Below are 72089 nucleotides of genomic sequence, written 5' to 3' on the forward strand. Positions count from 1 at the left end.
CCTTCTAAGAGTTGAAAGGCCTGGTTTCTATGGGATAATAGCCAATGTTTCATGCCTGGGCCTGGTCTCTTAACACACAGGGCAGCTTCCCTTGACTAGGCAATCGTGTTTGATCCTATACCTGTAATCCTTACAAACTCTTCTTTGAAATCAAATGGAGTTGCAAAAGCAGCAGAGTAGCAAATTTAATATTTGTTACTGCAACCTCTATAAAATGATGCCAAGACAGACAGAAATGTAGAACAGCCTACCAATATCGTGCTACTCTTACAAAACTATGGAGGCAATCCTAAATATGTCTATTCAGAAGTAAGTTCCATTTTATTCACAGGGACTTACTCTCAGGAAAGTGTATTTAGGATTGTGGAATAGATATTCCAGTGAGTACTGCTCTAGATTTTTTATTTCTGTTGGAGTTCTCCATGACCACTTGTTTCTATGCACCTACTCACAAGTATTTTGGTCTGTGTAACAACCTAGCTTTAGTTCTAATTTTGTGAGAAATAAGTTTGCCTGGCACTGTCCGGTTTGTGAAGCTGCATTGGTTAGTAGAAACCTAACCAATTTCTATGCCCATTGACAGAGAGGCATCAACAACATGGCTTGAAAGATGTTTTTTTCTCCCACACTCTCTCTTCAAAACATTTTAACATCTAGCTTGATGAAAAAATGTTCTGGAGAACTTGGAAGTTTCACAATGTGTTGTACTATTTTGGTTGGTTGGTCCTAATGAAAGGTATTACATGAATTTTGGAACCATGCAGAAAATCCACCAGCAGAATTTCTTCACATGATTTATTGGGTATGTTTCCATTAAAAAAACTATAACCTTCTTTTTTTAAAAAAAAAAACCTATCACACCCACCACACAATAGTAGTAAAAGAAAGGTTTAAAGCAGCAGGGGGAAAATCAATTCAACAGTAAAATTAAACAAGGGCACAGGATTATAAAAATGAATGACTCAACCAAATGCCTAAGCAGATAAAGAGTTTTCACCTGGCATCTAAAATGTAATAACTTTAATGCCATGTGAATTGCTGTGGGAGGAGCTTTCTACAACCAAAGCACCATCACAGAGAAAGCCATCTTACTGGTTGCCTACCCACCTCACCTCTGAGGATGCAGAGTGGGGCCTCTGATGCCAGTCTTAACTGCTGAGCAGACTTACATGGGAACAGGTAGTCCTTCAGGTATCCTGCTGTCCATACTTGGAATACACCTCAGGAGCTACAGTGTGAGCAAGCATCAAGATCAAACCAAGGCATGCCAACAGCAAGGGCACAAAGCAGTGTTAAGATCAGTACAAATGAGCAGTCCAAGCTACAAGGGACAGAAGCAAGAAATGCAATTCAGGACAGGCTACAGGAAACTGACCAGACTGAAGAGTCAGCTGGTAAGCGCTGGCTTCATGGGGCATAAGAATTTGTATTTTGGTCTCTGAGTCTGAAGCATATGCTAGAACTTCATCAAGTGATTCTAACCAGGAGAGAAACATTTGTCATACACAGGCTACAGCAGCCAGTTCTGTGTATAACAAATGCAAGGTGTTATTTGACTTTTAATTTAATTTTAATTTAATTTTAATTTAACAGTCGATTTGATATCCCGCTCGAACCCCTTGGTAGGGGTCTCTGAGCGGCTTACAGAATTTAGTGGTGCTAGTCACCATTTTTCCCTAACTAAGGCCACAATGTGTAGGGGTTGGGGACAACCTACCAGCACCCCCCTATGGTGGTCGTTGTTGCTCGGCTCAGGTCGGGTCTCTGGCTGGCGGGCGTTCTTTCCCAGCGTTTGGTGGTGGCTGGTTCTCTTTCCTTCTGAGGCGCGCGACTCCGCCTGCTTCTGGCCCGGCCACGTCCTTCCGGCTCCGCAGGGCTGGTGCTGGGCGTCTGCGCACGCTCCTTCTTCCTCAGCGGCAGCCTCGATGTATTCTTCCTGGCCACCAGGGATCGCTCGATGCGCTTCCACGATTGCGCCCGTCTGCCACCGCTACGCCACACCATTCGCCGTCTCGAGTCGCCACCGCCATCATCGCCGCCGCCGCTGCCGCCGCCACCACCACCGTTCTTCAGCTACCATACAGGGTGCCCCCCACCCATCTAAGGGTGGGTACCCATTTATCTACTTGCAATTAAGTTGCTTTCGAAACCGCTGGGTGGTTACAGCATTGGTTACAGCATTGGCTTTATTTACAAATATGTAAGCACACATGGAGGCAATGAGGGACTCCTACAGCACAGCAGATGCACTGATGTCCCAGATAGAGAGAGGTCCTGTACCCAATGGCACTTCACCATCACAAGTTTAGACCTGCTCTGCCTGTTACCCTCTCTCTATTTCAAACCAAACCATCTGTTTCCTCTTATGCACCTTCCCTCTCCCCTCAGCTGGGGGGGGGGGGGGGCAGGGGGGGGGTCAGCTCTTCCAAGTTGCTGTTGAGGGTTGGATATAGGGATCGTATCATCCTGTGCTGAAAGATCTGCATTGGCCGCCTGTTTCTGGATACCATTCAAACTGTAGGTACTTATATTAAAAGCCCTAAATGGCTAGGAGTCTGGGTATCTGAGGTACCATTTCCTATACTGCCCTGCTTACCAGTTCAGATCTTTGTCTCAAAGTCCTGGTCTCTGTATGGCCTTTCTCAGTGGGGGTGCCCTGTATTTGGAACATCTTCTCTCTATTCTCGTGCCTAATCTGTTGACCTTCAGCTGCTAGGACCAAACAGTGTTTGCCTAGGCTTTTAACGGAGTGTTACCCTACATGTTTCATAAAAGGTCTTTTCAAACCCAGACAAACAGCCAGTTGTATTAAACTTCAGCATCATCTTGTTTGGAAACAAACTGGCATTTCCAAGAGTCTGCCTACAGCAACCAGTCAACCTAAACAAAACCCAGCCGTTGTGATAGTCTTATATTTACTTCCTGGATCACACTATTTATTTACATGTTTGAAAAATTCAATGTCTCTCACTCACAACTAGAAGTTTCTGAGGTGGATTACAAAACTGAATCAACATAAAAATCATAGAACTAGTTTTAAATACAATCAAAATCCCATCAGAATGAATAAAATAAGACTAAAAATGGCACATCTTAAAGAATTCAAATATCATCAAGGAAACATATTTAGCATAAAGGATATTTTAATTAAAAATCTGTCAGCAATCACAATTGTAACACTGTACTAAAACCTGTAAATGATGCACCAACTGAAATTTCTAAACTGTCATGAAACAGAGTTTCATTTCAGTAATCTGTTCCAGAGACAATCAGAGCATAAGTATGTCTCTTAAAGAAGTGTCTCCAGGGATGTACTGGTCAAAGTTGATGTAAACTCTTAAGCAGCTAGGTGTATGTGAGGCTAAGCACTCTAATTTCCCCTCAAGATTTAATGTGAGTGTTATAAGCCTAGTTCTACTCACAGGTGTTCATGATTTCAGTGTTGCTGTAACCACCATGTTATCTCTTTTAAAGCCAAACACAAGAATGTAGTATTTGGGCAAATTGTGAGAACCTGTGCTCAGTTGTATAACTAGATGTGGGAGGGGGTAATTAGGAGAAGTTGCCAACATCTTCTGAAAAGTTCCTGAGAAGAAGATCCTTAATTGGACCCAAGAGACAACCCGATGTCATAGGGTAGAAAGCTATAATAAGGGTATAGGCCAGAGAGAGCTTTGCTAAGGCTATACTAGTATGCTAAGCTTCATCATGATGGACTGCAATGTACAGAATGCTTTTTATGCTACTGCTTGGATTCTATACAGCAAGAGAGTTTATTTATTTAGTGCCATCTAATACCAAGATATGCAATGTATTAGATAGAAAAGTTAGCTTCTTTGTTTTCTTGTTGCTCTGCTAAAGAGACTGTATTGTGTTGTCAATTCTTTTAATAATTTAATAAACTTTTATACATTTTTATGAGGCCTGTTTTTCTTGTGTACATTCAGGCTTGAGGACCTACAGGTCTGAGAAGGTGTTTAGGGGTTCCAAGCAGGGAGCCAAGAGCAATAACCGGGGGGGGGGGGTGGCCTGGCTGGGGTCTCTGATAGTGTAGTTTTGACTGGAAGAAATTCTCATGGATCTTTATGGTTAAGTAAGCACAGCTGTGTTTTAAACAGTTGAGAAATGACTCAGGCATCTGCATTTCATCTAATTTGGCAATCTGCTCTGCAAGCTTAGAGAAATAATATTGTCAGTCACGCTGTGAAATATTAACATATAGTTGAAACATGAGTATTCTTTTATCAAGTATTGCAAAAGGGCATGATTGGCACAGTGACTTCAACCAATCAGAGGAAGGTATTGTTGCAAGATATTTATTGGCTGGACAATTGTTCAGTTCTTTTTGGCACTAACAGTCTTGTGAAAGATTATAGTTCTTTTTACTCTGTGTCTTTGCTGAGTACTTTTTGACCAAGATTATGCATTGCTTCTGAAGAGTAATTCTTTTGGTGCACTTAGAAGAACACCAAGTCCTATTTCTGTGCTGAAAGTGTTACGCCTGACAGTTTGAACAATAGGAATTGGAATCTAATGCTGACATGGGAGAAATTACAAAAACTCTGCTAGAAGCTATTACAAGCTCTTTTTGGTCTTGGTTGCCTCAGGATTTCTATCAGATTTGTCAGCTGACAGTTATTTTGAGCCTCACTTATGTAGTCCTGAAATTCATGAAACTTTATCAACACAAGCAGTACCTGATCAAAGTGCTCAGATGTTTCCCAGGACCTCCCAGCCATTGGCTTTATGGACACATCAAAATGGTAAGGTGACTACAAGACCTTTGATCTTTGTGTGTGTGTGTGTGTTTTTGAAGAGTTTGACACTGAGATAGGCAGATGGATGTTGAAGATGCTTCTTTTTGCTCTTGAAGTGAAACAAAACATATTTTTGACTTTACTAATACTAAAATCTTTGAGAGGTATCAAAAAGCCCAAAGGCCAGGGCTGCTTTGGTTGAAAACTACCAGTGAGAGGTACTTGGAGATTTAAGCCTGAAAAGTGGTCTTTTGTCCTTTGTTATGTTAGCTTCTAATGTCCCTACAGTCTATTTTTTAATTAAAATGATCCCCCAAAAGACAAAGGTCAGGAAATGCTGCCTTTTAGAATAATGAAGGAAAGAAAGCTGTTCAATAAGCTGAATCAATTTTTATTTTTAGAAATCCAAGTCCCAGGTATTAAGAAGGGGAAGTGTTTATGTATGGGAAACACAGGCAGACTAGTACAGGGCAGTGAGGTGCAAACGGAAATGAGGCAGAAAAATGTAATCTATGTGAATAAGGCAGCAGAAGGGGAATGTTCCTGCAATGCAATGCCAGAGGGTCCCTCAGTGCAAGTGACAGACCTTATGCAGAACTCAGATGAGAACCAAAGCCAAAGAAAAGAGTAAGAGATCATGACTTGTTTTTGTTTGTTTAATGTCCTGCCTTTCTCCCCAATGGGGAAACAAAGTGGCTTTCATAATTTCCCTCCATTTTATCCTCACAACAACCCCATGAGGTAGGTTAGGGTGAGTGTGTGTGACTGGCCCAGAGTCACCCAGTGAGCTTCCATGGCACAAGTGGGAATGCAAACCTGGGTCTCCTAGAGTTGTCTTGGTTTGCCAAATCATAGTTCAACCAGCTTTGCAAATAATTCATCAACTGTTTTCACCTTAAACACTACCACAAAGCACTTCTAAGAGATATGCACAGAGTACTCCGTGTGTCTCCGGGGGTACAGGGAATCCACAGAAATCTGCATGAAGACCTTATTATGGCCCTTTCTGCTAGAACATGGCAGACGGGTAGTAAAATGCAGAAGGCACTTCTGGCTGAATTGGGAGATCACAGTACGAATGGCAGAGAAGGCACTGCATAGTTTCTGTATGCATACCATACTTGTCAGATCAGTAGAGCCTCTTAGTACTATATACTATTTTTAAGGGTATCTGGAGTGGACAAAGTACTTAGATAACAAAGTGCACGATCACCACTTTACTAATAGCTTTCAATCAGGGTAAGCCAGAAGGCTGAATGACAAACATTAAACTCAGTGTTCAGATAAAGACATTATTATTCTTGATAGTGGAAGCAAACATTCTTCTGAGAATACTTTGAAGGATAAGAACAGGCATGTCTGAAGAAACCTAATCCAATCTGTGGTAAAAAAAATTCTAACTGGCAAAAACAGAATATCATCTTACAACTCTAAACATCCTAAGAACCCCATGATTATTCCACCCCATTGTACATTCCAAAAGCAGAATGTCAGTTTGTTGCTGAACAGCTTCTGAAGGTGTGTTTGCTTCTACCAGAAAAACTGGAAGGCAAATAAACCTTTAGTGGACTGACAGATTGGAATGCTAGTTCTATGGAAGAATTTTAAGAGATAATTATATCACCATTATTTTTTGGATTTAATGAGTGAAAGAACGCTGAAGCTTTTAAAGTCATGGCTTTGGAAATATATTTTCCTTCCTTAAAAACTGGAGTCTAGAATACAATTTACTTTGGGAACGTCAATAGGATAGCTATGATGATGACTACCTGCTCCTTGGATCCTTACCCCTCATGGCTTGTAAAATCATGCCATGAAGTTGTAAGAAGCTCTCTGAGACAAATTATTAATCTGTCTCTTTCACAGGGCTGTTTTCCTTAAGGAAGCTATTGTTAGACCTTTGTTAAAGAAACTCTCCTTAGATAAAAAGGAGCCAGCTAATTATTGCCCTGTGTCTAATTTACTTTTCCTGGGGAAGCTAATTGAGTGAACAGTAGCTGAGCAACTTCAGGTGTTCCTTAGTGAGACATCTGCCGTTGACCCTTTTCTATCAAGCTTCAGGCCTGGCTATGGAGCTGAGATAGCTCTGGTTTTCTTGGTTGATGATCTTCATGCACATCTAGATTTTCATTTACATCTAGATAAAGGCATGCTGGCACTGTTAATCCTTTCCAGCTGTCTTCCATACAGTTGATCATTTGGTCCTGATTGACTGCCTTGCACCCCTGGAAGTGAGGGGCACCACCCTTGGATGGTTCTCCTTGTTCCTCCAGGGATGCTCTCAGTGGGTTGCTGTCGAGATCTTCAGGAGGTTGGGAGTTGGGTGCCATCAATATGCTTATGACATGCAGCTCTTCATCCTGCAGTGGCAGTAGGGTTCTTGGCACTATCCCAGTGTCTAGATGCAGTTGTCAAGTGCTTAAGGCGAAGCTGGCTAAAGTTGAATCTGTCCACGATGGAGGTCATGTGGCTGGGAAAGACAGGACAGTGTCTAGTTGACAGCTGTAGACTCTGTAAAAAGCCTTGGTTGTGGCTGAACTCTGTGCTATTGTTGGAAAAATGAGCGTCCATGGTAGCATGCTTGGCTTTTCACCAAGCCAGCTGACTCCTTATTTGTCTGGGTCAGACCTTGCCACATTGATCCATGCAACTGTAATCTCCAGACTTTACTACTGCAAGTCACTTTATGTAGGGCTACCCTTGAAAAAACGCTTTGGAAATTTCAAGTGATTCAGAAATTGCAGGTGGTTCAGAATGTGGCTGCCAGGCTTCTGACTAGAACATCATGGTCAGCTCATATTACCCCAATTTTGTGGCAGCTGCACTGGCTACCAATTACTTTCTAGATCCAATTCAAGGTGTCGGTGTTAACTTTTAAAGCCCTTAATATTCTGGGACTCTCATACTTACTGGACTGCCTCTTCCATTACAAACCCCCCTTCAGTTATCCTCTTGGGGTGTTTCAGTTAGGTGTTATCAGGGGAAGGGCTTTTTGTAGTTATGGCTTCTACCCTGTGGAATGCACTGACTGATGACATCTGTGCCCTGCGGGACTTGCTTAGTTTCCTCAGGCTTGCAAGTCAGGTTGTTCAGGTTGACCTTCGAAGGTTAAAGATGTTTTGGGCTATTTTGATAGTGGTATGGTGCTTGAGTCATATATCTTAATATTTTATATGTATTATCTGATTTTTGTTAGTTTTTATTTGTTATGATGTTTGAGTGTTGTAAGTTGCCACGAGACCCTATGAGTAAGTGGAGACAAAAATCTAAATAATCTAAAAAATCTAAATGAGAGCAGTGACTAAAAAAATCTAAATAAATAAATACTTCAAAAGGGTTGAAATTAAATTTGATCTTTGTCTAGGCTCTTAGTGATGTATACAAGAAATGCACAGGCAAGAAGAAAAGATTAAATAACTATGTTTGATAGGTAAAAATGAAAATAATACTTGCTACTATATTCACCACTGCAGTTTTTCATGAGCATGTCCCCCAATATTGCATTTCTCCTGCAAGTAGACTACATTTGTGAGAAACAACTTGTGCCTATTGTCGTGGAAATGGTCCTACACAGGTACATGGATGTGTGTGACTGGCCCACTGTTACGTTTTCACTGTATGAAATGTAATGTTAAGCTTGAGACCTTAGCCGGGATTCTAAGCTGAAACAATCCTATTGGCTAATGCTTAAGTGGGAACAAACCTGATTGGACATTATTGTAACAATGCTATTGGTCCTTAACTATTCTAGGGCATGGCTACATCAGCCTGGGGTAGTTTAAAAGGGAGCTACGCTCCACTGTTTGTTGTTGTGTGTTCTTGACTGTTTCTGTTCAATAAAGCTGAATCATTTACTTACAACGGAATTGAGTCAGTACTTGACACCCACTTTTGGCCCATTCTGCCTAGGTGATGCCCCGTACCAAAGGCAGAGTGAATGACAGAAACCTTTCAGGGCTAATTAAAGACCATTACAAGGTTGTAAAACGAAACTTAACTTTATTAAACCTATCAAGTAGCGTTCTCCAGGCAAGACCCCAGCTAGGCATTTTGCCTGAATTTTAAACAATACAAGTCTTATTTCTCCTACAAAGCATGCAAACAGGAGCTCCTGAACTGACCAGTGGCCTTCAGGAGAGAGAGTCTCACTAAATCCCAAAAGTCAGTGCTGAACTGCCCCCAAAGACTCAAATTTTTACAGAATTGATCAAAGATTTCTTTGCACGGGCTGTTACAAATGTTAATGACCCAGTGCTTTTTAAAATCGTGGGACCATCTCACGCAGGAGATGTCCTTACATTCCATGATTTATATTTTATTTACAAAAATAACACAAGATAGCACTTCCAATTCTACATGACAACCATGAAGTCAGGATATTCTTTTGTGTTCGGAATACGTGGGACAAGACAGACATGACACTATCTGCTGAAAACCAAGTGGGTGTGTGAAATTACTGTAGAGCTTTTAACTATGGGGAAAGAATGTGGGCCCTTTTCTGTAGATGTGACAGAAGAAAGGTGCCTTTTGAAACAAACAGACTGGCATTGCATTTTGGGAGTCTTGCCCTGTGTGCTGAAAGCTGCTTGCTAACTTAAAGGACAGAAAGAGCTATATGATTTCTGTATATAAAGGGTTCAATTCTTTGATCCAAACCTTTTAGTATTCTCTTACAACACCTATCGGCTGGCTCAGTTAACACTATGAAGTTGTGCCTTCATTCTGTACATTTGCATGAAATATGTAAAAAGGTAAAGGTTCCCTTTAAAGCTTTTGACTGTGTGGATCACAACAAACCATGGCAGGTCCTTAAAGAGATGGGAGTACCAGACCACCTCACATGTCTCTTGAAAAACCTGTATAAGGGCCAAGAAGCGACAGTTAGAACCGGATATGGAACAACGTATTGGTTTAGCATAGGAAAGGGAGTACGACAGGGATGTATATTGTCGCCTTGCTTATTTAATATATATGCAGAGTACATCATGCGAAACGCTGGCCTAGATGAATCACAAGTGGGAATTAAGATTGCTGGGGAAAAGATCAACAACCTCAGATATGCAGACGATACCACTCTGATGGCAGAAAGTGAAGAGGACCTAAAGAGTCTCCTTCTGAGGGTAAAAGAGGAGAGCGCAAAAGTGGGCTTGAAGCTCAACATCAAAAAAACTAAGATCATGGCATCCGGCCCCATCACTCCTTGGCAAAAAGAAGGGGAAGTCGTGGAAGTAGTGACAGACCTTCACGTTCCTGGGATCCCAGATCACCGCAGACTGTGACTGCAGCCATGAAATTAAAAGACGCCTGCTCCTTGGGAGGAAAGTGATGGTGAACCTAAACAGCATGATAAAAAGTAGAGACATCACCCTGCCAACAAAAGTCCGCATGGTCAAAGCAATGGTATTCCCAGTAGTCATGTATGGCTGCGAGAGTTGGACTATAAGGAAGGCCGAGCGCAGAAGAATAGATTCTTTTGAACTATGGTGCTGGAGAAGACTCTTGAGAGTCCCTTGGACTGCAAAAAGATCAAATCAGTCAATCCTAAAAGAAATCAACCCTGACTGTTCCCTGGAAGGCCAGATAATGAAAATGAAGCTCAAATACTTTGGCCACCAAATGAGAAGGGAGTGGCGGGAGCTGGTCCATGGGGTCGCGAAGAGTCGGACTCGACTGTGCGACTGAACAACAACAACAAAGGTTCCCTTGCTCGAAAGCCAGTCGAATCCGACTCTAGGGTTGCGGTGCTCATCTCCGTTTCAAAGCCGAAGAGCCAGCACTGTCCGAAGACATTTCCGTGGTCATGTGGCCGGCATAACTAAACACCAAGGCGCACGGAACGCTGTTACCTTCCCACCAAAGTGGTACCTATTTATCTACTTGCAATTTCTTGCTTTCGAACTGCTAGGTTGGCAGGAGCTGGAACTAGAGACGGGAGCTCACTCTGTCTTGCGGCACACTCGGGTCTCGAACTGCTGAGCTACTGACCTTCCACAGCCTGCAGTTCAGCGTCTTAACCACTTGAGCCACCACAGCTCAAATATATACTAGGCTCTTAAATCACAAAGAATCCTCCCATTTTTTGTTTGATGCCACATTCTCTATTCCTACAGATTTATAGAGCCCCATACAGAGTATGTGGTGGGAAGTGCTGTCAAGCCACAGCTGACTTATGGCAACCCCGTAGGGCTCTCAAAGCAAGAGGTGGTTTGCCATTGCTTCCCTCCAAGTCACAACACTGGTATTCCTTGGAGGTCTCCCATTCAAAGACTAGCCAAGGCCAGCCCTGCTTAGCTTTCGAGATCTGACGAGATTAGGGTAATTCTTTCATTATAGTTGGTTAGCCAAGCCATTAGGCAAACGTATAGCAATATGTGGTCATATTCAGCACATGGTGAGGAAGGTCCAAACAGACACCAAAGGAGGCTACGTGCAAATAGTTCTTAGAGGAACTGGTAAAAGGTATGTATGTATAAGTCACAGCAGTCTAGTTTTGAACTCACTGAGAGATGCAAAAACTAAGGAGTGAACGATCTTTGAACATGTTCGCTTTAAAAGTTTTTCAGAGTTTTTCGAAGAGCACCTTCCTTCTAATCCTCACGGTTATGACAGAAAACCTCAAACGCATGCATGTAATTCTCATAGGTATGTTCTCATATCATACTTCCACACATTTATTGCCTAACATTTATTGCCTTAAAACATAACAAATTCTATAGTTTCTTTACTATACTATAGAAACTATAGAATTCTTTATGCTTATCATCTTAAGTTCCTCAGCTTTCAAGAGGCTCATTTAGGATTGAAAGGAGGAGGCTGGTGCAGAACAGAAAGGGAGTAACATACATGTTTAAGCACTCTGTTGGTTCAGTGTTGACCCTGGATGGCTATGACTAGTACTTCAGTCTGCCCATTGACTCCTGATTAAACAGGAGTACTTATTTGGTTATCTGTTACTTCTGGCATTACTGAGCGAATCAGTCCCAATGACCTGAACTTACCTTTATATAAATTATGCAGATGACACCAGAAGAAGAATTCCTAAATGTTGAATCATGGACAAAAAAATATCCGCATTGTCATCCAATATGGTATGGAGGATTCTTAGTCTTCCTAAACATCAACCACCCCGAATACGTGAAAGCAATATTTAGCAGAAGTGGTAAGGAATTTTATATCTCTCTGATTGTAAGGTGGCATCAACCTCTTAGACAAAGTGGCTAAGCAAGAAGAAACTTTTAATGGTATCTGACTTTATCAAGGCTATAAATTAAAATCTGATTCATTCAAATTTCAGCTGAATGTTAAAATTCAGAAAGCAGAGATGAGCTACATATGCAGACTGGTGATGATCCATTTCTTGATTTTAGTCAGTCCTGCCACCCCTTAAAAGATTGCTTTACCCATTCTTGAGTGCAAGGTTCTCATCCTGTGTCCTGTGTAACTATCATACATGAGTTATGGGTTCTTCTCACTTCCCATGTTCACAATGCCTTACTGCAGTGCTCATGGAGGGAAGTTTTCAGCCTTTCCCTGCATACCATTTCCGTGACCTGAAATAGAGGGAGGCCTCCTGGCAATTCTTCTTGATATCCACCAGTGCCTCAGGCACTGGCAGGAGAAATTGGGGGAGAGGAAAGGCTTGGCGTGTTGGAGTTACACTACATCACTTCCAGTTTTAACTGGACACTCTAGCATTCTGTAAAAACTCCATGATAAAGCCATAGAGATTTTGTGAAATGCTAGAGTATCCCCTTGTATCACTTCTGGTTTAAATGAGAAGTGATATAGGCGTGCCGGTGCAATGCCAGCCTACCAGATCCTGTCCCCAGTTGCTCCTGGGGTGGCAGTCCTACCCCACTCAGAGATGTGGAGTCCACTCTCTGCAATGCCACATCCACAGACGCTGGCCCCATGGAGTCCCCGATGCCAAAGCTCACGAAGATGACCAACTCAGCCTCCAAGGCCCATCTTGAAAGGGTCAGGGCATGAACATACTCCACAATAGTGGTAGAGAACATCAGGGCAAAGGGCCTGGAGGGAAGGGATAGTAATGCATTAGTCACTGTGCCCCACCCATACTATGTAGGCCCAAGCCCATGCCCACAGCAGCCTCAGCTCCATCACTGGCCACTTCTGCAGCCACCATAGCAGAGATGGCCAGTCCATTGTTGACCTTCATCCTCTTTGACTCACCACCACAAGATGGGCAGAGGAGTGGGTTGCCAGGGGCAAGACAGTACTCAATTGGAGTGGTCGAGGATTGTCCTCATCCTGTGGGTCTGAGACTGGGCCTGTGGTTCATGAAGTGCCAGGTGCCCCAGACCTCTCTTCAGCCCTGGCACTTAATGGCCCAACAGCAGTGGTCCTGTTGAGCAACCCACCTATATGGGAGAAGGGCAGGAGAGAGCACATACCCAAGGGGGGAACCTCCATCTCCACCCCAGGAATGAACCATGGCCTCAAGGACAGATATCCACCAGGCAGGACCTTGATGCTGCCAGTGGGATCACTGCATGCGTGAGCAGCCTCAGCACTGGGCAAGCCCCAATTGCCCTCTCATACAGGGCATCCTGGGCCATGAGTGCATGCACTTACTGCAAAGCTAAGCCGAAGGCCAGAGCAGTGAAAGAGGTGTGAATGGCTAAAGATGTACATTAGCTGTGTGTGGCTCTTATGCTCATGGTAGGTTTCCAATGTGCCCTTTGATGCTGAATAAGTTACCCAAGCCTGCAGATAAGTAACTTTTAACCAATTTTCTCCTTGCTCACCAGAATATTTGTAAAATAACCCAATCTGGGGAAGTGTCTGCATTTGTGTTAAAATTAGTAAAATTTCATTTCAATAAAAACATTTATATTTTATACTTTGCTCTTGTTATTCTATGTAGTGTGTATGTAGTTTAACCTGTTTTCTATGACAGTTAAGAGTGGAGTCCAGCAGCACCTTAGAGACCAGCTAGATTGTCAAGGTAGAAGCTTTTGAGAGTCAAAGCTCCCTTCGTCAGACACTTCATCAGGTCTCCAACAAAGGGAGCTTGGCTCTCAAAGGCTTAGACCCAAAAAATCTTTTGTTGGTGTTTAAGGCACTACTGGAATCAAATCTAACTGTTCTACTACAGATCAGCTACCCTCTGAAATTGTTTTCTATGAGAGCCAGAAAAACCATGTATAGCAGAATTTGAAAAGGGCAAAGTTAAGCACTTTCACCTTAAAATGTGCTTAAATTTCTCCCATTGAAATAATGGAGCATAAGTGTTCATATAGAAAAAAAAAATTATATGTGAACAGTAAATGTCTGCCAGTGATGTATATGTCAGAGCTTTGAGGGTCCAACAGACATTTAGAAAATTAGAACTGAGTTTTGTTCTCATGGCTGTTTCTCTCTCTTTTTTAATTAAACTATACAGATCCTAAATCACTTGTTGTATATGACTTCCTAGTTCCATGGATCGGTATGTATTGTCAAGCATTCTGTATATACTATCATTTCAAAATTCAAAAGACCTCTTGTCTACAGGAGCTTACTAGTAAATGCTAGATTGTTTCTTTCCAGCTGATTTTTCACACAGCTGTAGCTGTTTGAACAGCACGTTTCTGCCACAGTTACGTGGGAATAGACTTTTAAAGGCCAAAAAAAGGGGAAGTTCTGAAAATTGTAATATTTTTAAGATGAGACATGACGTGACAATAAAAATGTACATATTTATGGCAGTCAAATATATAGATATAAAGAGACATAGCTTCTACCTACAAAATTTAAAAAATGATTTAGCAAGTGGTGGAAGTGGCTTCTCACTTGGTTTGCTCACCACCATCCCTTCCTCAAATGCAATGACTTGGCAACAGTGATCCATGCAATGGTCATCTCAAGATTGGACTACTGTAATGCTCTCTACATGGGGCTGCCCTTGTCTCAAATCTGGAAGCTGCAGCTGATGCAAAATGCTGTGGCCAGCCTGTTGATGGGACTCCCAATTCGGGAGCACATCCAGCCTGTGCTCAAGGCACTGCACTGGCTGCCGATAGCATACTGAATTCGTTTCAAGGTGCTGGTTCTTACCTTTAAAGCCCTTTATGGTCAGGGGCCTACATATCTGAGGGACTGACTTTCCCCACATATTCCCCAGAGAGCACTTCGTTCAGGGGCCCAGAACCGATTGGCCCTCCCAAGTCTTAAGGAGGCCAGGCTGTCAACAATCAGGGCCAGGGCTTTCTTGGTGGTGGCTCCATCCTGGTGGAATGAGCTCCCAGAAGAGATCAGGGCTCTGCGGAACCTTTTGCAGTTCCACAGGGCCTGTAAAACAGAGCTCTTCCGCCAGGCTTTTGGACCCGATGCCACCATTAAAAATCATTAACAACTAGTAGCTGAAGGATAGGAAGCCCTGTTGTCTCTGGAATCTATAACATCAGCCTGTGCCAGCTGCCTGAAAGATGCCTGAAGTAGACCTAGGAGCCAGTTATGAGAAGAAAGAGCTAATATGGTAGCCATCATTGATCTAGCAACAACAATACTAGCACCTACTGTGTTACTGTTATTTGGTTTTAGCATTGTTTTAAATGTTTTAATTGTTTTATTGTAAATATATGCTGATTTTATGTAAGCTGCTCTGAACCAGCCTTGGCTGGGTGTGAAATGTGAGAAATAAATAAATAGATAAATAATCCCATGAACCAATTAGGTCAAATAAGCACACCTATTTTCACTAGGGATCATGTGAACGTCACAGCAGGCAGGTATAGCAGGTGAGAGCACTGTGCTTGGATCTCCTCATCATGTTGTGGTTGGCCTTTCCACCTCTCTTGATACTGCCAAACATTGGCTCCTCCAAAGGGTGACTCCTCGCCTCTGGAAGACAGAGAATGAGAGTGCTTCTTGCTCTCCTTTTTTCTCCCTATAAAGAAAATAAATTGTAACACACTATACCATGCTCTTTTGAAATTTCTGATGAACCGTGCTGGGCCCTTATGAGGAGCAGGAAAGCCCATTCAAGGGTCTGTTCCCAGCTCTGGCCAATGGGCAAGGTATGGGCTGAACCAGTGGGTGTTTGTGAGCATCCCTAATTTCATGTGTCAAATACGTACATTATTCTTCTGTATCATCATCAGTTCATTGCTTTAGATTATATAACAGAACATGTAACATTAAGGTGGTGTAAAATGTGTCTAACTCATTTCCCCCTTGACTTGTGTTTCTCATGTCTCTTTATCCACTGGCAGGAAAGGGCTTACTGATACTGAATGGGCCGAAGTGGCAGCAGCACCGGAAGCTGCTGACTCCAGGGTTCCATTATGAGGTGTTGAAGCCATATGTTTCTCTAATGACAGACTCAGTCAAAGTGATGCTGGTAAGAAATGCTACTGGCACAAGGTCAGTTCTTCTCATCCTCTTAAGGAAAAGCTGCCATTCCTTATATCCGGGTCCCAAATCTTTTTCAGCCTGTGGGCACCTTGGAATTCTGACACAGCATGGTGAGCACAGCCACAAAATGCCTGTCACAAAATGGCTGCTGCAGAAGGTGGAGCCAGGAACAAAATGGCTGCTACAGGAGGTGGAGCCAGCCACAAAATGGCTGCTGCCACGGCTTACCTTCAGTCACACAGAAGATCCTTGTGCTGTGGCTGTAGCTGCTGCCAAAACAGCATTTAAAAAAATCTGCACAGCCAATAAAAAATCCAATGGTTAATCAGATGTCCTGCTGGGCAAAAGCTCCACCTCGCCCCACCCGCTTTCTAAATGCACTTGGTGTGTGCCAAGAAAGGTTTTAGCGAGCACCATGGTGCCCATGGATGCCATATTGGGGACCCCTGCCTTATATCACTGACATTACAGGACTCAGTCTAGATAGATGCTTTGGCTATACCCAGGTCTTTGCTTGGACTCGTGACATTTTCCCCCTTTAAACAGAAACTTGGTTGGGGGAGGGTCTTCTTTTCTGTCTGAAGGCCTGAGTTATTATGTGGTGTCGGTAGCTCAATCCTTTGGTTGTTGGTCAGTGTGCACCAGCATATCTGTTGTGAAACAATAGAATTACCACAGTGGCTACAAGTGTATTCCCTAAATTCCTTCGATTCTTCATCACAGATTCTGGACCAACTTTGTTTACAGTATGTGTTCTCCAACCTTTCCACTTAACACCCCCCAAAAAATATGAACTATCAAAATGTTTATTTATCATCAGTATTCTAAATATCTATTAGACAGACTTGTGTGAATTTTGGTTCATTTCTTTTGGTTTTTGTTAATAATTCCAAAAGGAACTGTTTCATATTGCCCAGTGCTGAGGCCATGTTGGTCTGCAGTAGAACAGCTACATTAGACTCCAGTAGCACCTTAGAGACCAGCTTTGACTCTTGAAAGGTTATACCCTCCAAATATTGTTGGTCTCTAAAGTACTACCGGATTCGAATCTAGTTGTATGATTTTGTTTCATTATTGTTTCTTTCATTATTTTTGTTGCATATTCATAATTCCATTTCATTATTATTTCCCACTGGTTTGAATGGAAGACTCCCACATAGAATGAAGGGGCCTCCTTTTTAAGACAAGGAAAGGCACCCATGTTTGACATTAAAGTCTATAGGAGAATTGATTGGAAAGATTCCTAAGGGTCCGTTCAGATGGGCAGGTAATTCCGCCATTATGCCGGCTCAAATTTGATCCCCATCTTTTTAATCCGTCCTCGCATGACCAGACATCCCCTGGGGAAATCGTCTTACCGTGTGCTGTTTCCACTGTGGATTGTCTAGACAGTATTCACTGAAGGAGGTGTGTGCAGTGGTTTTTTTTAAAAAAAACCAAAACATTTTGCACATGCACATAGGTGTGATCGCACGTCCTTGTAGATCCACGCGTGAGCGAAATCAAACGTTCAAAGCACCACGTGAGGGACGCATAGCCGTAATTCCGACCAACAGGACAGTCCAAGCAGGACCAAATTGCGCGCTGGTGGAACGATCAGATAGGTGAAAGTCCGCAGTTGTCCCATCGGGACCCAAAAACTCCAGATTTAAAGTGGTATCTTTTAAGTACGGCTCCGAAGCGCGGCAAAATGGGATGCCCATGGAACAGGGACGTTTCCCAGATGTTTGTGTCTGGGCATTACCTTTAAATCTGCCAGGCACTCATGTCTGGCGCAGATCTAAAGAGCCGTCTGAACGGACCCTAACTGTAACAAAGACAGCACTGTAGCCACTTCGCTTGACAAATAGTAGCATGAAGAAGAGGCAGACTGGGTGGCACAAGGAGGGTAAGGCACTGGGCCAGGCAGGCAGCAGTAGAAAGCCCATGAGGTAGATTTGTTTGGATAGGGGTTAAGTTTTGGAGAGCAGCAGGCAAGCAGAGGATGACAGGTTGCAAAGGGAAAAATGACACAGCAGGGCAGGCAGTGGGAGGAGAGATGAAGGCAAAGTCTCACACGATGTCCTTCAGTACTGGAATACTTCACACTTATATAATCCTAGTAGCTACAGCTTGCAGTCAATCAAGAAAGCCCAGAGCCTCACTACCTCCTTCCCTCAAGGAACTCTGTGCTCTCCTCAATACTTTTATTAGTAAAATGCTGAATGTGAAACCAAGAGAGGTGGAGATTGCAATAATGAAAGAAACCAGAATGAAATGAAAGAAAACATAGGGTCCTTCGGTTATAGGCTGTTTAGATGGGGGATTTGTTTTATTTTCATATTCATTATGATAATTGCAGAACTCATTTTTGTAATTATTATAATTAATAAAAGAAATACATAAGTCCAATATTTATGTTGTAATCAGTTGATTGCTGGCTCCTGAAAAGCTAAGAAGATCTGCTTTAGCATGCACATCAATCCAGCTACTCTTAAATCATAGACTCAAATGAGTTATGCAGTTTTTCTCAACTACATTTGCTGACTAAGGGTGATACAAAGACTTGGACACTTCAAGAGAAGATTCAATAAATGATGAGCAGAGTTTAATTTTCCCCACACCTGTGAATCCTTCACCATTGTCCTTCCACCCATGACTTTTCCCACAGCCACACTGTACCTGCTCAGAGGTGACTGGGAGGAAACAGGAAACAGCCAAGTATGTTACAAAAGAAATGGGTTTTCTCCTGTGCAGTGATTTTCTTACAAATGGTCCCCATGTCAGTACTGTAAAGTAACCATGAAGCTGGAAACCACTTGTTTAGTTCATACAAGTGGGGTACCTACAAGGACTTGGGGTCATCTCATTTTCCCCTCTACTGTTATTTCCTTTTTCTCTTCACTGAAAGCCTTCATAGCATCTCCCCTTTTTCTGCTTCCTTCTCTCCTTCCAACCCGCTAGTGAAACATCTTTTATCTACCTCCCTGTCTTCAGCTTTCCCTCCTTCCTTCACCCTGGCAATATCTGCCTGGGAAAGCTATGGTCCAGTTGTGTAGCTCTAGCCATAGTCTTCATCTGCTGGCTGAAGACAGCAACAGAAGGGGATAGCCATGTCTCTCTGGGGAAAAAGTTCCAGATTTTTGGTGCCACTACCAAGAAGACCCTCCTGCTATGATTGCCGCCAGGTCCCCCCTGGTCACTGGCAAGGGATGAGGGAGGTAGAGCCAGTTCCAGGACCTTGGAAGATGATCATGGCAGTCAGGTAGGTTAGTGAAGGAATAGGTGGTCCTTCAGGTATGTTGGTTAAGCAACACTGAAAATGTGTCAAGCATTACAAAGAACGGGATTATAAAAGTAGAAAACAATGCAATAAGACCAGGACAATACATACAACAAACAGATAATCTATAATGCAGGGTGGGATAGACTAAAGTCCCATTCCCTTGATAAAAGCACCTTCCTGATGAATTCTGTTAGCTCTATTACCTTTATAAAAATGCCCTCCTGAACCATTTACATAGTTTACGGAATGACAGAAGTGCTGGAGCCTTTCTGATCACTTACTGGCATATTCGACAATCTAAAAATTCAAGGAATTGATCACTGAAGAAAAAAACATTGTCTGGGGTTTCTAATTTTCTTTAATTTAGGTCATATTCCCTGGAATATTCCAGTTTTTTCATTCTGCATGATATGAAGAATTCTCAACAAAACCTGTAAACACCTACACTAACAGACATCGGCTGGGATCAGAATATAAATAAAAAGGTCTCTATGGAAAACTCCCTATTTACATTTCTGTATCTTTATGATACTTATAGGACAAATGGGAAAAATTGGTCCTGAAAGACACCAAAACATCAGTGGAATTGTTTGAACATGTCAGCTTGATGACTCTTGACAGCATCATGAAATGCGCCTTCAGTTACGAAAGCAATTGTCAGACAAACAGGTCAGTATAACATGGCTCCTTCAGATAAGGCAAAATCTACAGACAGACAAGGGTTCATGTGAAGCAAACTGTCCTGTAGGGTTGCCAACACTGGGTTGGGAAACTCTTGGAGATTTGGAGGTACAGCCTGGAGAGGGCATGGTTTGAGGGACTGGTCTCTGTAGTCTGGAGTTCAGTTAATTCAGGGGGATCACCAGGCCCCACTGTCCTCCTTAAGGCTAAACTCTCCGGGTTAAGGTAAGGGAATAGAGTCACCTCAACAATACATAATGCTCGGGTGTCATTGCAGTAAAGGTTCAGGAGGAATGAGACCTTAAATACTCCTTCAAAAAGGTGGGGACACAAGCCCTGCCTCTCCAGGAAAAGGCTTCTGGCTCTTTAAGGTGCCAGGTCTGGTCATGGTGCTGAGTACTCCCATGGGGGTGGGAGCTTGTGGTAAGCTTGAGTGGTAAATTGGGGAGACACTTCAAGGGCTGCAGCAATCTGAGTTGAAATGCAGGAGAGATGGCTTGGTCTCTTGGGATGCCTGGACATCATTATTGATGCTTCTTTCTGGGGTCCCAGGACTTTGGCCTCTTTCTGGTTTTCAGCTTCTCCATCTGCCAGTGCCTTAGCCCATGACACAACCTCACCAATCCAGGAACTCCCGTGCACATGTTTCCATATAGACAGATCATATACTAGCATTCCTCAGGAAATATGACTCCACCTTTGTAAATACATACAGAACAAAAATCTACTTGTACTTCTAAAATATCGTACACTTTATTTCAAACTCCATGTCACTTCTGTTGGAGATTTTTAGAAGGTCTCTATTCGCATAATTTGAAATTAACTGTATTGTAGTAGTAAAGCTCTATTTCATTGTTTAAGGTATTGTGTTTTCTATGTAGCCCCTACAGGGCTGAAAATGTATCTCATTTCTTTGTTTCTATGATAAAAGTGTTTGCTTATTTCCTACTGAACTTTGTTCTCACTTCATAAAACCTTCAGTCTGATCCTAAGCATATGAACTAAGTTAGAAGAAAGACAAAAGTTCAGTAAGACTTCCCAGTGAATATGGCCCTTTCTTACATGCTCAGAGAAACACTGATTGTCACTTTGTGGTCAGGAAGTGGCTAATTGCCACTTTGGGGTCAGGAAGCAATTTTTCTCCAGGCCAGTTTGGGCAGGGATCCTGGAGGTTTTTTGTCATCTTCTGGGTGTGGAACAGTGGTCACTGTGGGAGTGGAGGGGGAGGTACTTGTGAATTTCCTGCATTGTGCAGGGGGTCGGACTAGATGACCCTGGAGGTTTCTTACAACTCTATGATTTTATTATTCTAATGTCTGTACACCTGCTTTCTGAATCTAACTTGTCTCCTCTTCTCTGCCCACAGTGACAATTTCTACATTAAAACTGTGTATGACCTCTGCTTCATGATGTATCAAAGAATGAAGACACCTCTTTATCATAATGACCTTGTTTACTGGTTCACTTCAGAAGGACGTCAGTTTCACAAAGGTTGCAAACTAGCTCATCTTCACACAGGTATATCTCATAGTCATGGTCCTTTCTTCTGATCATCCCTGGTCAGGGATTTTCTGTGGCTTCTGAGAAGTATTTTTAGAGTTTCCACAACACATTTGAATTTCAATATGTTGTTAATGAGAATCTGAGGACAGAAGGCAAAGAGGAATTTATATTCAAGTTTTTAGGAAGGACTGTCTTCTTACTTTTGTTTATAAACAACTATTGTAGAGACAGAAAAGAAGAATAAATGTAAACTTTATCCATGGACAATTTGTCATGAAAGTCCTGCATTCATGATTATCAGCTTCTTTGTGGGCTATATTATGTACGTATCTAGCCAAAATTCATATGAAATAAATTACATTTAGACATACAGCTGTACACCCCTTTCACACCCACAGTGACCACTGTTCCACATCCAGAAGATGATAAAAAACCTCCAGGATCGCTGGCCTGGAGAAAAATTGCTTCCTGACCCCAAAGTGGCAATCAGCATTTCCCTGGGCATGTAAGAAAAGGCCACAAGAACTCAGCACTGAGGCAACCCTTCCTGCCCTCCCTCTCATGATCTGCCTAAGTTCACAGAATCAGCATTGCTGTCAGATGTCCATCTAGCCTCTGTTTGAAAACCTCCAAAGAAAGAGAGCCCACCACATCCCGAGGAAATCTGTTCCACTGAGGAACTGCTCTGTCAAGAAGTTCTTCCTAATGTTTAGCCGAAAACTCTTCTGATTTAATTTCAACCAGTTGGTTCTGGTCTGACCTTCTGAGGCAACAGAAAACAACTCCATACCATCCTCTATATGACAGCCCTTCAAGTATTTGAAGATGGTTCTTCGCAGCTTTATGTCGCTGATGCCCCACACAAATTGCGTCAAGAGGTTCTCCTTGGTGAAGGCACAGTCCATGGCCAGCTGGTGCAGGGCCGCCATGAAAGCCGCGGCCGACTCGCCCGGTTTCTGGACACGGCCCTGGAACTCAACCCGCCTTGCGAGCGTAGTTGGCCGGGGCGTGAGGTAGCTTGTCAGGGCGTCGACGATCTCCTTGTACGAGCACTCGAGGATTGATCGGGGTGCGAGGAGGCTCTTTGCGAGGCGGACCGTGTTCACTCCACAGGAGCTGAGGAGGAGGGCTCGTCTTTTTCCCGGGTCGGTCACTTCATTGTAGACGAAGTGGCAAGTCAGTTGGTCGGTCCACGAGTCCCAGAGTTCGGGATGGGCTGGATCGAAGATCTCTAAGTTCCCCCAAGCAGAGGCCATGGCGTAGCATTAGCGGGGAGTGGTGTTCCTTGATGTGGTGTGCGGTGCGGTGCTGCTTGAGAGCGATGTGGGGTGCGTTTGCTGGAACGATGCTCAGTGCTACGCTGGGATGCGAGCCAAGCCTGGCTCGGCGGGATCCCATCCTTGTCGCCATTGAAAAGTACTGGGTTCGCTGCATGGAGGACTCGGACGATGACATGCGGTTGCACACGTTTATTGTACTTAAGACAAGACTATCTCTAATGGCCTGACAGGGCCAACTATATACATATCCACCCAGCACCCCCTATTCCCATTGGAGGGTTTGAATGTCCCGCCAAAGTGGGTATTGGTTGGGGCTGGGGGAACCCAGTACTTTTCAGTCCCCTTCCTATATTAGGACTTCAAGTTCCTCCTGTATGTTTCCCATACTCTATGCATTAGTGTAGAGACATTGGAATCCATTTTTATGCACCCTGAGGTTTTTGTTTCTGTAGTTACATGTGAGTTAATGTTATCTAGCATACGTGCCACTCCCTGCAAAACTTTAGAGTTCTTATTTCCAGTTATTGGCTTTGCATTTTTGTCTTGCTCCCCCACAGAATTTAGTTTAAAGCTCTCCTTATTAGGTTTGCAAGGCTGTTTCCAAACACATTTTTTCCTACCCTCGTGAGGTGCAAACCATCCCCTGATAGAAGAGCTTCATCTCAAAAATGTAAGCCATGGTCCAAAAATCCAAACTTTTCCTGATGACACCATCTACATAGCCAATCATTGATCTGCAGTATTCTTCTTTCTCTTCCTAAGCCACCGCCTTCAACAGAAAGAACTGACGAGAATACAACCTGCACTCCCAATTCCTTCACCTTTTTACCCAGAGCCACATAGTCTCTTTTAATATGTTCTGGGCTGTGCTGGGCGGTATCAATAGATTTCTTTGCTTACCTCTTATACATATCTTCACTCATTATTTATATTTAATGCAGATAAAGTAATAAGAGAGAGGAAAGAATCTCTCAAGAATGAGCGAGAACTTGAAAAAATCCTGAAGAAGAGGCGTCTGGACTTTCTGGACATTCTTCTTTGTGCAAAGGTGAAAGTTATAGTGATTCATCCAGTCCCAGAAAAGTGATGCTCTGTGTTTGATATTGCATATTAAACTGAACAATGTCTAAGGGCCTAACCACGTGTTATTCTTTTCCTATTGAATACTTTTCTACAAGAAATCAAATTGGCTGTTGTTGATAAAAGGTGATTTTCTAGCACCTGCCCCTTGTTTTTTAAATAGTATCACTGGCTATAGCCTGGCACCCCGGCAACCTACAATAGTGCAACTCCTGCCCCCTCAATGAGAACTGCTGTTTCCCATAATAGAAACTTTAACAGTTGTCCTGGGAAAAACTGATTTCCTCAGCAAGTTTATTGTATTTATTTTTACTTATTAAAATAGTTCTATCCTGCTTATGTTGGCAGAATTTTAAATATTAATAAATAAATATGCAAAAGTAGCAGAGCTCAAGCTGCCAAAAGAATAAACAATTTTATTTAGAAGAGCAACAACTATGTAAAGAGGAGAGGAGAGAGAAGGTTCTAAATGTCTAACCATCTAACTGTGTAACTGAGAGACGGTTTGGTTTAGTGGTTAGGAGTGCAGACTCTAATCTGGGAGAACTGGGTTTGATTCTGCATTCCTCCACATGCTGCTGCTGGTGTGACCTTGGGTCAGTCACAAGTTATTTCGGAGCTGTTCTCTCAAGGGCAGTTCTCAAAAGAGCTCTCTCAGCCCCACCTACCTCACAGGGTGTCTGTTGTGGGGAGGGGAAGGAGATTGTAAACCACTCTGAGATTCCTTGGGTAATGAAGGATGGGATATAAATCCAATTTCTTCCTCCTCCAACAACAACAACCAGGGAGGACATGGATTCAAAAAGAGAGGAAGTCTCCAATGAGCAATCAGGTGACAGGAGGGGATTATTTGAAAAATACCAGGAAGTCCTTTTTTTTTCTTTTCCCCATGCTTATTTATCATTTTAAACTATACAAAATCAAACATATAAATGCATACAGCTCATATAACAAAAACTTCCAGTTTTTTATATCATTTCAATAATTACTTCATTATTTACTCTCTTCCATCTTTTGTAACCAAACATACATTTTATGCCACTTTTTAAAATCAAACTCCTTTTCACTTTTACCCAGAATAGTAAATGTTAATTTCTCTAATTCAGCAACTTCTAATATTTTACTTATTAATTCATCTTTTATTTGAATGCTTTCATTTTTCCAATATCTCGCAAATAGAATCCTTGCTGCCGCCAAAATATGCATAATTAAATAAACTTCTGTTTCTTTAAGTTCTTCAGGTAATATACTTTTAAAAAATTCTGGCATTAATTGTATTTCCACTTCTAAAATCCCTTTTATAACCCATTTTATTATCTTCCAGTATTTTTCAGCCTTTTTACAGACCCACCAAATATGATAAAATGTACCAATATTAAATTTGCACTTCCAGCAATTTCTAGATATGGTCTTATTATATTTATTTAATCTCTCCGGTGATATATGCCACATATAAAACATCTTAATCAGATTTTCTTTAAAGTTAGCTGTCAATATATTTTATATTTCTGGACCACATCTTAGACCATTTTTATAACTCTATATTATTTCCTATTTTCTGTGTCCATTTTATCATCTGCGGTTTGACCCATTCGTCTTGCATTTTATCTTCTAACATATAATTATATATTTTCCCTATGATCTTATCGTTGCTATTGATCCATATCTGGTCTAAACCTGTTGCTTTATTGTAAAAGCTTATTTTTTAATCTTTTGTCCATCTTGAATTCAGTGTCACCTTTTCCCACCACGTTAACTTAGTATTGCTTTTTCTCAATTCTTCTTCTGGTATTAAATTGCCTTTCCCATCTAATAAATCTAAATTTCTCCATTTAGGGTATTTAATAAATAATGTAGGCCTAAAAAAGGCCTCAATAGGTGAAATCCATTGAGGTATCCTCTGGTAGTACTTATTTTTGGCTTCTTCCCAAATTTCATATATAGCTCCTCTAATCCAATGTTGTCTGAAACGATTGGTCTTTGTCACTTTCTGGTACCATAGATATGAATGCCACCCAATCTTATTTTTAATAATTGGTATAGTTTGAAATAAGAACATTATACAGTGCAACACATTCATTTTTACGGTAGCCACTCTACCTAGTAATGAAATTTGTAAGTCTTTCCATCGCTCTAAGTCACCCTTAATTTCGGATAGGACCTTAACATAATTATCCTGAAAAAGAGAACTGCACCTTTTGGTTATAAATATCTCTAAATACTTCACTTTTTTACTAATCGTAAACCGAGATTTCTTTTGAATATACTCCTGTTTCTGCATCACAGTTTTTTGTCAAGATTTTGGTCTTATTTCTATTAATTTTCAGGCCTACTATCATGCTATATTCCTGTATTGTTTTCAGGAATTGTTCCATAGATAATTTTGGATCTTCCACTGTATAGACCATGTTGTCTGCAAAGGCTTGAACTTTCACTTCTTTCTCACCTATCTTTAGTCCTAGGATTTCTTTCTTCTTTCTGAACATATCTAGTAAAGTTTCCATTGCATAAATGAACAGCAGGGGGGACAAAGGACAACCTTGTCTTACCCCTTTATTAATTTCAAAACTGTTGGTTATGTCACCATTTATTATAATTTTGGCCTTCTGGTTAATATAAATAGCTTTAATCATTGTCAAAAAGTTTTCACCGCATTTTGATACTTTCAACTTTTCTAATATAAATTTCCAACTTATATTGTCGAACGCTTTTTCTGCGTCAACAAAAATCATGGCTACCTTTTTTCACTATGCTTCTCATAGTACTCTAATACATTTAATATCATTCTAACATTGTCTTTGATTTGTCTAATTGGTAAAAAAACCTGCTTGGATTTTAGATATTACCTGAGATAAAACCTTCTTTGCTGCTAATATTGAGGTGAAGATGTTATAATCGGAGTTTAACAGCAAAATTGGCCTATAATTTTTAACCTCATTATGCTCTTTGTGTATCAGTGTTACTAATGCCTCTTTCCACAAATTGGGTATTTCTCCAGTTTCTAGTACGTTAATAATTGTTTGTTTTAGTGGTATAATAACTTGATCCTCATATTCTTTATAAAATTCAGCAGGAGCAGGAATACTGCCTGGTCCCGGTGTTTTCCTTTCTTTTTGCCTTCTTATTGCTTCCACCAATTCACACATTGTTATAGGTTCGTCCAAGATCTTCCTATGATTTTCTGCAAATTCCTTATTTATTTGCTTTGCTAAGAAATTTTGGATTTCTTCCAGGTTAGAGTCTTTCTGATAGTACAGGTTTTTCTAAAAGTTTTCTACTATCGACTTTATTTCTTTCAACTAAAATTTTTCCTCTGCTTCTTCATTTTTCAAACTTTTAATGATTTTTTTTTCTTTTTCTTTCCTCAACATATAGGCCAGCCACCTCGTTGGTTTATTTACATTTTGAAAAAAATATTGTTTAGCATATTGAACCTTCTTTGCAATTTTTTCTGTTATAAAACAGTTAAGTTGGTGTTGTAATTTCTGTACTTTCTTCTTAGTTCATTGTAGTTCCATTCCTTTTTTCTGTATTTTAATTTGAGTTTTATTTGATTAACAATCCGCTTGTAAGCCATTTCTTTTTGTTTTTCCCCACATGCATTTTGTCGTATCACCCATCCTCTAGCATAGGCCTTAAAAGTATCCCATATTATATCTATTGAGATTTCAGGCTGCCAGTTATCTTTAAAAAAGGCCTCAAATTCCTTTCTGGACTCCAAAAGAAATTTTTCATCTTGAAAAATACTTGTGTTCAATGTCCATCTGCTTATCTTGGGCATATCTAAAAGTGTCAACATTATCGGATTATCATCTGCAAAGGAAGGCGGTAAAATTTCTGTCTCACTAATATCATTTACTACTGATGTAGACAATCGTGACATATCTAGCCTCGACCAGAATTGATGCCTGGCCGAGTAAAATGTAAATTCTTTTTTATTATCGTTTTTAACTCTCCAAGCATCCACCAGCGAAAATTCATGATCTACCAATATATAAAATGGCCACGGGAGTTCATTCTTTTGTACAGTCTTTTTCACTTCATTCTTCCTATCCATTTTATCATCAAATACCGCATTAAAATCCCCGATCAAACATAGCTCTTCAAACAATTGCTCTGCTATCTTTTCCCTTATTTTCTCATAAAATTCATACTGCTTTTTGTTAGGGGCATAAATGTTGATAATTAGCATAGTTTTGGCATTCCTTCTTATACGTATAATCAACACTCGCCCATCTTCTGCTGAGTATACAAGTTCTGGATTTAAAAATTCTTTAGCGTATATTGCTACACCCTTCTTCTTTTGTTTCCCATCTGTTGCAAAAAAGCTTTTCCCTAATTTCTTCCTTTCTAAATATTTGTAGTCCTTCTGTATGATGTGTGTCTCTTGGAGACACACTACATCCGCTTTAATTTTTTTAATTTGGTGGAAAATACGATTCCTTTTTTTGGGTGCATTCAAGCCATTTACATTGAGGGATTTTCAAAGTCCATTTATCCATCATTTTCTTCTTCCATCACCTCCTTCCTCTCTTTTTCTTTCTGTCACATCGTCATTTTAAATGCACCATATTTTTTTCTCTGTCTATTTTTCTTCTTATTGTATGTTTTCCCTGTTTTTATTGACTTATCCTGCTGATCTTCATCGACATCACTAGTCTCTTCACCTTTCCAACCCAGATCTTCTCCATTTCGGTCTAAAAAGTCTTCAAGTTTAAAGATATAATTAATTTTATTCCTTTTGCCTCTATAAAGAAAAAATAGCCCTTCCGGAAGTAGCCATTGATATTGAATCCCATTATCCTTTAACAAATCTGCCAATACTATATATTCTTGTCTCTTTTCTCTTATTTTCCATGGTACACATAAAATTTTGTAGGTGAGAAATGAAAGATAAAATAATAAAAAAACTACTGAGAAAACTTTGTCTATAAGCAATACAGAAATAAGAATAAAAATACCAGGAAGTCCTTAACTTGACTATGCTAGCTATTTAACCCCTCCCATGCCCCCTGCAGGACACTAACAAGATTCAAAGCAGTTTATAACAGAGTAAATATTAAGTAGTAACAGTCACTGTAAGTAATATAATATAGACCTAACCTGAATGGCACAGGCTAGCCCAATCTTGTCAGATCTTGGAAGCTAAGCCAGTTAGTCCTGGTTAGCACTTGGATAGGAACAAACCACTTCTGAATGTCTTTTGACATAAATACCCTACGGGGTCACCATATATACATTACAACTTGACAGCAAAATAATAACTAATAATAAAAGAACAATGTATCAACTAACTATAAAAAACAATACAGAAAAATCACCAATTAATCTACACAAAATGAAAAGAACCATGTTCAAATAGCCTTTTGAACAACTTGGTCTTACATAATTTTCTTAAATAAGACTGGTGTCCTTACTATAAAAGCCCAAGAATGTGTACTGGCAGATTTGAAGGATGAGACAGCCCAGGAGAGCCTGTTGAGATGAAGAGAGCTACCATACAGATTTATATAGCCTGCACACTGCCAGTTTTGACAGATTTGAAGGAAGGAAAATCCACCCCACCCCCGATCTGTGTGGTGTTTATGTAAATGTACTGAGTAATATGGTTTGAAAAATGAAGAGGTCAAATGATAAACACAGTATGATTTATCCATTGGGATGCCTTTCTTAATTCCCATACCTGCATGTAGGAATAATCAATCATGAATAGAGCTGTTACGAGAATAAATAATATAGAAATCTAGTAAACACTAAGTAAGTCCCTGGCCAGTGTTCTACGGCTTGTGCCAGCTGGGCCTGCCTTATCACAGCATACTTGCATCATGCATTGGACATTATATCTACAAAGGGAACCAGGCACATGCTGTTAAATTACACAATATGATTCCACAATAGGGTTGCCAGCTCTGGGTTGGGAATTACCTGGAGATTTTGGGGGTGGAGCCTGAGGAGGGCAGGGTTTGGGAAGGGGAGGGACCTCAGTGGGGTTATGCCATAGAATCCACCTTCCAAAGCAGTCATTTTCTCCAGGCAAACTGATCTCTGTCACTTGGAGATCAGTTGTAATAATATCATCACACACACACACACAGGGGTCATTTCGTAGAAAAAGAGCTAGGGGACCTCATTAGCATAACTCATTAGCATATGCCACACCCCCTGACATCAGGGGCCCGGCGGTGGACCTGCAAGGCCGGCGGGAGTGCAAGGAAGCCCCGCCAAGGCCCTCCCTGGCCCCAGGCAGGCAGGGGTGGGGAGAGGCAGGGAGGAAGCAACTTACCCTCCCTCTTCTCCTGCCTCCTCCTGGCTGAATGAGGGCTGGAAGCGGGGCGGCTGGAAGCAGGGGGTGGGGCTTCGTCATGTGCCCCCACCCCCCTGCACCTCACCCGGGGGAACTGTGTTCCCCCGCGTTCCCCCCCCCCCGAAATGACCTCTGCACACACACACACACACTTCAAAATGTCTGGATAGAATTATCGAGTGAAGCAAAAGGTGTGAATTATACTTGGCAGTTGATCTGTCAGCTAGCAGAAGCTACATTTGACGTATGCATTATATGATCTTCTTCAGCAATTCAGATAAGGGAGGGCAACTGGGTCTGGGACTTGTATTTTTTTTCCATTCCCAGAAGAGAGTGGATGTTAGCTGAGGCTGTGGTAATGCATTATCTGTTTACCTGCCTTTGCAAAGTTCATACCTACTACAGAATATGGCAGTGTGGTTATTAACGTGATAATGTAACCATCTACAATGCTGATATTTCATTTATACTAAAGATCCACTCCACATTGGTTTCCAGGCTCAATTTAAAGGAATAATTTCAGAAGGAGGGGAAGAAATCTGGAACATCTGGCAGCTGCTATGAGATCATGCCCTGTCTCTTTCTTGCGGGTAACCCTTTTAAGCCTGAACTGGCCCCAGAGACACAAGCCAAAGGACTTCTGGCCTTTGGCTCCTGGCCTGAGGGTCCTAGCCTGGATTTGAGAGGAAGATGTGCTGGCACAGAGAGAGAGAGAGAGAGAGAGAGAGAGAGAGAACCAGCCCTGCACTACAAAGCCTCTCTTATTTGCCTTTTCGTGTTTTTTTACCTTATATTTTTATATTGTAAGCAACTTTGGGATTTGGGGAGAAAAACAGCACATAAATGCTTAAATCAATCTGAAGAACTGTGTTCACCTATAGGATGTGACTATTAGCTTACATCTGAGGGCCTGCTCTGGATGCCTCCTTCCTTAGAGGTTATAATCATGGTGACCGGAGATAGGGCCTTTTCAGGGGTAGTGCTAGAGTTGCCAGTCAATGGCCGACACCTGGCAGGAGCTGGTGGAGCAAGGACATGGGGAGTGCTGTCAGCATGTGTGACATGACTTCACTTCCGAGGAGAACCAGAAGTGACATCACATCACTGTAAGCATCACTGGAAACTCTATGGTGAGACAGTGTTTCTGGCAAGTCCTAGAGTGATGTGACATCACTTCCAAAGAAAACCAGCAAGTGACATCATGTTTCTAATTTTTTTTGTCCTACCACCCAAAAGAGTGGCACTAGGAAGCACGGATTGCTGGTGGAAGATCTGGCAACTCTAGATAGTGCCCTGTCTGTGTGTAATCATCTTCCTAGAATGGCCTTGCTGGCACAGGCACTTATCTTTTAGGCACCATGCAAAAATCACTTTATTTCTCTGGACTGTTTTGGGGGTTTGCTGATCTTTTGCTTAGATATACTTTTGGTCTTTTAAAAAAAATCATAATTCCCTGTCTTCCCACTAGGATGAAAATGGAAATCTGTTATCCAATGAAGACCTGCGAGCGGAAGTGGACACATTCATGTTTGAAGGTCATGATACTACAGCTAGTGGAGTCTCTTGGCTTCTGTATTGTATGGCCCTGAATCCTGAACATCAGCAGAGATGCAGAGAGGAGATACAAGAGCTTCTTGGGGAACAGGAAACAATTCAATGGTCAGACTTCATTTCTGTTCTTTTCTCTTATTTGCATAGAGTCTGGGTCAAAGTTTTGAACTGTTCTGAGATTTCTAAAAGTAAAAGAAGAGTATTCTACCTCCCCTATGGTTATTCTGCACATGTTATTTCATCAGTTCTGTGCCCATAACATGTTTGTTTTCTTTTCTTTTCTGCATGTGGTTTTCTCCCTCTAGTGGTTGCTTCAGCCTTTCCTAGCTGTTTCTCCAGTTTTTTTCATGAGCACCTTTAAAAGAGTTTTTCTGCACGTGTTATTTCATCTGTTGTGTGCCTGTAATGTGTCTTTTTTACAAGCACACAATCAACAAAAATAACATGTACAGAAAAGCCCTTATATGCAGGGTAATGTAGGGAGTCTTGGGGTGCAGTTCTTAAGCTGTTCGAAATGTATGGAAGTCAGTTAACTGCTTCAGTATGTCAGCTTGGATGTTAGCACACTTTGCTCTACAAAGAGGGTCTCACAGCTAAGAAGACCCTTTGTTAAGTTTTTGCACAGAAATACAAAGAACCACTTTGTCAAGTATGTTCCATTATGGCCGTAGTGGATTTTGGGGATATACTGTATAAACAAACATAAACTGACAAATTCAGCATAGGAAACAGCTTCTACAGAATTTAATAAAGTACGATAGAGACACACTGTTAAATTTTGAAGTGAATTCATATAGATGAGCAAATATCAGTGTAAGGTTTCTTACTGTATTGTTCCCTCAGTTTAAAAAACATATAGTAGACTGCTGCTGAACTCATGATATACCAAGCAGGATAGAGTCTACTAACCTTGCCTAAAATGAATAAACCTGTTTGTTGCCTTCCTTACACTACAAAATTAGGGAGTTGTCAGGAACCTATCTGGCCACACAATTCAGAACTAGCAGACTGTTTCCAACTTGTTGGCTCATTATTTGTGAAGAATTGACTTAACGGAAAATAACTCCCCCCCCCCCCCAATCCCTGCTTTAGGCCCCAGGCAACAAATTGTGGACTGAAGTTTCCCATTTCAATTCATGTCATATTTGGATGTTGAGCAATATCAATTTAGATGCTGGTGTTCTTTTTCACTTTAGTTGTAGAAAATGTTATGAGACTTAAAAATAATCCAGTGTACTTTCTGATTTCTTGCAGGGATCACCTGGGAAAGCTGACTTATACCACTATGTGTATTAAAGAAAGTCTTCGCATTTACCCTCCTGTACCTATGATAGCTCGAGAATTAGAGACACCAGTGACATTTACTGATGGACGAACCTTACCAAAAGGTTGTGTCCTCTTCTTTCTGCAGATTTCCATTTGAACCTTCATTTATTTAGTAACTTTTTCAGACTTCCTTTTAAATATTTAATTGGATTTCCTCTTATACTTACACAAAAGGACAACATGTTTTTACTCTGCGTGTATATATGGAAGTCTGTTAAGATCCTCATCTAAGCCCTGCTCTCTGTACCCCCACCTGCAGAGGTAAGGCAGGTGGCAACCAGAGACATGCTGTGCTTTTTCATTAATGGCACCTTGCCTTTGGAACATCCTTTCTCTTGAGGCTCGCCTGGTACCTGCTTTACTTTCTTTTGGATTCCAGTTCAATACTTTTATCTTTACCCAGACTTTTAACTAAGAAGTTCCATCTTTTTAGCTATTTTAGAAGAAGAAGAAGAGATTGGATTTATACCCCGCCCTTCACTACCCAGAGCAGCTTACAAACTCCTTTCCCTTCCCCTCCCCACAACAGACACCCTGTGAGGTAGGTAGGGCTGAGAGAGCTCTGACAGAAACTGCTCTTTTTCAAGAACAGCTCTTATCAGAGCTACGGCTTGCCCAAGGCCATCCAGCCAGGCGCAAGTGGAGGAGTGGAGAATCAAACCCGGTTCTCCCAGATTAGAGTCCGTGCACCAAACTACACCAAACTGGTCTGATCCTAGCCTTAAAACCATTTTTTCAATATAATTATAGACTGCTCTGTTTGTTTTATGTGATTTTATGCTCTGGCTTGTCTGTATTGACTTCACTTGGCTTCTTTTATTTTTTTAGTTTTGAGCTACCTTAAGCAGGTGTGGAGAGAGGTATACCTATTTTCTAAATAATGTATGACATTCTACTCCTGAGTAGATGGGCACTCTTGACTGTCAGCCACTAATTCAATATATCCATTGAATATCCATTGATCAGGGATACAGCAAAGGAGAGGGATTAGAGATAATGAGGATTCACCTCACCATCACTTTTGTTGTGTCCCTTGTGAATAGACTGAATAGGTGACTGACAGTCAAAAGTGCCCATCTAGTTGGAAGCAGAAGGTTATGTGAGGTGGGGAATGCATAGCTCATTATCAGGGTAACCCCAAATGGAGGTTAAACGCTCATCAGGTAGATCATGTGTGGGTTGTTGCACTGCTTTTAAAGAGGACTCAGGGGATGAGGAAGCAAGGAGGACTGGTTCTCTGGATCCTAAGAGGAGCTGGCTGTGGAGGAAGCAGACAGGCAGAACATTGCCATGCCCCCCCCCCGCAAGAAAGCTGCTGCCTTGTATGACACCCTTAGTTGGTCCTGCATGCACCAACCCAGACTTGCAACTTGATGGGGAGTAATGTATCCCTTGTAGGGTTGCCAATTCTGAGCCAGGAAATTCCTGGCTATTTGGAGGTGGAGCCTGAGCTGAGTGGGGTTTGGTAAAAGGAGGGACCTCATTGGGGTATAATGCCATACAATTTGTCCTCAAAACAGTGGATTCTCCAGGGGAACTGATCTCTGAAATCTGGAGATGAGTTATAATTCTGGGAAGTGATCTCTGTAGTTTGGAGATTAGCTGTAAAAGATATCCAGACATCACCTGGAGGTTGGTAACTCTAGTCCCTTGATCCAATTACTGTTCAGAAAAGACACATACTTGCCCCAACTTCCTTCTGTATGTATGCCACAACATTTCAGACATAATGACAAAAGGATAGAAACTCTGATAAAGTTTATATAACATACCCCCCAGATTATCAAAAGCAGATAAAAACAATTCAAAATTTGTCTCATTTGCTCTTAATACTCTGCCACTAATATCAGGAGATACAAAGTTCTTAATTTGCAGGTATTGAAACCAAAGGGGATATTCACCTCATATATTTCTTAATTGTGATCAGCTTAAACATTGAGAGTTCTTAATAATACCTTTGAATCCGTGTGGTTCAGCCAAATGTTTTATCACTTAATATGACAATTTAAATCAATTATAAAGGAAGCAGAAACTCCAGAGTTTAAAACACCTTTCAATTTATCTTAGGGGTACAAGTAGAGTTGCCCAGTCCCTGCTGGCAACCAGCAGGGGGCGGGAGTGGGGTACGCTTGCCAGATCCAGGTCGAGAAAGTCCTTGGGAGGCATCGGGGGTGGGGCATGGAGAAAAAGACGCTGCATATGTGTCAACATCACTTCCTGTAAAACCCCCATAAGTGTTGTTACTGGCACTGTAGGATTTTAGCAATCTTTATGGCAAAACCATAGTGATCAACAAAATAAAAAAAAATTAGGAAAGGGATTGAGAATAAAATGGCCGATATTGTAATGCCCCTGTATAGATCTATGGTGCAGCCTCATTTGGAATACTGTGTACAGTTCTGGTCCCCATATCCCAAAAAGGACATTGCAGAGCTGGAAAAAGTACAGAGGAGAGCAACCAAGATGATTAGAAGGTTGGAGCATCTTCCCTATGAGGAAAGGCTGAAGATTCTGGGACTTTTCAGTTTAGAAAAGAGATGGCTAAGGAGGGACATGATAGAGGCTTATAAAATTACTAGCCTGATACCCGTGGTTCGCTACGGTATTTAAGTTTCATAAATCCAGTTATAATGCTGATGATGTGAAGTTTGAAAGGTAACATTTGTTGTAGGAATTCTAATGGAGAAGATTGTAGTATAAAGGATGAAGTGAGACATACGTACTGTTTTTCCCTCCTCTACCAAAGGACCTCTCTGTAGACCACAGTGGTGGTTCTGCCCTCAGGTGCTAGGTTCACCAGGCTGCTTGGTGAGCTCACTCTGGAGCAGGCTCCTAGAAAGGTCCTTTACTATCTCCCCATAAACATTCATAAACTCAATTGCCATGCTGGCTGTTATGAGAAATGTCTATTCAGAAGTCTTGAATCGTTGATTTCTGTAACTGTCCTCAACTGTCTGCAGTCTCTTTTAACAGTGTTTTTACCTCAGAACATTGAGATGAGCAATCAGAGGGAGGTGGGTGCAAGCAGGCAGGTTTTACCTCATAACTCTGAGCTACATAGTTGACCAATCGGGCGGGGGGGGGGGCAGCAGCCTGCCAGGCACATGCAAAACAATTAGGGGAACACATTTTGCCCCTTTTTACCTCCTATGGGGCCGTGTTTCTCAGAAATCTCTTTGTAGTGGGGGTGTAGGAGGGGGGAGCATGTTTGAAGCTATGGGGAGGTTGGGCCAGCAGCTTTGCTGCACCTCACAGGTGGCTGGCCACTCCTGATTTCCTCAGTGGTCAGTAGTTTTCTGCTTGTCCTGTAAGTGTTTTTTTTTTTAAATCTCAGAACTCTGAGTTCTGCAGCTGACCAATCAGAGAGTGGGAGGGTGCAAGGAGGTAGCAGCCTGGCAGCCACATAGGAAGCAATGGGGGTGAGCACATTTTACCCCTTTTGACCCCCTTAGGGGTCGAATTTCTAAAAATTGCTTCTTAGTGAGCATCTACGTCATGGTAGGAGTGCTCTCCCTGAATTTTGTGTTTCTAGGTCCAGGGGTTTGGTCTGGGCATTGGTTTTATGGTGAGGAGACTTTCTTTTATATATATAGATGTATGGGGTAGAGAGAGTTGACAAAGAGAACTTTTTCTCCCTCTCCCAAAGCACAAGAATTCAAGGGTATCCAATGAAACTGATGGGCAGTAGGTTCAGGACAGACAAAAGGAAGCACCACTTTACACAGAAGGTGATTAAAATGTGGATTTTGCTGCCAGAGGGTGTAGTAATAGCCACAAGAATAAGCAGCTTTAAAGGGGGATTAGAAAGATTCATGGAGGATTATCAATGGTTACTAGCCATGGTGACTGGGAAACCTCCACATTCGTAAGCACTTAGCCTCTGAATCCCAGATCTAAGAAGAGGCAACCTCAGGGGAAGGCCTTGGCCTCTATTCCCTGTTGTTGGCCATCCAGAGGAACTGGTTGGCCACTGTATGAGACAGGATGCTGGACTAGCTAGACCATTGGTCTGATCCAGCAGGGCTTTTCTTATGTTCTTATCCTATAGCATTGGTGATGTCACTTCTGGGTCCCCCCCCCCCCCCACAGCTCTATCACACAATAATGCTGCCTACTGCCCACAGTAGCTGCTCATTTGCGTATGTGTATGTGGTATTCATATATGAGTATGTGGCATTACATACCTGTTTGATCTCTACTAGTTTATCGGTCAGTGTCACAGTTTTACGGAGTGAGCCGCCTTATGTGATAGCTTTATTGCTATAACGATTAAATTTTTCATTTGTTCTGATCAATACATATATCCCTCCAGCAACTCATAAATCAGCACTGCGTATAATAATATCATTAAGGGTTTGGAGGACTTTTCAATTTAGAAAAAAAGACTGATGAAGTTTATAGAAGTTTATAAAGTTATGCATGGGATAGAATAAAGTGGTTAGAAAGAACATCTTCTCCCTCTCCCAAAATAACAGAACTTGGGGAGACCTAATGAAGTTGATGGGCAGACAAAAATAAATACTTCCTTATGAATAGGGATGGGCATGAACTGGCTGACGAACTAAAGTTTGTCATGAAGCAATGTTTGTAAACTGAAGACCCACCACAAATTTTTGGGAATTTTGATGCAGTTCATGGCTCTTCATGAAAAACACAAAACCCGAACTGAACTGCATTTTTGTGGTTTGTGCCCACCCCTACTCATGAATAATTAAATTGTGGCATTCACTGCCTGTGTATGTAATGACGGCAGTGGGCATAGATGGCTTTAAAAGGAGGTTATGGAGCTTCATGGAAGAAAAGTCCATCAACGGCTACTTGCCATGCTGATTAAAGGGAACCTCCATAGTCAGAGGCAACAATATCAGTGAATGCCATTGAATTCTAGTGCTAGGAGGTAGCATTAGGGGAAGCCTTTGGCCTCTTTATGCATTTTATTTTCTCCCAGGTAAAATAGTTGGCAGCTGTGTGAAACAGGTTGCTGGTTTAGGTGGGCCATTGGTCTGATCCATCAGGGCTCTTCTTTTGTTCTTATGCATGTTAATGTGATACAATATTGGGACATTTTTGGCCACCCTTCCCATAGGACTTATGGAATATTGCAAAATCATCTTTGAGTTTCTTATGGCCCAAACTATATTGTATAACCATCTCATGTCATTTTAAGAGTACTAATAGGGATAGTAAGAATTACATTATCTAAACTGAGCATAATCTCCCCCTCCAAAAAAGTTGTGAAGACTTGCTTCTCACACTCCCTCTTCTGCACCCCTGAGTGCTTGTATGGACTGGACATTGCTTGGATGCCCCAAAGTAATCCTTAAAAAATTCCTTGAGGGAATGGTGACTTACAAAATAAAAAATTGTAGGACCAATGCAGTTTGTTTGTTCTACAGCTGGCTTCCTGCTGTTTGTGCAGTAGTGGCCAGTAACTATGGGTGCAAATCAGCTGCTGGGAATCTCTATGTTTAAAAAAGGACACGACACATTAATTAATTGTCATAATGCAGCATTCTTGAGGCTGCAATAGAATTTTTGAGAATATAACAACCTTCTAATGTATTATTTATCTGTTTTCTTACAGGGTTTCTGGCTCTACTGTATATTTATGCTCTTCATAGAAATCCTGAGGTTTGGGACAGTCCTGAGGTAATTGATGATGATGATTATGATGATATGGATAAAGGCAAAACTTTTCTGGTGAGGCTGAAATAACTGAATGTGTTTAATGCTAACATGTGAAAAGCGATATACGGTGATATATTAGAGACATAAAGAACGCTTCAACAGGAAGGTTAGTAGTCACATAAACACTGTGTATTTATTCAAGAATTTTCTTTCCTCGTTTTTGGTTATCACAGGATAATGGAGTGCAAATGTGTTTATTTACCCCATTTCATTATTGTTTCTGAACATTCATTTGTTTTTGCATTATTTCTTTTAATTTATCCCTGCTTTCCAATGGAAAAACCATTTCCAGCTAATTTCTTTGTTTTCCATCCAATGAAAGTGAAATATGCCAAGACTATGTTTCTCACCCAAGAAATCAAAAGGCAGACAGATGGGAGAAACAATCTCAGTAGTACAGGCAATTAAATGCGGATTTTATTTCTGTTTATGTTTTCTATCTAATTCGGAGGAAATTCTCAGGGAACGTAACCTGCATAAAAGGTGAGTCTTTATTCCCTTACCAATCTGCCTTTGGCAGGAAGGATCAATCAAGCTCAGTGAAAATCATTTTACATGTGTTTGCATTGCAGTGAATAAGATGCAGACTGTTTTTGGCTGCTTCCATCTGGGGACTTTTTTACTGCATGTAATGTGGGAAAACCCTGAATTAAATGCAGGGCCGTATTTAGATGAAGAGAGGCCCTAGGCTACTCCACTTGTGAGGCCCCTCCCAATCCCCCACCCTCACGACTAGAAGAAAATGGAAGAGTGTTATAAACAAAATTGAGTGAAGCCAAGGATGATGACGGGTATTTAAAATTCTGCAATTCACAATTTGTCCTCTAAAGGACATAAGATGTGATTGTTAAATATCATAGTGATTGGAAAAAAAATGCATAAATGTTAAAATTAACACTGAAAAACTTTTGCAATAACTGAACTTTGTAAACCTTTTGTGAAATAAGCATTAATTTTTAGGAAAATGAAGTTGTAATGTTATTCTTAAAAGAAAACAAAAAACCTTGAGTTTACAAATTATATTGCCTGGGAAGTGTAAATAATATGATCATGATTACCTGACAGTGTGGTACTTTTAGAATCTACTTTATGTTGTCATGAAACAGTCAGTATTAAAATAGATATTAAGAAGTAAACTACAACCATCAAATACAGTAAGACTAAAAATGTTTTTTCTAGCCTTCCTCATAGCAAAATCATCCAAAACTTCATCAAAATTTGTTTGTCTAAGTTTGTCACTTTCAATGTACAGAACACTTAGTGCAGGCAACCTCTCTTGAGACATCGTGGTCCTTAATTCATTTTTAATTCTTTTGAATCTTGAAAAACTCCTCTCTCTCTCGAGCAGTTAGTGACCATAAAGCTAAGAAATAGCCACAAGATTGCTTCCACATTAGGAAAGGCCATCTGGATTTTTTCCTCGTATATAATTTGATAAAGGCCTGTATGAGACAGCGAGTGCTCTTCTGTAAGCCTATGGCTTTGTCTCACGTACAGGTGAAAGTCCAAAAGTTTATCAATAAGTTTCAGGGCAATATCTTCTGGGTATGCTTCCATCAACAGTTCAACACCTTGCTGAATTTCTTCCTTAGATGCTGTCAGATTAGCAAGAATGGGAAACAATTGTGCAACATCACAAACATCCTAGAAGCTCAAAAATATATATATTCCGCAGGTTAGGAAAGGCACAAACACGTATAGGAAAAAGCCTGCATGGTTAACAAACAAAGTAATGGAAGCTGTAAAAGGTAAAAAGGATTCCTTTAAGCAGTGGAAAGCTAGTCACAGTGAGGCTGATAAAATGGAACACAGGCTATGGCAAATAAAATGCAAATCTGTGGTCAAGCAGGCAAAAAGGGAACAAGTCTGTGGTCAGGCAGGCAAAAAGGGAATATGAGGAGCATATGGCAAAAACCGTAAAAACCAACAATAAAACTTTCTTCAAATACATTAGAAGCAGGAAACCAGCCAGGGAGGCAGTGGGGCCCTTGGATGACCAAGGGGTAAAAGGAGTACTGAAGGATGATAGGGAAATGGCTGAGAAGCTAAATGCATTTTTTGCCTCTGTCTTCACTGTGGAAGATGAGAAGTGCTTGCCCACTCCAGAACCGCTGATTTTGGGAGGGGTGTTGAAAGACCTGAGCCAGATTGAGGTGACAAGAGAGGAGGTCCTAAAACTGATAGACAACTTAAAAACTGATAAATCACCAGGCCCAGATGGCATACATCCAAGAGTTCTGAAAGAACTCAAATGTGAACTTGTAGATCTCCTGACAAAGATATGTAATCTTTCCTTAAAATCTGCCTCCATTCCTGAGGATTGGAAGGTAGCAAATGTCACTCCCATCTTTAAAAAGGGTTCCAGAGGAGATCCGGGAAATTACAGGCCAGTCAGTCTGACGTCGATACCGGGTAAATTGGTGGAAACCATTATTAAGGAAAGAATTAGTAGGCACATAGATGAACAAAACCTATTGAGGCAGACTCAACATGGGTTCTGTAAGGGAAGATCTTGTCTCACTAACCTGTTAATGTTCTTTGAGGGGGTGAACAAACATGTGGACAAGGGGGATCCAATAGATATTGTTTACCTTGACTTCCAGAAAGCTTTTGATAAAGTTCCTCATCAAAGGCTCCTAAGCAAGCTCAAAAATCATGGGATAAAAGGACAAGTCCTTTTATGGATCAAAAACTGGCTAGTTCATAGAAAACAGAGAGTGAGTGTAGGTGGGCAATTTTCTCAGTGGAGGGTGGTAAGCAGTGGGGTACCGCAGGGATCAGTACTTGGTCCACTGCTTTTTAACTTGTTCATTAATGATTTGGAGATGGGAGTAAGCAGTGAAGTGGCTAAATTTGCGGATGATACAAAGTTGTTCAGGGTGGTGAAAACCAGTGAGGATTGTGAGGCACTCCAAAGGGATCTGTCAAGGATGGGCGAGTGGGCGTCAACATGGCAAATGGGGTTCAATGTGGCCAAGTGCAAGGTGATGCACATTGGAGCCAAAAATCCTAAATATAAATACACATTGATGGGGTCTGAACTGGCAGAGACTGAGCAAGAGAGAGATCTTGGAGTTGTAGTGGATAACTCACTGAAAATGTCGAGACAGTGTGTGACTGCAATAAAGAAGGCCAATGCTATGCTGGGGATTATTAGGAAGGGTATTGAAAACAGATCAGCCAATATAATAATGCCCCTATATAAATCAATGGTGAGACCTCATTTGGAATACTGTGTGCAGTTCTGGGCACCACACCTTAAAAAGGATATTATAGCTTTGGAAAAAGTGCAGAAAAGGGCAACTCGAATGATAAAAGGGTTGGAACACTTTCCCTATGAGGAAAGGTTAAAGCGCTTAGGGCTCTTTAGCTTGGAGAAAAGACGACTGAGGGGTGACATGATCGAGGTTTATAAGATTATGCATGGGAAAGAGCAGGTAAAGAAAGAGGTACTTTTCTCCCTTTCTCACAATACAAGAACTCGTGGGCACTCCATGAAACTGCAGAGCGGTCGGGTTAGAACGGATAAAAGGAAGTACTTCTTCACCCAAAGAGTGATTAACACATGGAATTCACTGCCACAGGAAGTGGTGGGTGCTACAAGCATGGACGGCTTCAAAAGGGAATTAGATAAGCATATGGAGCAGAGGTCCATCAGTGGCTATTAGCCACAAGGTATAGCTAGGGGCTCTGGGGCAAGTGATGCTCTGTCTTCTTGGTGCTTGGGGGGGGGTCAACAGTGGGAGGGCTTCTAATGTCCTGGCCCCACTGCTGGACCTCCTGATGGCACTGGTATTTCTGGCCACTGTGTGACACAGAGTGTTGGACTGGATGGGCCTTTGGCCTGATCCAACATTGGCGTCTCTTATGTTCTTATGTTCTTAAATGTAGGAGCAGGACCAGGGTACTTTAATCCATCAGGGAATCCAGAAGTGAACTGTACAAACTTGCACAAGAACTCAATAACAGGTCTGATTTCTGAAGGGCTTTGCTGAGCTTGTGAAAATAACCTAGCACAGCAATAATTCTCTCCATGACATGCTGCCAGTACTGCTGTTCTGCTTTTATTTGTTGCTCTAGCTTGGAAGTTAACGCTTGCCCTCGCTTGCTTGTTAGGTAGGCCAACATGGCATTCCTATGCTTCTCTGAGTTTTCATGAGTTTGGATAAGATGGGAGTTTTGCCAGTCATCAAACCCTTCAGTAGCTAAAGCTGTGGAAGAAGATGGAAGGTTTGGAAAGAGTTTACAAACAAAGCAATAAATCCGGCCTTTTGAGGGAGAATATACAAGCCACTCTTGGCTATATGTTTCCCCATTTGCTTTTGTTGAATAAAAAAGAGCTTTTGTGCAAAACCTGGACTGCTTTTTGTACAGTCGCTTGGAATTTGAAAATGGTCCACAATGATGCAGAACTTGAGAGCGTCCCCTCTCTACCCAATAGGATACTTCCTCATGTGATAATTCTGACCACAAACCAACATCTGTTACAGTAGATCTATGTTTGACATTATCTTTATCTGTATCTGGAACACTTTGGACTTGGCCTATCTTACCAGGTGTGAACTGCAAAATCTGACTATTTACATTATTTTCTTGTGGCTTGTTAGCCTCTCCCTGTCCAGTAAGTGGCTCTTGTATTAGTTCTATATTTTCAGTTTGAGCAAGCATCATGGCTGCTTCCTCATTGCTGTTCCACATCCTTCTTCTCTGTTTCTCTTTCAGGGAGGTTTTTGTCTGGTTGCATGCTAGTAGTTGGCTCAGGCTGGATAGCTTCACTGCTGGCTCTTGTTGCTTCAATGAGTGGTTGATGCATGAAAGCAGTGATTGGTCTTAACTTCATTACCATAGCATTTTCAAGTCTCTGTCTCTTGCGCTTGCTAGCACCACTTTCAAATCTTTTACTCATGCTCAGATTAGAATCTTAAAAAAAAGTAAAATTAATCTTCAACTGGATAAACACATGGATCAGAGGTCCATCAGTGGATATTGGCACAAGGTATAGATGGTTGCTGCTGAAGGGTTACAAAATTCAGTTTTCCACTGTGCTCCTGGATGACATCAGGGCCCTGTGGGACCTTTTACAGTTCTGCAGGGCCTGTAAAACGGAGCTCTTCCACCAGACTTTTGATTAGGAGCTGCCACTGACGAATGAGCCACCGGAACATACTACAGACTGTATGATACATCAGTGGACACTGTTTTCCACTTATACTGAATGCCGCCATAATTTGCACAGTTCTAATTGGTATCTTTATGATGTTGTAGGTTGTTATGTGTATTTTATTGTATTTACTATTTTATTGTATTTAAATGCTTGTACGACACCTGGAGCCAGTTTGCCGGCGAGGCGGGATATACATTGAAAATAATAAATAAATAAATAAATAAATGATGGCCTCATTAATTTAGGCCTCCATTTTTTTTCTTTTCTTCTACAGGTCTTTAATCCTCTAAGGTTCTCCCCAGAAAATTCAGCTCATCGTCATCCATATGCTTTCCTTCCTTTTGCTGCTGGAGCAAGGTAAACATTTAATTTTACATTTTAGACTGAATTTTGTATGCTTCTTTTGTTTCCTCCACAAAGAGAATTCTGATATTATTTCTCATTAAAAGCATGGCTATAAAACTGGTTATAAAACTGCAGAAAAGAACATACCATTCTGGAACCTGGTGAAATGATAAACCCTCAACTGTACATTTCAGGATTCATTTTCTTTGCCTAAATACATTATACACACACTTGATTTTAGCCCAAAGGCCAAGAAACGATCCTAAATACATTCTATGCCTTACTTTTGAATGTGTGTTCCTTTTTGCTTTTTCTATGTAGGAATTGCATTGGACAACAGTTTGCCATGAATGAGATGAAACTGGCTCTTGCCTTGACACTTCTGCGGTTTGAACTTTCACCTGATCCCTACCACCCCCCCATTCCCATTCCGCAGGTTATCACACGATCTAAGAATGGGATCTTTGTTAATCTGAAGAGACTCTCTACTGATGCATGATACTACCCTAGTGCTATATATTGTCAGGCATCCTACATATTATTATTATTATTATCTGATATATCATTGTATCATATATATCTTTATGATAAACTCTTAACCTGGCTGGGGGAAAAATCTGTCCTGGGTATTGAGCAGGTTGGTTTTAGAAGAGGGATGTATTACATTACATCGGGGCACGAGGAAAAACAAAACCCCAAGGGTAAATATTAAAACTATGTCTAGAGCATCAAAACAGGGTGCTTAGCTTCACCGGATCTCTTTCTATACTATAAGGCAACCACTTTAGCATCACTTGTCAGACATTATAACTCTGACTCAGATATTGATTGGATGTGGATTGAGGAGGGATCAACAAAGGGTCAAAAATTTCAAGCTTTGCTTTGGAGGAGTAACCGTAAACTTTTTAATGCTAAAGGTATCTCACCCTTTCTAAAACACGCTCTCAACGTTTGGGAACAAACTAAAAAAACACTCACTTCTCCATCCTCGAAACTGAGTACCTTCTGTGGGCAACCTTGGTTCTTGCCGGCATCACATTCTTCGCATTTTTGGCAATGGAAAGAAAAGAAAGTTACAAGAATTATAGATGTCATTCATAATAATAAACTTCTGGACAAAATAGATATTGAAAAGAAATATGACTTCCAGATTCAATGGTGTGAGTACCTGCAACTCCGCCACTTTATAGAAAGTTCGGCCTTTAAAATCTCCCTGAACAAACCCTTGACAGATTTTGAAAAACTTCTCTTTTCAAGACACAAAAAGAAAGGTTTAATAGCGAAAATATATAAAATGCTACAAGCCCCTCTGTTGGAATCTCCTTTAAGTTACCAGCAAGCCTGGGCAATAGATCTAGATAGGCAGATTACGGAAGATCAATGGGATCGAATCTGGAAATCCCAGGCTAAGCTTTCCAACTCTCTTTATATTTTTGAAGCCAATATGAAAGTTCTCACCCGATGGTACCTTACCCCAGCTAGACTAACACACATGATGCCTCAAATGAAACCCTTATGTTGGAAACAATGTGGGGAAAGAGCGACTTACTATCACTGCTGGTGGGAGTGCAAAAGTATTGAGAAATTTTGGGTACTTGTCATTAGAAAGGTTAAAGATTTAACTGGTTATGAGGTTCCTTGGGATCCGGCCTTAATTTTATTGAATTTATGGCCTGCAGATGGGTTCTCATTTGCTAGTAGAAAATTGGTGGGTACTCTACTCACGGCGGCAAAGATAGTGATCGCCAAGCACTGGAAAGACCCGAGTCCTCCAAGTATTCAGCACTGGCTTCATAAGGTGTGGGACTTATTCCTGTTGGAGAATTTTAATACGTTCCATTCAGAAATCCAAACAGAATGTGAATTGATGAGCCCACTTCATGCTTGGTATCCCTTATTGGACAAGATTAATATAGACAAATTTGACTGGGAAAATGTCAGTAATGCTAAATACAAATTGTTGTTATATAACTAAAATTGTTGTCTTGTACGGTTAGAGAAGTGTAGTTTTCTCGCAATACCCTTGCTTTGTTGTTTTGGACTTCCCTGTTGGATTTTTTTTTCTGTATGTATAAAACTCTCAATAAAATTTATGGTTTAAAATAAAAAAAAAGAAGAGGGAGGAGGACAATTGATCACTGTCATATTCTTTGATATATTGCTCATAAATACACCAAGGAAGCAATGGTACTTTGGCAGGTGCCTTCATGTATTCAAAGGCTGCATTTGACAGTATCCAAAGGCTGTGTTTGACAGTATCCCAAGGCCACAATTGTGGAGAAAACTTTAAACAGCATCAATGGATAAGTGTTTATTATTTTTAATTCAAACAGCTCAGATTAGATGTGGACAAAAGAGACAGTTAAACAGATCAGTTCTCCTCAGTGGAGCCATCAAACAGGGCTGTATTTTGGCCCCACTTCCTTCCAACCTTTATATAAACAATATGTCTCAATTTCTTCATAAATATAGATTCAGGTGGGTAGACATGTTGGTCTGAAGTAACAGAACAAAGTTTGAGTCCAATGCCATCTGCCTTTTCTTGCTACATTCAAATTATCTACACTCCTCTTTGTTGATGATATATATCTTCTATCTAGGTCAGTTCTAGGTCTCTGTAAACTTCTCAAGCTGTTTGCTTGTTATTGCCACATGGAGGGATTAACCATCAATTTTCGCAAGTAAGGTGTTGCTTTTTAGAGAAGGTGGTGTTAAGAAACACTATAGATGGCCTATATTATATCAGGAATTGGAGCAGATTGACACTTTTAGTTATTTTGGTGTTAATTTTCAATGAAACATTTCCTAGAAGACACATCTAGAAGCTGCTGTCAGACTGGCAAACAACTCTGCCAGTGCTATGACGTGATTCTTTTCATCTATGGCTCTCAATATATTCCTGCTGCGCTCGCTGCTTTTAAAGTTAAAATTGCAGCTGAACTACTATATGCAGCTCCAATCTGGATCGAAACAGTTAATGAAGATTTGGATAACCCACTGCTGAAATTTTTGCGATCGATCTCCGGATTCCCTAAATGTGTGTCAGGGGTTGCACTACAGGCTGAATTCGACCTGAAATCCCTCAAAGCGCAAGCTCAGATTAAAGCTCTCAAATGGAAGCTCAAAACGTTAAGTGCTACTCCCTACTCCCTGTATCTGATAAAATAGGATAATCCTATATCACCTGAGATACACTGTTGGACTCCAAAGTCTTTCCAGATATGATCTGTTATTAGGAAATCAAGGTCTCTCCAGATGTGCTCTATTATTAGGAAATCAAAGACCTTTCAATATAGTGAAAGAATGCACCGAGAAGCTCAATTATTTCAGTACCACTCTGAGGTCCAGACATACCTGTTCCTCTGCTTTGGTTGGAAGTCCCCCTCCCCCCTCCCCAAAATGCTAGATAATGTGGAAAATTTAACTGTTGCAAAATATAGAAAAGTTTCTATCCTCAGTCGGCTAAATGTACTAGAATCATAGAGCTGGAAGGGATCTCCAGGGTCATCTAGTCCAACCCGCTGCACAATGCAGGAAATTCACATATACCTCCCCCCTCCATACCCACGGTGACCGCTGTTCCATGCCCAGAAGATGGCAAAAAAGATGACTACTTTCAAAAAACAAAGACAAAAAAGATGACTACCTTCAGTAGTTATCAGTGGATGTTATACAAAACAACCATACTCAGACAGGTTATGCCTGTGTGGCAGTGGGGAAACAGCCTATAGATCATATCTTACTTGACTGCTGTATCTGTTCAGAGTACAGAAATGAGCTGATTATCCCTCTTGAAGGTTTGTCCTCTGTGTCACCCTCTGCTAGGTGTTGTAGCTTCTGAGAGATAAACAACAAAAGTCACTCTGGCCATAACCAAATTCTTTTCAATTGTTGTGGCTCATCATATAGCTGTTCAGAACCATTAGGTTGATGGAACGGTAATTTTATCTTCATCAATATTATGCAATATATATTTATTTTCTGTGAAATATTTCATAACAATTAATAATTATTGGCAAGAGTGTTTGCCATTCTGATAATACAGAAGCAAGTTAAAGACAACCAGTTCCAAATAAAGACTCCTTTGTGAAATTAATTCTGTTATATATTATCTCAAAGCCATTTACTGAGTTTACAGAGGGTTTTTAAATCATTCTTAATCCAACAATTCTGTTCACTGCATTTACTGTTCCAGTTAAGTAAATATTTATATGGCGTGGCCTACACATTTGTTTTTCAACATTCTTGTGATAAGGACTTCAATATGGAAATGTGAGCCATGAAGACAAACTGGGGCAAGGCAAAATAAGTGAGTGAAGATCAGTACAATGAAAAGAATGATGCCCTTTAATAGATGTTTTTTTGTTCCTGTCCAGCGTGAGCTGTGCTAAGCCAATGCTCTCTAGGCGTGAGTCAACGCACGACTACTGAGGAGAGCTTAAATCATCTTAATTTAACTTCACATGCATTCAGAAGATCATTTACTCACAATCAAGCTGATAGCTGGGTGGAAAGTTACATCTTGTGATCTAGGTCAGTTCTATAGCCGTGGTGAGAAAAGAGATGGGCTTCCCCTCTCCTTGCAGTAAAGGTTGATGGACAAAGAAATGGAAAAGAACAATAAAACTCCTATCTTTGCGCCTCTGAGCTCAGGAAATTACTCTTAATGAGCCAGTCAGAGGGAAGCTTCTGGGACCCCTAACTGTGGACTCCAATTCCCAGGTGCAACTACTCTTAGATACATTAACGCTGGCTGGGGGCAGCACATTTTCCAGTGGTTCCCAACTATTTTATGCCAGTTGTCCTTCCTGTCAGCACTGGCTAATGAAAGAAGTAATAAAGTCCTTATCTCTTGTATATGAGCTTAGTCAGCCATGTGAGGTGAGATGCTAGTCATTACAATGAATTGTCTGCAGTTTTGATGGAATTCTACACTGCAAAATAGCTCCGGTGCCTACCAAACAGTTTCTTTTCACTGGAGTTATTTGCCTTATTGTTTATCTGGTTTCTCAAAACTTGTTTTTATATGTTTGATATAAAAAGTCTTCAATAATGAAGCCACAAGAGGTTTAAGTAAAGCATATCTTTATTCAGAATGACATATAGAGCTGATCCCTATGAGCAGCTAATTTTTTCTACCAGATAACCAACATTTTTTCTACCAGAGCCAACATTTTTTCCGTGGGTCTGCCCTCTTAACTCAACAAGGGTGCTTGCTGACTTTAAGTCCACAACTACATATTTGAACCTAGAGCTACAATCATTACTAATAGTTCTGTCAATTCACTTGGAATAGCAACAGCAGTGATGACAAACAAAATTTAATGTTAAACTATTTCGTATCTCCAAAGAGCTGCTGCCCTACGTTTCAGTTCTCCAGTGATGTTCTTAGTAACCGCTTCCTTCTATATGCCACCTCATGAAAACTGCATTTCCTACTATGATTACAGTGACCAAGCTTTAACTCTAATGGTTCTCCCTAGCTCTCTGTATGCTTTTGACAAACTGTAGACAGAATAGTAGAAAATGGAGGACAGCAAGCAAGAAATCTAAATTCAGATTCACAGTAGTATATAAATTGTATAAGATTGCCAACTGCCAGCAGAAAAAACGTCTAGTCTCTGTAATGAAGGTTTAATGTAACATTACTTACCGATTGATATTATTTACCTCCATGCCACGAGAAGCTTCAGATGCCCTTTTCTGTACAGTCAGGCCAGGACATTTTTCTCCACACCCGTTGACAATCCTAAAACTATATAGAAGAGGTCTTGGATACCCGTAAACCCTTTTTGGTTCCTCAGCTAACTGCTTTCTTCTGCCTTACCTGTATAGGTTTGGAAGTTATTCATTTATGTAAAAGAAAACTACCTATCATGTTCTAATGATTTTCAGGATCTCCAAACCACAGGCTATATGTATTGAATAGGAGTGTATATTTCGTATTTCTCTGGTTGTGATTGTTATTTGAAAAACTAAAGAAAGAACATTGACACTTCTGGGAACAAATGCTGTTTAGCTTCTTTGTTTTCTCATCAACTGTTGATCACACCAACCAGTTTCAATGAATAAACACACCACAGCGATTTTCACAGCTAGTAAAGTATCAAAAGCTGTATCAGATGCCTTAGATCCAAGTTAGCAGAAAGGTGGAGTTCAGAATGGACAACCAAGGACAAAGGACAGGCTAAGGGTCAAAGGGTCAGTAGATCAGAAGGCAAGAGTATGAAGCCAAGGAATGAGGGACTCAAGAACCAGTGACCAGCAGGTATCTGAGCAACCAGATTGTTGACCAGACAAGGATCCCAGCCATCTCTGACTTCACGCCTTTTTCCTATCCATGGACTATGTTCATGGGTATAGTCTCTATGGCTAGGAATTTCTTATAGCACCTGGAACTGGTTCACTCTATAATCTCGGTAGCCCATGGAATGGGGTAGCAAAGCTCCCAGTGATGCTACAAACCCCCACAGTCCTGACATTCTTGCACACAAATGTATGGAACACACAACATTTAGAGATGAGGGATGGAAACACTGCTCCATTTCCCTTATAACAGCTGCCAGTTGCTTTCATGTCTTAAGAGTACCTGCAGATGTTTTCATGCTCTAGGATCTTTCCCCCTGTAATTGGAGAGCATTCTCAGACAGTGCTAAGTTTAGGGCATAAGCAGGATATTTACAAGAATCTCAAAACAGCTACATGTATACTGTTACAACCTAATCATAGAGAACTTTCCCTATTTGTCCTAACCCCATGTGCAGATCAGTTGCCTTTTGAATTATTCTTAGCATTCAGTTATATAAAATTCTCTGTTTGGGTAGCCAGACTGAGTACAGAGCTCTAGTAACCTTGCAGAAGAAGTGAGTTTAGTTTGATGACAGAGCACCATCCTGGATTGAGATGCACTCCCTTCCCTCAGCATGGATCCTTTTATGTAGTCCTGAAGCCCTCTCTCTAGAGCTTCTTCTGCCCGGGCAATAGGTCACTGGTCTGAGCTGACATCATGTTTATTTATGTAAATTGTTTACCACTTAAATCTACTGTAGGGGAAAAAAAGAAACTAAATCCTAATATTTACAAAAACGTTTACCACTGAAATTCTCTTAGCTATATTTCACCCACAAATAGCTTTATGTTCACCATATCCAGGCATGCAAATGTTTAGCCAACAGGGAGGGGCAGATGGAAGGTGGGTGAGTGGGCATGGAAAAGGGGGGCATTTTGGCTTCTCCACAAGGCAACTGGGAAGACGCGGGGGAAACTGGTGATTATGTGTGTCAAAAGGTGGCCGCAGGTCTATTGGTGAGAAATTGACCAGAAGAACCAGGGGAAATGGAAGAGCGAGCCTGGGGCAAAGGCTTGTGCGAAATCAGTCTTATTGTTACAATGTTATATCAATATAACAATATTCATTTCCAGAGCTGATTTTAAAAAAACAAACACTAAGAGCCTCCTGGTGGAGGGAGGAGGAAATGGCTACCAAGGGGACAGGGTCATGGCTGCCATGTAGGTGGGAAAATCCTAATCTACAAGACTGCCTCTCCTGCTATGCTCCACTATGTCAGCTTCACTGTACACCTGCCTTCTCTGCTGTGGCTCCCACCTTGTGGAAAGGCCTGCCTGAGGTAGTCAAGAAGGCTCTTACATGTCTGTCTTTCTGCAGACTATGTAAAAATGAATTGTTCAGGAGGGCATTTTTATAAAGGGAGTGGGTTTGTGAACTATACCACTGTGTATAGTATGGTTGTCTTTTAGTTGACCATAATTGTAGGACTGTTGGGAAATAGTTCAATATTCTGTAATTATCGTGCACTACAGAAATTACTAAATTGTGAATTAAAAAAAGAAAATAATATCCAGTACTTCCTTAAATATCTTTCCCCATCTTTTCCATGAAATTTTCACTGATTTTTTCTCATTCGGTTTTTCTATATGGAACAATTTTTTGTCTTCAAAATCATCTTCAAAGTCATTTAAAGCTAAAATAGATCACAGAGTCATAAAATACTCCATTTGCCATGTCTGACCTGAAGGTATTCATAAAAAGGTAAAATAGCAAGGCTAAACTCTGTCTCAATCTGTTCCCTAGACAACATGGTCCCCCAAATTTTAGAATTCAGATGTATCAACAAGCTGTATCACGTTAGGGTATGCAGAAAAATCCCAAAAGAATAAAAACAACTGGTGGATCAAAACCCCAAATAAATGGAGAATGATAACAGATCTCATGGCATGTTGCACTGTAGGGTTACTTAGCAACTGATGCAACAGAGCCTGGGCTTAAGCAATTCTGCCATGATTGCAGCCTGGGGGAAAGCAGCAGCAGCAGCAGCAAGAAAGTTGTGAGTGGGAAGTGGACAACCAAAGGCTCTTAAGCAACACAAATATGAAATTGTTGACCTACTAACCAGTATAAATTGGCCTCTGTGCCTTACTACTGGAAAACAGGAAATGTCACAGCAATTTTTAAAAGGGGTCTGAGGGGGATTTGAGGCCAGTTAGCGTTACATCTGTTCCAAATAAATTAGTAGAAAACAAGCAGGGGACCTGCAAGGACTTGTGGGGGCATCTCATTTTCCTATAGGGTATTGTGAGGTTCCTCCCTTGCTGGCCACTCCTTCTCACCATCCACCATGTTGGCCTGTGCTGAGGGAAGATCCTCCAGGCTTCAGAACAGGAGGGAGAAGAGGTTGCAGCACTTTCACCCTCTTCCTTTCCTTGGACAGCTATATCCAGCAGGAAGTCTCATCCACACTTTTCTTCCCTGGCCTGTCCCTGGGGCTCCCCCCACTCCCCTTTACCCTAGGCCCCATTCTGGCCCTCCTTGCCAGGCTCTGGCACCTGTTCTGCCTATCTGGACTACGGGTGGGGCATTTGCCTATCCCTTCCTGGCTTCTGTCTGTTTCTTAATCCCTGCCCTTCCCTCCCTGCCCTTCCCTCTCCACCCCAGCCCACAGCTCGTCCTAGCATGGCAGCTTGCCTGGGCTGCTACTGCTGGATGAGTTATAAGAACATAAGAAGAGCCCTGCTGGATCAAAACAGTGGTCCATCTAGTCCAGCATCCTGTCTCACACAGTGTCCAACGAGTTCCTTTGGAGGGCGAACAACAGGGCATAGAGGTTGAGGCCTTCTCCTGATGTTGCCTCCTGGCTCTGGGATTCAGAGGCTTATTGCCTCTGAATGTGGAAATTCCCCTCAGTCACCATGGCTAGTAGCCACTGATGGACGTATCCTCCATGAATCTATTTAATCCCCTTTTAAAGCTGTTTACTCCTATGGCCATCACTGCATCCTCTGGCAGCAAATTCCACATTTTAATCACTCCATTGGCATGAACGTATTTCATTCAGCAAAGCTGCACAGTTAAGAAAGCATGGAATCACGTGTGGTTAAACACTCTTCGGTCCAGCATATTGCAACAAAGAACTTACTTTTATTGAAGCTTATTCATATTCACATGCAGTTTGGAGTAGAAGAAGAAACAGAAACCTAATTCAAACCATAATATTCCCTATTACGACTGGCTAGCAAATCCAGCTGCACGTGAGTGGAAGTATACAGATGTGGGTGTGACTCTTGCAGGCATGCACAGGAGAAATCTGCAGAAGTGTCTTGCATCTTGCAAGACCGCAAGGAGAGGGGGGGGGGAGAGAGAGAGATTATTATGCACAGATATTTTGCCTTGCTTTCACCATGAATGTTCGTTGGGTTTTATTTGTTGTTGTGCATTGATTTCCCTCCCTTCAGTGCTCAGTTCGCTTTCTGGTTGCTGTTTCCCCGAGTTTTCTGAGAGTGCTTTTGTGGTGGTTTTTCCCTTGCTTCGTTTCCAAGCCAAAGGTAATTAAAAAGCATACAGATTCCATTGGATTCCTCCCTGCCCTTTTTATGCCCCTCCACCACCCACATTGAATTAATTCCTCCCACTCTGCACCTTCCACCATCCTCCCCCCTTCATCAGTGTACAAGCTCTTCCCTGCTGGTATTGACTTGAAAGGGGGATTGGAGAGGAGGCAAACAGCAGCGTCCCCAGTGCAAAAAAAAAAGGATTTCAGTGCAGAGTGGGAGGATCGAGGCAAAACACCCATGCACAATAGGCCTTAAAGAGAGAGATGCCAAGTACTGCAACACCTACGGGTCGACAGCCAGGATCAGGCAGCCAGACGGGTGACTGATCAGTATCTGCTGCTGCTGATTGCTGGCCCAGGACCACTGGCTGCATCTCAGCGAAGCTTGAGGCAACCCCCATGGGACTGCCATTACAGCCACAGCCTGAGTCATAGTTTACCAAGGAACTTCTAAAGCCTCTTGCTCGGTTCGATCAATAAGCGCCCTTGAGTTTTTGAGTGAGTAGAAAAAGTCTTGTCAATTTCAACATTGGGTTCCCCCCTTTTCCTGCGTTTCTTTCTGTTCCCTTTAATTCAACAAACTTACACTAAAATTCATGTGCAAAACCTGAACCATGAAGATTTAAATGGAAGGTGCTTGCTGGATGCTACAGTGCAGCTGTAATAGTGCAATTGCATAAATTTAAATAAAACGTTGGACACCACCCCCATGTGTCACAAGTGACATTCCACCCCAATTTAGAAAAGCACATTTTAAAAAATGTAGCTGCAGAATAAATACACCAGATGAAAAAGAATGGTGCATAGGGCAGGCACAGAATCCAAAATCAAGATTAAAGATGTACTGCTCTGAAAATCTGCAATAAGATGTTTGTGTGTCATGCCAAAGAGACAGTCTAGACAAAAAGAAAATTAGTGCCCCCCAGTGCCCAGGCATGCGGAGTCACCTTTACTCCAACATTTCTTTTCCTGAAAGCCCCCACAGCCTCTTCCCTTTTCCTGCTTCCTTCTCACGTTCCCAACCCCCAGCCAACTTAATTTTATCTGTCCCATTACTTTCTCTCCTTTCCTTCCCCTGGCTCCCTATACCCAGAAAGCTAAGACCCAGTTGCATGGGGCAGGTCACCAAGCCAGGCTTAGTTGCATGGTGAGGAACCTGCAAGGACAGATTTGGCCATATTGAGAATTAGATATATTGATGTTAAAAATATATATTATTACAAGTGAGGGACTCACAAGGACTTGTGGGAGGCATCTCCCTTTCCCACTATCTCCTCTCCCTTCTTAACAGCCCTAATCTGAAACTCTTAACTGTAAGGTATTGTTTGTTTATTTATCTGCCCAATGCCTGAAGTGTGGTGACCAGAATTGCACACAGTATTCCAAATGAGGTTGCACCATCTATTTATACAGGGGCATTATGATACTGTCATGTCAGGTCCCTGTGGAAAAAGGAGTGGGGAGGGCAAAAAGGAACAAACATACTTAATATCTAGTTTCTTGGTTCCCACCCCTTCACTCCAGTTAACACCTCAGACCCATCCAGGAGAACAATTATTATTGGTTAAATGGTTCCTAAGGGAAATGCCTGCCTCCCCGGGCTGCCAGTTCCCTGTTCTTCTAATCCTTTGGTGCCAGCGTGTCATCTTCCTTCCCATCTGAGTTTGGGTGGTGGTGGGGGAAAAGGAATCGAAATATTAAACACAGTCTTACAAACAGGTCTGGCTTGCCTGATACCTCTGTTGCCGGAGTTCCTTTAGGTAAGCTTTCCTTATGGTGTTGGTCATGGTAGGTTGCCAGGGTCTCAGAGAAGTTATAGTGTGATATTCCAAAGGTGAGGGTGTGGGGAGTGACAGAACAAGTCCCTTCCAGCTGAACCATAGGGTAGCTCCCAGTTTGCAGAGCAGATCCCATCACACCAGGGAGGAGGGGCAGCCCAGAGTGAGCAGGAAAGAATGAAAAACTCTGTGCGAGCTCAAAAGCACTTCACACGCTTGCAGAAAATGCTGAACTGCAGGAATACCATCAATGCCAACGACCTGGACCCTGCGACTGGAAACTGAGACTCTGGGTGGAAGGAACAGTAAAGAGGAGAATGTCGCTCCAGAGTCAATGAGTGCTAAATAAAAAAATTTCCCCATTCTCAGCTGACTTCCCTAGTCTTGATCTTGTTCTTGGGATCGAGGGTTCTGAGATGGTGGTGAGGGGGAGGGCTCCTGGATCAGGGCTGGAGGGCTGAAGGTGCCAGACATCTTTGGGTGTTGCCTGTTGGGGCACTGATGTCCCTTTTCCTTACAGTGGGCACACTGGTTTCAGGCCAGAGTGGCCAGGGGAGAGGTATTCATCTGGAGGCAGTGGTTCCTCATCTTCCACAGCCTCCCTTTTCCTGTACTCTCTGAGGCTGCTCTTGCGTGTAGCACCATCTGAGAGGAGAAGGGGCTTACTTCATCGGGATCCCCCTACCTCTCCAAAAAGGCCCATCACACCACCAAATATGGAGTAGGTAGAGTGTCCCAGCCCTTCTGTAGCTCCACTATTATGGCTGGGAGGGGATTCTGCACAAATACGGTATTCATGAGAATCTTGTTCTCTTTCACCTCAGTTTTTTGATACCCCTGATCCAGGAGCCCTTTACTTAATTTCTCCAGGAACTCATGGGGAACTTCATCCTCCTCCTGCTTCACCTCCCAAATCTGATCAAAGCCGAGTGGGCTAGGGACAGCAAACGGGGCTGGGACTGAAGGCTGGTCTTCATTCTCCCCCCTCTGGTTTACATTCTGTCTTGAAGGAAGCCCTCACCCTGTCGGTAAAAGTGATCCCTGAATGTCCTCATCAGCCATAGGCAACTGGATGGAGACATCTCTCTTGAGGGGATACTTCTTTGGTATAGCTCCCAAGGACTGGGAGGTTTTAGCAGGACCCAGGGTCTCTCATGTTCTGCTTTATAATAATGGTGCCAGTGGTGCTGAAAATGCAACTTCTCCTTCTCTTTCTATGTGGTAGGTGGGTGCTGATAAAATCCCCCTCCCCTGTGGTGCAGTGTGAGCAGGTGTTGGTTCATATGAGCACCAGGATCCAGGACCCAAAATTATTGGGGAAATAGTAGCCTTGGGAATCTGGTTACAGTCTTTCTCTCCCAACCCATGAGCCGGTGAGGGGTTTTCTTTTCCCAGGCCCTGGAAGGTCACAACTTGAGCATACTTTGCCATTGGTGCTGAAACAGCTACTTCTGACCAGAAGGAGGGCTCATCATGTGAATATTTCCTCTCTTGGCATCTCGGTCTTGTCAACAGAGAAGGGGGGGTGTCTGTGGGTGGGTTGATAAAAGTCACCCCATTAGGTCAGCCATGGTCTGGATTGGTGGAGCCTGGGGTTCTGGATGTAGGTATCATGGAGTGGCAGCCCCCCCTTCCACCCCTATGGGTCTTTCCCCCTCCCCTCTCCTTATCTTTGCTCTCTCCTTGATGGTTTCAGATGTTTGACTTACAATCCTGTACCCGATATTTTCTTTTAAGGTGGTCCTGAGACCTTTGGGCATTCCAGTGCAATCTTCCAAGGCCCCCTCCCTCGTAATAGCATAGAACCAGAACTCTGCATAATCTTTTTCATCCCGTTTTACTTGTTCTTGGCAATATGCCTGCAAATGTCAGGTCAATCCCACATCAAAAGAACGCTTCCCCAGCCAGTGTCTCCCATCCCTTAACTCATATTCTGGTCAGTGTCTTTCATGATAGTGTTTTAATCATTGAACAGGACATACAGTTTCACTCAAAGTCCACCCCTCTTCCTCATATCCAGTGATTACCCGCCAGTTTCAGATTATATAAGTTAGAGGTGCCTTCTTGGCTTTTTTACTCTCCCTATTCCCCATGACATTAAAAGGCAGACACACACACAGCCATGAAAACAGGAACCAGAGGGTTTGATTTGGGGGACAGGCTGGGGTCCGTCTGCCAACCACAAAACACCCAGATGGTCACTTAAGACTTTGCTCCCTAGGAAACTTTCTCAGTTCGAGAGGGGCAGTCCACTGGGAAGGACTGACAAGTGCCCAGTGGTGGTGACAGGGAGTGAAAGCGGGAGCTATTTCATCTCTACCAGCGCTAGCGCAACCACCTGAGTCTTCATTCCCTATGGGCTGAGCCCGATGCAGGACAGGCAACCACTGAGGAGGCTGACAGGTGCCCCTTCTGGAGAAACCTTTTCGCTCCACAACCACTTTTACCCCAGTAAGGATTCTTTTTGCGGGTAAGGCCCAGCTCTGGTCAACTGGCTTATGAAAAGCTAACGCAGTTAGTGCATACAAAACAGACAGACAGGCATAGACAGATAATGGCAATTTTTAAAAGTCACAAAAAAATTTCAAACCCAAACCCCCTAGCTGAACTGACCCCGATCCCTGGCTCTCTGAGAGAACAGTTTTCCTGCTCCTAGTTTAGAAGTCTTATAAGGGTTTTACCCACCATACCCAAAAGAGTACCTGGCCGGCTGGCATTTCCTGATCCTGGATCTGAGTTGCTGGACTCCTAGAGGGTCCGTTTCTGCTGGTGCCCAGGCAGAAGCTGCCGTGATGGGTCAGGCTGAGGCGATGGGAAGAAAGCTGAAAAGAGCAGTAGGTGCACCTGGCCTCACCGTGTCTGCCTCTCCAGTTCAGTGGCACTGTCCCAGGCTACCGGCAGGGCAGTGATCCTGGATGAGCCCCCAGAAAATCTGTTGCGCAAATCTGTGCCCCGTGTGCCTCTTTGGCCAGATAGAAGACACACAGTTGGAGTTCAACAAATAAGATAACTGATTGTTTATTAGCACTAGCAGGAGATACAGAATGAGATGCGATAACACTCGTCTACCAAGCTGTTTCTCTGACTCTAGGTTCTAAACCATCTACTTTTATACCTTAAGTGATATCTGTGAATTTACATTTCAGAAAAGAATTATTGGTGACAAATATCTTGGCATCATATGTTGATATAACCTTATTGGAGACCCCCTTATCAGGGATCATACTACATTCATTCATATCCATTGATCAATTGTTTATGTAATAAAAGGCACAAAGAACTCAAGGACTCTTCTGGCATCCGAGGTCCATAAGGGGTGTGATTTACGACACATGCAGAGGGGTCACCCTGACTTGGAGAAGCCCTTGTTTCAAGCATAAGTTTAATGCCCTGAGATTCCAGGTGCAACCTTTTTGTAATAGCCTGTTATAAAAGCATAAATTCTCTGTTCTTAAACATCTTCTTCTAAGGTTAAAGTGAGAGAAAAAATATTCTAACATTATAGCCTGTAATATATGTCCTTCAATTAATATATACAAAACCAGACTTGCTTGGCTTAAGGGAGAGCTGTGGAAAAACACCTTCTTTATCTGAGGATGTTGACAATAGAAAAGAATGTGCTGAGCAGAGGGAAACTGTTCTTCTGGTTAGGAAACCATAACAGCTGCTCTGGTAGCTTTGCAATTTAACATCCTCAGAGCAATATACCCTTATTCATCTGCCTGGGACATTTCAGGTGTATGCAGGAATATAAACCAAAAATACTTTCCCCTTCTTACTTCTCACAGTTTTCAATTCCCTTCTTAATAATCCCCAGCCTAGCATTGGCCTTTTTTTTATTGCATTCACACACTGTTTTGACATTTATCTACGATTCCAAGATCTCTCTCTTCATCAGTCTCCATCAGTTCGGACCCCATCAGCATGTATTTATAGTTAGGATTTTTGGCCCCAATGTGCATCACTTTGCACTTGGCCACATTGAACTTCATTTGCCACGTTGACACCCACTCGCCCATCCTCGACCGATCCCTTTGGAGTGCCTCACAATCCTCCATGCTTCTCACCACCCTGAACAATTTTGTGTCATCCACAAATTTAGCCACTTCACTGCTTACACCCAACTCCAAATCATTAATGAACAAGTTAAAAATTATCAGATCCAGTACTGATCCCTCCAGTACCCCACTGCTTACCACCCTCCACTGTGAAAATTGCCCATTTATACTCACTCTCTGTTTCCTATTAATTAGCCAGTTTTTGATCCACAAGAGCACTTGTCCTTTTATCCCGTGACTATTAAGCTTACTTAGGAGCCTTTGATGAGGAACTTTATCAAACGCTTTCTGGAAGTCAAGGTAAAAACATCTATTGGGTTCCCCTTGTCCACATGTTCACTCTCTCAAAGAACACTAACAGGTTGAGTCTGTCTCAATAGTTTTTGTTCATCAATATGCCTACTAATTCTCTCCATGTGGTTTCTCTGGATGATTCCAGTGATTAATTGTCCTACTTGCAGTGATTAATCTTCCCATGATTTGCTGTCTTCTATTACTTTTCAAAAGCAGACCCACATAGGGTTCCTTGAGTCCACTGTTGAGTTTTCTGGAAATGTATCATGATGGCTAAATCCCTCTTCTGGAGAAATTGCAATGGGCACTTTTTGTGGGATTTGAGGAAAATACTGTGTGGTATTGGCATAATGATGATGTTGACACTGAACATATCATATGAACTCTCAGCACTTTACAGATATTGAATAACATAGGAGATAAGACAGAACTATGCCCCATTCCCTGGGATAGCTTCCATGGGTCAGAGCAGCAGTTTCCCAGAATGATTTTCCAGAACCTACAAGACAGGAATCAAATTTCTGCAGAGCCCATGCATGGGGAAACATTCCTGGACAAAGGTCTTCATCCTAAGCCCTTTTCTCTCTCAGTGCTCTCACCTGGGGATACAGAGTGAGTGGCAACCCAGGACAGGGCTTTCTCATTGATGGCACCTCCTCTGTGGACTGCCCTTCCCCTACAAGCTTGCCAGGCACCTAGCTTATCGGCTTTTAGGAACCAGGTATAAGCATTTTTTTCACCTAGCCTTTTAGTTTAACATATTTACAGTTCTTTGGTATTTCAGTCCTATTGTTTTATGATCTACCCTCAGTTGTGAATTATTTTATTCTGGTCTTTATTACTAGGAATAGGGCCCGTTGTGGAAATAAATACAGCAAGCTCAAGAAAGAGGCTCTGGGAAAGTCCACCATTTTCTCCAGAAGAACTGATCTCTGCCACCTGGACAGCAGTTGTAATTCTGAGTGATCTCCAGCCCACACCCCAGGAGGAAATGGCTGGTTTGGAGAGTGGAGTCTATAGCATTGTACCTGTCTGAGGTCCCACCCAGTGCTCGCTCTAAGCTGTGGAGCCTTGAGAGCAGAAATTCTACTTTGCGAGCTACTGGCATCAAAGCTGTGAGCAAGCCATTTGGTTACTGCATCATTTAGTTTGCTCTGGAGCTGTCCTTCCTGAGCTAAGACAAAAATGTCTGAGCCAGAGGCTAAAAAACTGTGATCTAGCTCACACTAACTCAGCTTAGAGGGAACACTGGTCCAACCCCTCCTCAAACCCCACCCTATCCAGGTTCCACCCCTAAAATCTCCATAAATTTCCCAACCTGGAGGTGGCAACTATATCTCCTTCCCAGCCAACCATCAATGTACCATTATCTGCCCCTCTGACTTCAGGTTTCCATCTCCTCTCCCCTCCCTGCAGCCTCTACCTAGGAAAAGTACAGTGTTCCTCTACAGTGGGGACCAAAGCAGCTCACATCATTCTCCTATCCCCCTTTCAATCTGCACAACAACCCTGTGAGGTAGGTTAGACTGAAAGTCTGAATGGTCTGAAATCACCCAATCAGCTTCCACAGCAAGAACCTGGGTCTGGAAGACCCTGCCCTGAAGTGCTAACTGCTTCATCACACTGGTTGTCATAGGGTGGCCACCTCAGCAAGGTATAATGACACAGAGTCCACTGTTTTCTCCAGGGGACAGCAATTGTAATTCTGAGTGATCTCCAGCCCTCACCTAGAGATTGGCAACAATGGTTCCGTGGCTGGTTTGAAGGGTAGAGTCTATGGCAGTGTACCTGTCTGTGGTACCACCCCTCCTCAAACCACACCCTCTCCAGGCACCACCCCTCAAATATCCAGGATTTTTCCAACATGGAGTTGGCAACCCTATCACCTTCCCAGCCAACCATTAACCTACCTTTATCTGCCCCATCTGACTTCAGCTTTCCATCTCCTCCCCCCCCCCCTGCAGCCTCTAGCTAGGAAAAGTTCTGCAGTGGAGACCATAGCAGGAGGGAAGCGACCTCAGCAGGGTATAATGACACAGAGTCCACTCTGCAAAGCAGCCATTTTCTCCAGGGAAACTGATCTCTGCCATCTGAGTGATCCTCAGCCCTCATCTGGAGATTGGTTGAAAAGGAAACAAACAACCGTGATATATTATGCCACAAAAGTCTCCAAAAACTAGAAATTTCTTTTTCCAATATTCAGTTTACTGGATGCAATTCAAACGCCATCAACACCAACAGATCATGCATATCATCTCGTTACGTGTACAACTTTGTCAAAGTGAATAGCGTTGAAATACCTACATTTAATTACAAAAACATATAATTCTATTATTAGTATTAATGTTAGAAAGAAAATAGCACAAGGCTGTACAAACAACTGACTGTTATATAACATACTTACAAGATTAATCAAACTCACTGGTAATATTTCATAGTGACATTCTTCAAAATCCATCAGTGTAATGTCAATCATTCTTCCTATTTATTTATACATATCTAAAGCCCATAATTGTTGCCAGCCGGCTGTTTGCCAGACCTGCATCTTAAAGGGACAAAACCCATTTGCAAAGGCAGTAATGCCCTGAGGAGTAGCAAAACCAATTGAGGTTTTACAAACTTTTACCCTTTCAAACACATCAGTAGTTGCTGCCTTCCTAACAGTCAACCCATTTGACAAAACAGAACTTTTAAACTAGTTTTTGGAGACTTTTGTGGCATAATATATCTCGGTTGTTTGTTTCCTTTTCCACTTCCTTCCCGTGATCTCTCTCCTTGGTTTGCCTCATCTGGAGATTGGCAGCAATATTTCCCCAGGAGAAAATAACTGCTTTGGAGGGTGGACCCTATGGCATTCTATTCAGCTGAGGCCTCTCCCCTCCCCAAACTCTGGCTTCTGTAGAATCCACCACAAAATATCCAGGAATTTCCCAACCTGGAGCTGGCAACCCTAGTCAGGACTGGCCCCAATGAGTTCTCCACAAAGGCCAAAGTAGGCCTGGAAAGGGCCTCCTGCCTTTGCCTTTTTACTGACAGAACCAAGCTTGGTTGCCTAGCAACAGTCACTGAGGGGAAAGTTAGTCTCACAGCAGGAGGAGAAGAGAATGGTTTGACGGCCAGTGACCCACCTCAGTAGCCAGCCAGCCAGCTGCAGAGGAGCCAAGCAGGAGAAGCATCTTCATCAGGAGAGACAGCTGTTTTGGCAGTTTATTCTGTCAGGGAAGAGTGGCCAGGCTGGCAGTGAGCAGGAGAGAGGAGTGGACCCAGCCCCCAGCCAATGGCACGCGAGTAATCTTGAGTGGCGGCTGATGGGCCAATGGCTGATGGAGTGCACAGCACAGCCAATGAGAGAGCTGGAAAATGCCAAGACGCTTGGGCTTTTATATATATCAGATTATGATCTTCTGTGAATCTCATTCCTGAAAACTGTTTTGAATCATTTTAACTGTTTGGATTAATGTTATTACTAGAGTTTTATTATTTATTTTGTCTTTTGTCTTGTGAGTCACCTTGAGAAAATTTTTGGAGAGATGAGATAAAATACACTAAACAGAAAATAAATAGGAGATTTAAAGAAGATTTAACAATGTTGCCTTAAAATTAAATTTAAAATTGCTTTGTGTCTTGCACAGAAATGAAAGGGAGTGCTCACAAAATTTGCAATAATGAAGGAATAGCATTCCTATCAGTTCAAAAAGCAAAGTTTTTAACTTTATTGTCCATTGAGTTTCTTTAGAAGTATATGTATCCCATTTTCAGACTTCAAGACAACTTGAGGAATAGGAACAGGAAGCTTTGCTGGATCGGGTAAGATTTCAAACCGAAGCAGGATTTGGGCAACAGCAACTTTAATTTCATTCATGGCAAACTGCTGTCCAATGCAGTTCCTGAGGGAGGGGAGAGAGAAAGAGGCCCTGAAGAATTATGAAAGGTTTATTTATGTATTTACTTTATTATAGTCTGCCTTTCTAAGCCTCAAGGTAGATTACAAAATATAAAAAAGCAAAAAAGGCAGCACAAGAATAAGCATGTGGACTAGGATTACAAAATTAGAAAACAACAAGGGGTGGACCCGCGATACTCGCGGGGAGTGGGGGGTGGGGAGGGAGGCAGAGCTCCAAACGGAGCTCCAAAGTCAGAAGGCAGAGGAGGAAGCAGCAGGAGGAGGTAAGTCCCCCCCCATCCTGCCAGTTCCTCCCCCGGCCCCCCCGCTCGATCTCCCCCCTCTGGCCTTCCCCCCCCCGGCAAGCTTCCCCCTCCCCTACCATCCTCCCCCTGAGGTGGGGGCTATGGCGGCGGCATCAGGTGTGCGAGAGGGGCTGGTTCGCCGAGGCCTGCGATGTGCGACAGCTACAGCGGCGGCGGAGGACCCGGGCTGGCTCCTTGCGAGCCGGGCCGGGCAAGGGCGCCCCTGCTCCTTCTGCGCGGCACTTGCCTCCTTTGCCAGCTGCTTTTCCTGCCTTCCTTCCCCCTGGCTCTGAAGCCTCGCGGCTTTTTCTTCTTCCCCCCCCGGCTTCGAAGCGAGGGCCGAGTGGCTTTTTCTCCTCCCCCCCGGCTCCAAAGCGAGGGCCCCCCTCCCGGCTCGCTGCTCACCTTCCAAGCGGCGGTGGTGGCAGCGGCGGTCGCAGAGCGTTCCCTGCGCATGCATATGCCTAGTATAGCATGTGATAATAACTGAGCTGTGCCATTCTATATCAGTTGGAGATTCTGAGCTGACTTCAGAGGCAGACCCATGTAGACAGCACTGCAATTTTCTAACCTCAAGGTTAGCACGGCATGGATCCATGTGGCCAGACTGACTGAGGAGAATGAAAAGAGCTGCACCAATCACTAAGAGATATAAAATAAAGCCAGGGTTGATGGTGCAAAAGTAAGGGGAAAAATTAACTAATAATGTATATTTTTACTTCATTTTGCACCATCAGCCTTGGCCTTATTTTCTATTTCTGCTGGATTGACTGCATCAAAGTAGGGAACCATCTTCCACTCTAAATGAAGCTGTTTTGCAGCTGCAAGTCCCACACTAACAACTGTTCTCCAACAGCAATCCTCTGGGTCTGATCCATAAGGAACTATTTGAACCAATCCCAAGCATGCTGCTTGATTACCTAGTTCTTCTCCAAACATCTCAATAAGATGGCATGGTCTACTGAACCAAAGGCTGCTGATAAATCCAAAAGGAGCAACAAAGACACATGGCCCTTGTCTACATTCAAATCAAGATCATAAACTACAGCCACTAGCTTGGCCAGAAACAAGGCTGGAAGGGGTCTACAGAAAATGAATTATCCAGGAATTCCTGATGTTGTTCTGCAAGTGGTACCATAATCATAACTAGGAAGGGCAAATTACAGGTGGGACAATAATGGGCCACATAATTCTTCTCTAAGATTTTTAAAAAGTAATTGTAGGATAACTGCATCTTTCAATGACCAAGGAAAGGTGCCCTGGGCCAGTGATTGGTTTCTGTTGGACCTCAAGGACTATTTCATTAGTCTTTACATGATTTCAGTAATCAGAATAGACAAGGATCCAGAGTATAAGTGGTGAATTTTACAAATCCCCAAATCTTGTTGGCATTCAACATGATAACTAGATCAAAATAATTCAGAAATGTGCTAGATTGTGTACTAGGAATTTCTAGTGACTCAGCTATATTATAACCAGCATCTAAATTGGAATATATGTAAGAAATTGTATCAGCAAAAAACCTTGTAACAGTTCCAGAGAGAGAGAGAGAGAGAGAGAGAGAGGGAGGGAGGGAGGGAGGGAGGGAGGGAGGTTTATATGAAAGCAGCCTCTGAGAGGAAATTTTTAACCTTGGAATGATATAAATTCAGCCAGTTTATACCTCTTTGGGATATATGAAGAAAAATCTCCTATCAAACTGTCATTGCCCTAGACTTGGCCCCAAGAATGCATTCTGTCCAGATACTGATTCAGGCATTAGCATTGTCCATCACCATAAACCAAGCTAGCCCTCTTCTCTTCCTGTTCCCTCACCAAATGTCATTTGTTCTCCTTTCAGTCTTCTGTGCACAGGACTTATGTCTCTTGCCTTCTTCATGCAAAGCAAGATTGTGATCAACAAACATTAAAAATGTGCACTGCTCACCTTGGTCCCGCTGCAAAGGGCACAAAAGCATGGGAATGTCGCTGAGAAGAGTTTTCTAATGAGAATCTTGTGGGATCAAACACCTAAAGGAAGAGAATGCAAAAGTCTTTTGTTAGTAGCTATTGATAGCTTACTTCACTTCTAAAAATATCTTGATGCACTTGTAGGTAATATACAAGCTCTAGGCCAGGGGTGTCAAACTCATTTGTTATGAGGGCCGGATATGACATAAATGAGACCTTGTTGGGCCGGGCCATGTGTGTCATAAAATGTAATGCCAGGTAGCAGAGATATAAACTTTATAAAGGACACAAACACAAAGGGTTTTTTTAACTTAAAAACATGCTTAAAACATTAGCACCCTTGCAATATTTTGTTTATTTAACAGTGTCTGATAAGTGACACCTCTTTCTCTGAATTATTGCATTACAATGTCTGTGCTGTTGCAATCTTGAGTATGCCATTCAGGTGTGTATCTTTAAGCTGCAAACCTATGATGACACAGCAGCAGCAGAACTGGAAGAAGAAGCAGAAGACAGTCAGTTGGACTGAGGACCCGATAAAAGCCCTCCAGGGGCCTGATCCTGCTTGACACCCCTGCTCTAGGCCATATGTTTATGGGATACTTGTGGGCTCTTGTTAGAATCTTGAAATTCTCAAGCTTTTGTTTCTTCTTAAAGTACACTAGTTCTTGTGGCTGCAAAGCTATGTTTGAAAATAAGTTGAAGATATAAACAAAATAAACTAAACTATATAGAGGCATATGGGTGTCTGTGCCATCACATCTTTCTACCAGGTGGCGGATAGAGTTGCCTGCTCCAGGTTAGAAAATTCCTGGGGATTTGGGGGGTGAGTCTGGGGTTTGGGGAGGGATAATAATAATGCCATAGAGTTCACCTTCCAAAGCAACCATTTTCTCCAGAGGAACTGATCTCTGTGGCAAGGAGATCAGTTCTAATTCCAGGAGGTCTCTAGCCACCACCTGGAGGTTGCCAACTCTAGCAGTGGATGTTATGGCTCATGGCATTAACCCTCTGCTGAATGCTGAACATTCTTCTGACTGGGACTAGAGCCACATCTGCAGCTCTGGCTGATGAATTCTAGGTGCCATGCTGTCATGGACAGGGGCAGGGCCATGCAGGTTTGCCCCACAGATGGCAGACCTTCCAGGGATCCTTCCCTCCCCACAAACCCCTGCCTTTCTTCCTGTTCCCTTCAGGCCTGGAGCAGGCAAGGGCCTTAACTGACTGCCACTACTCTGTTGTACAGGTTTACTAGAGAGGGCCCAGAGCCCCCTCCCTGCCCTCAGGCAACTCCTTCTTTAGTCAGGGCGTGCCCTAATGTATGGCCAAATTTGTGGCATGAAGAGCCCAGCAGAGTGAACAAGAAAGGGTTTATTAAACAAATACTATAGCAATTAAGTAAATAGGAGAAAAGTTATAAAAATGGGGCAGAATCAATACAGGGAGACAACAACTACACAAGGCAAAACTCACAAAGAAAGAAGCTGGCTTAGGGTTAGCACCCTCCAAGTGGGGCCTGGAGACCTCCTGATATTATAACTGATCTCCAGTCAACAGAGATAATTTCCCTTAGAGAGAACTGCTGCTTTAGAGGGTGGACTGTATGACATTATACCCTGCTGAGGTATATCCTCTCCCCAAACTGCCTGCCCCAAACTCCTCCCCAAATCTCCAGGAATTTCACAACCCAGAGTTGGCAACCCTAAGTACACTAATGTAACTTTCTTGTGTTTCAATACCTGGTCCTAAACTCATGCCACAGTAGGATGAGGGATCAGTTCCCTCCAAAAAGAGCCTCTCTATTCAGCTTCAGGGAGTGAACACCTGCCCCCCTCTGAGCCTCCTCAGTCCAGCTTTAAAGCCCAGAAGGTGTCTGGGAAATGTATGACCACTGGAAATCACACAGACCCTAGGCCCCCATGGAAACTGGGGAGATTAATCAAGAAGGCTTTAAACTGACACCACAAGGTGAAGAAGATCAGCAACATAGGGGTTTCAATGAAGGAGAGCAAACAGTAGAGGCCCACCTGGGAAGGTGAGGTCAAATGGGCCTATGTACCTATGCCCAAAGCTTGGAGGGGGAGGAGGAAGAGGAGGAGGAGGAGGAAAAAATTGGATTTATACCCTGCCCTTTACTTGGAGTCTCAGTGCAGCTTACAATCTCCTTTCCCTTCCCCTCCCCACAACAGATACCCTGTGAGGTAAGTGGGGCTGAGAGAGCTCTTCGAGAACTGCTCTTGAGAGAACAGCTCTGAGAGAACTTGTGACGAGCCCAAGGTCACTCCAGCAGCTGCGTGTGGAGGTGGGAAATCAAACCCGGTTCTCCCAGATTAGAGTCTGAGCTCTTAACCTCTACACGAAACTGGCTCTCAGAAGGAAGAGCTTGAGCTTCTAATGCAGAGGGATGGGATTTAGTAGGCATTAAAGAAACTTAGTGGGATGATTCCCATGACTGGCATGTAGTAGTGAAAGGATATGAATTGTTCAAGAAAAACAGAATGGGTCGAAAAGAAGATGGAGTGGCGCCGTATGTTAGGAGAGGGTTTACTTGCCAAGAATAGTGGTGGAGGTGAGTGACAGCCCAGTGGAAAGCATCTGGGTAAGGATACGGGAAGGGCAGGCAAACAGTATTGTGGTTGGAGTCTGCTGCAGACTACCTGAGCAGGGTGAGGAGGTGGATGCAGCCCTCCTTAAGCAGCTTGATAGTGTATCCAAGCAACATGACCTTGTAGTTATGGATGACTTCAACTTCCCTGATGTGTGCTGGGAGACAAACTCTGCTAAGCATCCAGAGTCACACAGCTTCCTGACCTGCTTGGCTGATAACTTCCTTTTTCAAATGGTGGAGGAAGCTATGAGAGGCTCAGCCATACTCCGGGGTCATTTCGTAGAAATTTTTTTTATTCCAATCTTTAAAAAATGGAGGAAGAACCTGGAATCTACAGGCCAGTCAGTTTGACCTCTGTCCCAGGGAAGATAAGCAGATTTTAAAGGGGTCAGTCTGTGGGCATCTGAAGGACAACTTGGTGATCTGCGGAAGTCAGCACAGAATTGTCTCCAACAGATCCTGCCAGACCAACCTCGTTTCCTTCTTTAATCGAGGGCAGGTTCCCCATGATGCTCTTATGGGTAAACTGTAAGACTGCAAACTGGACTGTAGGATAGTTAGGTGGATAGGGAACTGATTAGAGAACTGCACCTAAATAGTAGTTGTCAATGGCATTTCATCTGATTGGAGGGAGGTGTCCAGTGGGGTGTCACGGGGTTCGTTTCTGGGCCCAGCATTTTCAATATTTTTATAAATGATCTGGAGGAGGGGGTGGAAAGACTACTCATTAAATTTGCAGTTGACACTAAACTGGGAGGGGTAGCAAATACATCAGAAGATAGAGAGAGAATTCAATGAGATCTAAACACATTGGAAGAGTGGGTGGATGCGAACAAGATGCAATTCAATAAGGATAAGTGCAGAGGTGTACATCTGGGTAACAAAAATGAGAAGCATGCATACCGGATGGGAGAAACACTTCTGGGTAGCAGTGTATATGAACTAGATCTTGGGGTATGGGTGGACTGTAAGCAAAATATGAGCACTCAGTGTCATGGAGCAGTAAAAAAGGCTAATGTGGTCTTGGGGTGTATCAACTGAGGCATAACATCTAAACCACAAGATGTCATAGTCCCACTGTATGCCATATTGGTCAGGCCACACCTGGAGTATTGAGTGCAATTCTGGAGGCCTCATTTCAAAAAGGATGTGGACAGAATGGAGCAGGTGCAGAGGAGGGTGATGAAGATGATCATGGGCCTGGAGATCAAGCCCTCCGTGGAAAGGCTGAGGGACTTGAGAATGTTCAGTCTGAAGAAGAGGTGGTTGAGGGGGAACATGATTACTCTCTAAGTATTTGAAAGGCTGTCACTTAAAGGTCAGGGAGCTGTTCCAGTTGGTGGCAGAGGACTCGCAATAATGGGTTAAATTATGGGTGGAAATATACTGGCTAGATATTGGGGGGGGGAATGTACAGTAAGAACAGTTCAGCAGTGGAATTAGCTGCCTAGGGAGGTATTGAGCTCCCCCTCACTGGCAGTCTTCAAGCAATGGCTGGATGAACAGTTGTCAGGGATGCTCTAGGCTGATCCTGCATTGAGCAGGGGGTTGGATTAGGTGGCTTGTATGGCCCCTTCCAACTCTATGGTTCTATATTGTGCGGAGCTAACCCTCTCATTGCATCAGGACAAACATGTTGGTTGGTTTGCTTTAAATGACTCTTACACTCATTTGGGTGAGGGAAGGTAGCATGGTATAGCCCGATCTCATCAGATCTCAGAAGCTAAGCAGTATCAGTACTTGGAAGGGAGACCACCAAGGAAGAGTCTGCTGAGGAAGGTAATGGCAAATGACTTCTGCTTTTCACTAGCCTTGAAACCCCTCGCTGGGGTTGCCATAAGTTGGCTGTGACTTGATGGCATTTCACACACACACACACACACACACACAAGCCGATTTCAAGATATTTTTGAGAAACTGAGGAAACAGGACTTTATATCCTGATTTAATGTAAACAATTTCAGTACAAAAATGTCATAGACTATGTGCAGTGTGTCCAGTAGCTGTCACTTTATGCATTCTTCACTGAGGAATATTTTCATCTTTAATTGAAATATGCAGATCCCTTGGCTATATATAGTTAAATAAATAAAATATTCTGGAATTAGTTATAATGTAAAAGCTGTTATTTGTCTTCATCTTATTACAAGGAAACAGATTACCTCTGGGTCTTCCCATATGCTTGGGTTTCGGTGGATGTTATAAATGCTAATTGCCACTATGGAACCTACAAAACAAAGTGATAACCAAGTTAACATCGATATCCAAGGTCTCTAGCAAGCTGGGAGCTGTCCTGAAGCTAAGGTATCCTCCCCACAGCCACGTGTGCATAGGGCTACAGCTCCCGCCTCATTCAGTTTCTTTTTACAAATAACGTTTTTAAGCAATGAGTGTTACAATTTTATTAAATGTAAAGATTCATAAATACACCATCTACATTTGTCTAAGAAAATTTAGATGCAGATACAGGAAAAGAAAACCCATAGTGTATTCTTCTTTTACAAGATGTAAGGAAATGGCTTGTTACCCTCCCTTTCTCTGTTGTTACAGGTCACCTTGGGACCAAAAATATAAATAACAATAGAGCTCAAATAAGCTATTATGGTACCACAGTGGAAGCTTAAGAACTTTGCAAATTGTGATCCGTATAAGAGATTACTTCAGCTCCTTAAAGATCCTAGATCTGAGTCCAGTAGCCCCTCAAGACCAACAAGATTTGGGGGGGTATAAGTCAAAGCTCCCTTCATCTGATACCTTAAGGATCCTATTTTTTCCTCCTAGCAAATGTGAGATAGAGATTGCGTATACTTAACACTGTGACAACGTGCTGTCAGAAGTTATGACTCTATGCTGAAATTCAGTGACACTGCCCTGCCAGGAAGAGTCATAGTTAAATGTTGAAGAGTTTGTGCAGAATTATGCCATCACAACCGTATTTCCAGTAGGGGGGATGGGAAAGACAGTACAGGGAAACTGGTTTAGGAGCAGCTGTTGCTTCCACATCACCATGTTGCTTTGCCACACCCACCCACCCTTCCTTTCTTGGCTCAGCAGAGTTTGTGT

General features: G+C 42.3%; 2 protein-coding genes across 2 annotated transcripts in view; one reads left to right on the plus strand and one right to left on the minus strand.

Moving 5' to 3' along the window:
* The first annotated feature begins 4451 nt into the window (after positions 1–4451).
* LOC107121648 (cytochrome P450 4B1-like) lies at positions 4452–45236 on the plus strand. The gene is made up of 12 exons (XM_015424614.1): positions 4452–4763; positions 11775–11916; positions 14164–14208; positions 15974–16101; positions 19919–20049; positions 21428–21579; positions 23786–23892; positions 31697–31887; positions 33034–33167; positions 38690–38754; positions 44232–44314; positions 44624–45236. Exons 1-12 carry the CDS (start codon positions 4542–4544, stop codon positions 44799–44801), a joined length of 1578 nt encoding a protein of 525 aa, XP_015280100.1. The 5' UTR covers positions 4452–4541; the 3' UTR covers positions 44802–45236.
* An 18756-nt stretch (positions 45237–63992) lies between these two features.
* Positions 63993–72089, minus strand: part of LOC107121640 (cytochrome P450 4A4-like) — a 34948-nt gene continuing 26851 nt past the window's right edge. The window contains exons 10-12 of the mRNA XM_015424601.1: positions 71189–71253; positions 66396–66478; positions 63993–64167 (exon numbers count right to left, since the gene is read on the minus strand). Coding sequence (XP_015280087.1) covers positions 63993–64167; positions 66396–66478; positions 71189–71253 — 323 coding nt within the window. The remainder of the gene's footprint in view (positions 64168–66395; positions 66479–71188; positions 71254–72089) is intronic.

The sequence above is a fragment of the Gekko japonicus genome, unplaced genomic scaffold, assembly GCF_001447785.1.
Source record: "Gekko japonicus isolate JY-2015 unplaced genomic scaffold, Gekko_japonicus_V1.1 scaffold2816, whole genome shotgun sequence".
NCBI classification, from domain to species: domain Eukaryota; kingdom Metazoa; phylum Chordata; class Lepidosauria; order Squamata; family Gekkonidae; genus Gekko; species Gekko japonicus.

Excerpts from the sequence above, each read along its gene's own strand:
- LOC107121648 (XM_015424614.1), top strand. The coding sequence starts at position 4,542 with ATGGGAGAAATTACAAAAACTCTGCTAGAAGCTATTACAAGCTCTTTT. Across the intron at positions 4,764-11,774 it reads TTTATGGACACATCAAAATG|ATGACACCAGAAGAAGAATT; the intron begins GTAAGGTGACTA and ends TAAATTATGCAG. Across the intron at positions 20,050-21,427 it reads AGCAATTGTCAGACAAACAG|TGACAATTTCTACATTAAAA; the intron begins GTCAGTATAACA and ends CTCTGCCCACAG.